Source organism: Pipra filicauda, unplaced genomic scaffold, assembly GCF_003945595.2.
Source record: "Pipra filicauda isolate LSUMZ 115617 unplaced genomic scaffold, ASM394559v2 scaffold228_size1260155_pilon, whole genome shotgun sequence".
Classification (NCBI taxonomy): Eukaryota; Metazoa; Chordata; class Aves; order Passeriformes; family Pipridae; genus Pipra; species Pipra filicauda.
Genome location: NW_024104341.1, coordinates 855,048 through 927,136, shown reverse-complemented (window position 1 = coordinate 927,136; position 72,089 = coordinate 855,048). Strand labels below are relative to the sequence as shown.

Genomic DNA, 72,089 nt, shown 5'->3' with positions numbered 1-72,089 from the left:
AGCAGGCCAAGTAAAGTAGTTACTGAAATTTTATAAGGAAAAAAAAAAGCCTGAGACAAGGGCAAAGGCCCAGTTCAGTGGTCAAATATACTAAAATATGCTTGTTCAGAGGAAATCAGGAGTGTCACCAGCTTACGGATTGTTTCTCAAGGAAATGTAAATAGAGTGGAATTTGAGAAGCCAAGTGGCATGTGAAGATGCTGTGTGTATTTTAAAGTGATACTACAGTTTTTAATTTGTCCACCACTACAGTATTAGTGCAGTGCTGATAAGGGGCTGCAATGCCAGCCTCATTTATTGCCAGGAGGGAGCAACTGTACGTGTATTTTTTGTGTAGTTCGTGGTGACAAAAACAGATTAGTACATTAACTCAAGGCAGTGCAAAGCCTCAGTGCTTGTCAACATGAATTTTATCTTGCATTGATGAGCAAGACCTCCAAGAACTTTTGCCCTATATGTCTTAACAGTGCTCTGCTACTCCAGCTGTCCCTGCTCACTTCTCCTGCAGTTTCAAGGTGTTTTTTCTACTATGTCACTGCACTCATGTGGTACTATTCACTAGAGTTCTCCATTCCAGTCCCATTTCCCCATCTGTTTTACCCATTTCTGCACTGCCAGCTCCGGGTCTGTAGCTGTTGATGTCAGTGTAGTCCTGCCTGCGCTCTAAACCTGGTATCTTTTCTTCGTACTGTGTTCTCGAGCTATATAAACCCTATGGAGGCTCCGTGCTGGTAACAAACCAGACAGGGCTTTACATATGCAAGGTTACCTACAGGGCTGGCAAGTCAACAGGGTTTTCTAGCAGACAATTAATTGGCTTTTAAAAATAGTCCAGCTTTTGGTTTTCAAAAGCAAGCAGGCTATCAAGAATAAACACGTAGCCAGTGAGTCAGAGAATGACACAGCACTGGCTGCTACTCGTTCAATGAACTAAGTGACTTCCCGGAATTCTTTTCTACTTTGTAATCTTTTTCACTGATTAGTGTGTAAAAGCCTGCCAAACTGAACATGAGGAAAGTAATCTTTGAAGCATGAAGCCATATTTAAAGAAGATAGAAAAAATACTCAGGCATTTTGGATAATTTAACCATGCAAGAAAAAAATGTGCACTCAACTGACTGACTACAACAAATACCGCATTTTGGTTTAAAAGGTTACTTTTTCTGTCTCTCATATCTGAAAGATGTGGTTTTTACTTGGACAAAAATCTGGAGAAAGGAAATCCTTGTGATTTTTTTTTTAATGGAAGCACAGTACATAACTGTGAGAAGATTCAGACAGCAGCTATTCCAGGTTGACTGCTAGGAGCATTGACTTGGGGACTGTAATTTGAGCTTGGATAACAAGACTACTTAAACTGTCTTAACCCTGTGTCTGCTGCTCCATGGGTTTTGTTCTTATCTCTTTTCTATCACCTGCTCATTAATGGAACTAATCTTTCCACAGTGATTCAATCTTCTCTTTGGGAAATAAATCCCACTCAAACGTTTTTTGGATTTTTTTTTCTTCTTTTCCATTCCAGTCAGTTCTCTAGTCCTTCTGTTTTAGAAACTGCCTTCAGAAATATTTCTGTCAGCAGAAAGGGTATCTAGAGGTAGAACTCCCCCTTTTTTTTGGCAATATGGTAGCTCAAATGCAAGTCAAGCATGTAGTGTGAATGACACAAGTTATTTCTTGGTTGGCAGTTACCCAGTTTTATTTCCCACCCTGTAACTACTATTGTTGTGTAAGAGAAAGGGCTTGTCCTCTTAAAAGTCATTTCTATTTCATCATCATCAGCATCTTTTGCTCCATGCTTCTTGGATGCAAATTATCTGGGATGTTACATCTTGCACACCTCATTGTTATGTCACTTCATAAACCAGGGTATAGTAGATGGTACAGAACAGATCAGATCCCTGATACAGAAGATGGTAACTAAGCAGGAGTAGTAAGGGAGTCAGCAGAATGTGGGTTCATACTTGAGGAGAATGGACTACAATAAAGTGGTGAGGTGGAAAAGAACTTTTTTTTTCTTGTAACTCTTCTCAGATGTTTTTTTCAGTAGCAAAATTACTTTCCACAGAAGTTTGTCAGGCACTTGCTTGGCAGTATTTGAATACTTTTAATTTGTTTGGAAAACATGTTATCTAGATATTCTAGAATACCTTACACTGCATGCTACTACTCGTTGGGATCACTTTTAATGAGCATACAAGAATATTCTGTGTCACGAGTCTGGAAATGGGAACCAGGAATCATTACTGTCCACTGTATAAAGATGTTGAAACTTGATTAAACTTTTTCCCTTCCTCACTTTATTGCAAGGGTTTCCTTACTTCGAATTCTGATACTGTCTCCAACGTTTATTTGTTTGATTTGATTTCTTCCAAATTTTTTTTATTTACTATTTATGCAAAGATTGGACCTCTTTCTACTTTCTCCTAAGTGGGGCAAGGTCATGTTATAACTTTTTCTTTTTTATCCTTGGAAATGAAATCCTGGCTTATATGTAATCCTGAATTCATATCAAGAAAATGCTGTTACTTACATTGTGTTTTGCAACAGAGAGGTTAAGCTTTCTATAACACTTTTGGAGGAGGAGGCTTCAAGGGCTTTATATGATTGTTGGTCACAAAGATTTGGTCAGCATCAGGTGGCCCCTGCTGCTTCCTACATAACCACTGGATCTGCTCCTGGTGACAACAGAAAATTGGATATGTCATTTATGGGCAGCCACAAAACCTTGCATGATTATATATTTCCTGGGCACCTGAAGAAGAAGCATTTGCTGAATGGTCATGCTTGTGATTGCTCTTAAACAGGAAACAAAGCAACCTTCAGCCCATTCAAAGCAGCTGAATTGATACTACCTTCTGAACTGTTAACTCCTGTACTATTAAGTTACCAGAAAGTCTAATACACTCTGCTGATTTGGACTGGGTAAAGTTAATTTTCTGCACTGTAACTGTTGATACACCGCAGAGTAATAAAACAGATTTCTCTGTTAATTTTTGTTCTAGAGATAAATCCATCACTCTCTGAAGCAGTGCAGAAAAGATAACTGAAGATATGTCAACAAAATGCAGTTCACTGCTTTGCAGAGATATGCTGATTTAGCTCTGAATGTGATATCTAGCTCCTGGCTGCATTAAATTTGAGTGTTTTTCTACTTATAGTCAAGTCCTTGCCCTGCAGTCAGGGTGGAATATCCCTCTGCAGTTATATCAACTAAGCAAAAAACCCAGTGTATTCAAACTGGTTTGGGAGTATTCACTTAGTCCTGCAGATTCTGCTTGAAGGAATTTGCAGAACTTTTGTTTGCAGAAAGCAAAAGAAAAGCAGGTGAGGTATGAAAGGAGCACAAATATATTTATTGAGTGTAAGCAAGGGATCACATATTTAAATGCCTGCCCTTTGTAGGCATTGTGACAGAGCAGAATTGAGAGATATTGAAAGAAGATATTAAGAATAGTTTGGAGCATTATATGTGCGTAAAGCATTGTGATGCATAAGGGAAATATGGAAGAAACCATAAGGTCCCTCTTGAACTGGAAAAAAGGAAAAGCATTTTCACAGCAAAGATGAGCTCTGATTTCATGGCCAGCTGCGACCAGGGCCGGGACTGGGCCCCTGGCCTAGACATGCAGAGGAGCTCAGAAGAAATTCCAGAGAGTGAGAGAAAAGCTGCCCAGAGCAGCAGCAAGCAGAGAGGCCCCTGCAAAGGAGCAGCAGCAGCCACGGAGCGAGCCCCGTGGAGCCCGGAGCAGGCCCAGAGAGGTGTAGTCTGTACTAGCGGCCAGCCGGAGCCGGACCGAGAAACGCAGGGGTGCCCTGTGAGCTGGGCCAGGGCAGCCAGACTGAGAAGCACAGCCAGCACAGCTACCACCGCTGCTCGAATTTGCAACAGAGAGAGAGAGAGAGAAGAGAAACCACACTGAACAGGTTTATACTGGGTGGGACTGGTAAAAACTATCAGGATAAGACAGACAACTGAGCTGAACCCCAGAACCTGCGACCCGGGGTGTAGGGGTGGACCCTACTTGGAGCTTATTCCCCTGGGAGGGACCCCACGGAGCAGAGAAAAGAAGCTCATGGTGTAGCGGGTTTGTTCCCCCCCAGCCCATGAAAGGACCTCGAGGGGTACAGAGACCCCCCACACCTGATGGAGAGAGACTTTAACTATCGCCCTGAGAGTTTCTCCTCCTGCATTGATGCAGGGGGCTGAGGGGTGATTGAAAGTGTGTTTAATACTGTGTATTTTATTACTTTTTAGTTTCTATTCTGTTAGCAATAAATTTTAATATTATTCCTCATGTTGAGTCTGTCTTGTCTGTTGTGAACCTCTCTCACCTTTTAGCAATTTTGTTGGAGGTTTGAATCCGGCCAGAGTAAACCCACGACAATAAGGAAAGCCTATGGAAGAGTAAATAGAGTCTTGTTAGCAACCTGTTCAGAAAAAAATAATGTTTTGAAAACTGGACTGCATATTCATCCAGGCAAGGAGAAGGTCGAAAACTCTTCATATGAATCTTCATAAAAATCTTCATAAAAATCTAATAAAACCAAAATCTTGTATAAACTACATTGAATTTGTTGCTATAGCTAGAAAGATTGTTAATTTCCCCACTTCCCCCCCATAACATTGAGACATGAATGGCTTTTTTTCCTTTTTGTTATAAACAATTAAATTTCTACGACAGAGAGGCAGACAGTTGATACAAGTAGAAAACATTGATGTCACATCAGGAATTAAAATTAAACCTAGAGATTTGTTAGAAACAGAATTAAATAATTGGTATAATAAATTTGCAAGACATTCTGACTTACGTTATTTTCCACAAAAGTTCTTATACATTTAAGGACAGCAGTGAGCTACATTTCCCCCCAAAGAATCTGTAAACCAACAGACTTCTTGATAACGAGACTTTGCACTGACAATGCTGCAAAACCTAATGCACCACAAACTGTGGGTGCTTAAGGATGAGGAGGGCATCTGTGCTTGGGTCACTGTCTTAGGAACACTGCTCTATGTTATTGCAATGTTTTTTGTCACCCATTCTTGTACATTTTTAGAGACTGCACTATGAGTAGTGCTCTCACAGAAGGTCATGCCCCAGAAGAACAGTGCATAGAATACTTCTTGCTCTGTTTTTCTTTTGCTTTCTTTTACTTGGTATAGACAAGCAGACATAAACACAGTAATTTACTGTTGGACAAAGAAACTAGAGAGAGTAAGGATCTTTACAAATATATGAGAAAAAAAGAGGAATTAAAAAACAAGAAGAAAACTAAAAGTTATTCATTAATGAGGAAAAAAATAATACATTCTTTAAAAACAGAATTTAATTTTTTAAGGAAGGGCTATTGTTGTAAACATCTGAAATGTCTGTATAAACATGAGGTGTAATAGAACAGACCAGTTAAAAAACCCAAGAAAGATCTATCCTTTCCTCGGAAGTGTTATGTGACAGAACAAATATGTAATTTCTGTAACAAATATTGTCTTTTCTTTTTCATTTCTTTTGATTCTAATTCTTTAAATGTTGGTATGAAAATATTGTAGAACGAGTTGTAAGAAATAACTTTTTTTTCTAGAAAAGCTATCAGATGGGAGATTTAGTGGCTCTGCAACTGAATCTTCATAATAATATTAACGCTGCATCTTTTTCTTCTTTTTGATATAGTGTATATGAAAAGTCCTTATTACCTTTTGATTTTTTTTTGGTAGCTTATACATAAAAAAGAAAAAAATAGTGAACTAATTCAACCAGGTTGGATAGAACTGAGTGTAAAAAGAGGTTATTAAGGTTTTATTTACTTTTTATGACTGTTTATTACCTGATTCAGACACATTTCTGTGGTAAAAAACCAACAGTGGTCATCTTTAACATATTGCAGATGAAACTAGAGTACTTGTTGTTCCTAGGGAGCCTGCCAATGCATTTTTTCCTGTTGAGTATTAATTTAGCAGGGGGACTGATGAGGAGCAGAGGGTAAACAAATTGCTGAGTGGTTTATGGCACTCCACCTACAAGCTTTGTGTTTCCCTTTGCTCTGTGAATCAGTGTTGTCGGATTTTTTTGGTCTTTCATCTTGCATGCTTAAACTTACAGGTGTCTGTGAAAATAATGTACACATGAGAAGAATTCTGAATGCTGATGTTCTCTCTACTGTTATTAGAAAGTACTTTACTTACTAAAACAAAACTTTTAACAAAACTGGGTACCACTGAAGTTTCTGGTTGAAGGCCTATACAACTTTGCATTTGCCTGAGGTGGATAATTTTGATTAAAGATTCAGTAAGTTGAACCAGTTCCTAAGGGGAAAGGGATCAACGTTTATAAATTATTCTTAACTTTTGTGCCCAATTTACCGAGGCTAAGAGATTTTGGTTGCAATGGGAAGAAGGATCATGATGCTCTGGTTAGGTATCCAGCTATTGGTTGTGTCTCAGAGCACGTAGCTACATGCTAAATAGCTACCCAGGCACATGCATTTAGCTAGTAGATGAGTTGAAGCTCTCTTAAAAACATGGAAAAGTCTAAGTTTCTGATTCCTCTGGGTTATTTTCTTCTTCTCTAAGCTGGTTTCTTGTTTGATGCTTATGTTTTTTCATGTTCTTTCAGTTGCATTGTAATTGTACGGTGTTCTGCTACGTAATCTCTGATGATGACTTCTTTGGCTTTTGATTAGTTGTGAAATGATGCCCTAGCCTAAATGGTGAACCACTAACGAGGGAATAGCTGAGGCTGGATATGTGCTTTCGCGGATGTTCATTAGAAAGAGGAGTATGTGCCAGACATGTAGGTGTCAACTAATAACTCTTGGTACACAAGGGAAGCGAGTGATTACTGTATTCCTTGTTCTTGTAATGATGGTGTGTGTGTGCATTTTGTAAGATACCGAGAATAATCTTCAGTGATACTTTTGTTAGCTTTTTTCCTTTGTGCCGGTGATTCACCCATTTGAGTTGAGTTGCTCAGAGAATGTGCATTACACTGTTCAGCTTATAACATTTACGTTAAGAGAGCTTTCTGCCTTGTCTTGTGTGATAATGCTTTCCATTACATGTACTTATACACTGGTAAGTTATCAACACCTTCCTAGCCACAAATTCAAAGCATAGAACTGTGAGGGCAGTATTCTGTACTGTTTGCATCATGTTTAAGTCCCACATAATTTAATACACATGTACACACACACATATATATGTATATTAGTTCGTAGCATTGATTAGTTGTTTCTTTTTGCTTCTTATTGTAGTCCTGTGGCTTTTATCACATATAGTGGGGTTTTTTTCTTCCCCTGGAACTGAATGTTCCAGTTATATGACAGTTATTCAGGCAAGCCATTTTGTAAACTTTAATACATATTTAAAGAACTCACTTAGCCCCGTTTCTATTTAGGTATTTTTGCAGAGGAACCATTGTGTGGATGAGAATAAAGAACAAGTCGTTCATTGAATGCATTTTCTGACACATGCATCTGAAACTTGTTTCACAGAGTTTAAAGCAACTGAGTTATGTTTTTCCAGGCTCTAGATAGGTTGTTGAGGTAACAGCTTGCTTTCTGTGCATTTGCCTCATATTTGCAAAAAGAGGTTGATCTGAAATGTGTTCTTTTTCATCTCTATTTCAGAGTGTCACAACTTATACCTCTTTAAGATCTAGGATGTGTGGTGTCAAGCATCTTTGGTAAGATGATGAACTACTGTAAAAGCATCTCCCTAGACTCTGTCAGGAATCAGAGCTTCTCAGTACTCCAGAGGAAAAGGCTCTTCTGTAGGGTGTGGAAAGACCTTCCTTGGTATGAACTAAATGACTCAAATGCAGAAGAGAAACAGTATATGATGGTTTAGACCCCTTATTTCAGCCCTTGGCTTCTCAATTGTGGAGGGGCTAGTGAGTTCCGACTGTAATAAAGGTGAGAAATTTTGTTTAAGTTCAGCTGTAGTAAGTCCACATCACTCAACTCACTTCCATAACCTGCCCTTCCATAACCTGCCACAACTATTGTACCACGAGTACTTTGAGAAACTCTGTATTTTCTTAATAGTATCAATGACTTTCTGAAGTCAAAATACTCTAGACCAGTTGCAGAATAATCCATATTAGTAGCTTTTACAGTATGTAGAAAAGCAACACTTGTTTGTTAATACATTCAACTTTTTGAATTATTTGTCTTTTTAACTGATTTTGCCTAATACAAGTTCTTGCTTTTATGCAGCTAGGAAGCGGGATTTGTGTTTTTGAAATACTAGGACTGTGGCTGTGTTGCCACACGATCAAGATTTGCGGGCATAATGCTAGCATTAGTTAAGGACTGAAAGAAAAAGATAGTTGTAGAGCAAAAATCACTTGAGAAAGCTCATAAACCCTCTGTCAATAAGGTGAACAAGTGCATTAAAAGCTAGTAGTTCCAAGGGACTTAGGATGAAAGGCAAAATTCTTCTAGCAGAAGCCAGACTGCTGTGCAACCTACTGCCTCTGTTGGGTCACAACAGAGCAACCTCTGCTCTGTGTCCACAGATAGGTATTTTATTCCACCCTTATGGTGCGTCTTGGTTTCAAAATGTCACAAGGTTCTGAGCACAGACTCTGGCTGTTAATGTTACTGATCATTCTAAGATTTCCCTACAAACACCCACTGTTGCACAGCAGGAAAAGCCTTTCCTCTTACATTTGGTAAATTAAATAATTTGAATAGCTTAGTGGAAATACCTAAACTCTCTTTCAGGTTTGGATGCTATAAGTGCTTTCTTTTTTCACTTCACCAAGGGTAAGTCCTACCTGACCAACTTACTGGCATTCTATGATGAAGTGATGTAGCACTGAATGGGCATGAACCCAGCTTGCACAGTTTGTGCGGTACTGAATTAAGTTTATTACAAAGAACACCAATTTAAATACAATGTTCAAACTGTAAAACGTGGCCTTTCAACCAATCACACCAAGGCACTCCACTGAATATGTGCGATAGAGTACTTGGGAGACCACAACTCCCAGAGTGCTATTTGACACCCTTAACATGAACCCCACAGAGTGACTCTATCAGTGATCGAGGGAAGGCCGCAGATGTCATTTATATGGACTTCTGTAAAAGCCTTTGACATGGTCTCCCATGAGGACTGTTAGATGGATAAGAAAGTGGTTGGACAGTCACACCCCTAAGATGGCTTAGGGGTGACCTAATTGTGGCCTTCCAGTACCTCAAGGGAGCCTACAAGAAAGATAGAGAGGGATTATTTACAAGAACACAAGAACAGGACAAGGAGAAATGGCTTCAAACTGAAAGAGGGTAGATTTAGATTAGACATTAGGAAGAAACTCTTTACTCTCAAGGTGGTGAGACACTGGAACAGATTGCCCAGAAAAGTTGTGGATGCCCCATCCCTGAAAGTGTTCAAGGCCAGGTTAGATGGAGCTCTGAACAGCCTGCTCTAGTGTAAGGTCTCCCTGAACTGAGCAAGGGGATTGGAACTAGATGATCTTTAAGGTCCCTTCCAACACACGCCATTCTGTGATTCTCTTCACCTTCCCTTCACTGATCTCTTCTTTCTGGTGACCAGTGACAAAACCCGAGGGAATGACCTGAAGTCATGCCAGGGGAGGTTTTGGTTGGATATCAGGAAAAGGTTTATCATCCAGAGTGGTTGAGCACTGGAACAGGGTCTCCAGGGAAGTGGTCACAGCACCAAGCCTGACAGAGTTCAAAAAATGTTTGGACAATGCTCTCAGGCACATGGTGTGATTCTTGGGGCTGTTCTGTACAGGGCTGGGAGCTGGATTTTTATGATTCTGATGGGTCCCTTCCAACTCAGGGTATTCTATGATTTCAAAAAATCTTGTATTTTTAGCTCTATATTTTTAACAAATTTAAGAAAAATAATGGTTTATGTTTTCTTCTTTCTACCTCAATGAATACAAATGAAACCTTAACATGAAAATATCTAAGTGGATTTTTTCAGTTATATTAGTGTGAACCCTGTGATTTAATTAACTTTGTTGCATACAATTGAATATGGTATTTGGTCCCAAATGCTCTCTCACAGATGATTTTGTGAACTCAATGTTAACCTTGCAAGGAAGAGAAGCATTGTACTTTTCTACTGGGAGAATCAGGAGACATTTTGAAAACCTTTTCTAATCAAGTTGACTAATATTATTAGAAAACCTATTTTCATCTGCCAGTCATTCCTTACATTTAAATTTTAAGCTCATTGAAGCATGTTTTGTTTTCTGTTGTGTGAGATACACAACACAGTGGGTCTTGCTCCATGGTGGGAACTTTTTCAGTATTATGTTACTAATGTAAGAGAAATAAGTACAGTGCTTATCTATTAGAATTATAAAATATTAATTATTTTATCATATTAATATATGTGAGATGAGGCATATCAATGCCCTATCACGGTTTTCAGTGCCATGTTTACCTACCTACTGCAGGTACACAGTTTGATATATAAAAAGAACTATTGTTTTTCATATTATAATGGTACAGACATCTTTGTACTTTGATAGTAAAAGGCCAAAAATTACTTGGCAGAGGGGGGAAAGCTTTCTTAACTTTTGTGGGAAAGCAAGTTGAAAGGAATTATCTTTAGTCCTGATATATGCCCATTTATCCCCCATGCCCATCTATTCCAGTAAAAGCTTTTCTGGTGTGTTTATTGAGGAAAATGCTGAGCTTTAAAAATGTACATTTAATGATTTCTGTAGCTTAGAGACTGACTTCTTTCTTCAGAGTAGACAAGATTAGATTAATGCAGAGGTTTTTTCTATTATTTTCTATCCATTTTCCCACTATTTCTTCCTTTTTTTTCCCCTAAGGTATTTGAAATAAAATGAATAATCAGCTGTTTGTGAGAGTGTTATTTAAAATCATTTATATTAATCACTGAGAGGCACAATGCACTTTGGGAGAAACATAATACAAACACATAACTATAATCATTAGCTACTGTTTGCTGCTTTTGAATGTTTTTTTTCTCGTCGAGTACCAAAGCATATTCTACAATTCTCATCCTTAAGATTATGAACAAATTGAATTATCCCCTTTTAATCTACAAAATTTGAGACAAGCCTTCTAACAAAAGAGAAGGAAGAGCTGGAGACTAATGTTTCTTAACTTTGATGGCCTAACTGTACCACACTCTTCTTATGGAGGTCAGAATAATTTGGTAGGACCATTTGTAGGCTTCCTTAAAAGTACAGTCTACATGTAATAGTCAACTAGAGGAGCAAGAGAAAAGAAGCAGAATTTACATATATGAGCAGAAGCTGATGATGAAACTGATGGTTCTAACATTATTTAATCTACTGAAGAAAGGCAGGAAACTCCAGATATTTCAAGAGACTGAATTTCTTATCCTGCATTAGTGTGATTTTCTGGAGCACGCAGCCAAGCTGTGAAAGAAGAGAGCAAAATACAGTTTTGATTAATCATCTCATGGTAAAGTCTGACCCTATGCATCAGTAACTTGTGATAACAAGTTAATTGCATATGCTAATCTAATTTGTGTTCACAGTCCTAGGATTTTAAAAGCATCCAGCTGATGTTCAGCTGTTACAAGTGTCAGCTGCTCTCAGGACAGTTATACTGCTTTTTTGGGGATTGGCTGGCGTATAAAAGCTGATCCCCGCATGGACAACAAAATTCTGTGCCTTTCTCTTCAGTCTAAATACCCCCCAGGAAGAGACAGCAGATGAAGTTTCTTCTTAGTTTGGGGAGAAACTCTGTAACATAAAAATAAATGAAAAAAAGGAAAGAGAGAGAGAGGAAAGGCATTGTACAAACTGGGAGAAGGGCTTGAGAACTGGTAGCACTACTGCATCTAGAGTAATGTGCTTGCTGCCTCTCTGCCAGGTAGACACAAGTAGCTCCAGGTGAGGTTTGTGGCTGCTTGCCTCATGATTTATTGCTCGCAGCACATCAGTGTGCAGGCTCCTTGTTCTGTCTCCTGAGCTATATGTTAGAATTAGTGCCTCTGGTGTTCCCCAACACCGGTGAACATCTGTAGAGAGGCAACGCTTTCCAAAATTTCAAATTCACATCTGGGATGCAAAAGACAGCTTCTTATTCCAATCTGTTTGTTTTTCTCTATCCTTAGCTTCAGGCAGAAGCTGTGGGTCTTGCAGAGTTAACAACCCTGATATGTACTCTACCTCCTTAGAAAAGTTAATTTGGTGTTTGACCCTGATTACTAATAGCTCTCGCAATGACTGGAAAGGTAGAATAATATTAACAGTGCTTTGTCAATTAAAACATGAAGACCTGTTCTAATACATCCAGAAACATTGTGGTGCCCTGTGTAAGAGGAATTTAATTTTTTTTCTATTTTCAATTACCCCTAAAGCCAAGGGCTCCTGAGTATTTTGGTACCTGAACTCCAAACTCTTGTATCACCTCCTCAGAGGCCTCAAAAAATTAAGGCCCTTCTGCAATTATTAGTCCCCAAGATAAATTTATTCAGTAGAATAGGAACATGCATTTTGGGTTGAAGATCATATTACATTGATTAGGCAAATACTGACTCAGACCCCTTCAAAGCTGTATATCAGAATTATATGATTAGCACACTTTCCTCTATCATGTCAACCTCTGACACATCCCCATGGGTTTCTGTGGAAATACTCAACTGCCAGTAGAAGAAGGTGAGGAGATTATTAGCATCCAACTATTTAGTTGTCCCAGTGTCTCATTTCTGGAACTTCTGTTGGCTGTTTGTTATATCACTTGAAAATTCTTGCAAGGACCTGAGCTCTCTGAATGGGCCCTGGACCCACTGCTGGGAGTCCAGGGAGCACTGGGAAATGGCATAGTTCTTTTCTGTGGATGAAACTCGTAGATTTTGTTCAGGGTCTTTTTCCTTCTCTGGAACTTGTGTAGCTATGCATTATTTGTTCTAGTTCAAAGAATTTCTGTGTAACACCCACCTTGGTATGTCGCTGTGGCAGGCACGGTGGAATTGCTTGGCAAAAACCAATTTGAATTAGGACATGTTGCTCCTGCCTTTTTCAGGTCTTTAGGTCTACATTGAGAAGAATTGTAGAACTCTGTGTCAGAGCTTGCAGAGGTGCAACCATGCTTGGAAACCTGTCAGATTGCATCACAGCTCCCTCATGGCCTCAGGGTCAGGCTTCTTTTGGGTTGAAACAAGGAGAGGTTGCTCAAAGATCTTGTTATGGCAGCAAGATAGGAGGTGGGTAGGGCGTGTGAAGATTTTTACCATTTCCTTTTTTGAGAGCTTGGCAAATGGTTAGAGTGTTTTTTTCTTCTGTATACACTAGGAGGATAATTGCTTTGTAATGTGGAAGTAAGTGTATGTGCTATGAGTGGGGTGTGTGTGATTAGGGATACTAGAAACAGTCCAGCCTTGGCAGCAAAGTAGTTTGGTAGTCTGGTAATTTCAAGGTAAATTTTAGCCTTCACAGAGCTCTGTGTTGACGTCTGTGCTATTTTTTTGCACCTAAGCTTATCTGCTGCTAGCTCTGAAGTGTCTATACATCCTATTAGTTTTAGGGTGATTACATGCCTATGTAATGCCAAGCTATGAAAAGTAGTTTTGGGCCTGGGGACAAGCTTCTTAGCTTGCCGTCTCTTTTCTTTGTTGGTACTGGTTCTGCTGCCTCCTACATATTGGCCTGGTTAGGTGGCAGGAAATGTACTTAGTAGCCTTGAGGGATTCAAGGCTTGGGATGAGAAGTGGAGACCTCAATGGTTCTGTGATTCTGTGATCACTTCCTTTGTGCGCTGTAGAAGTTGCCAATCTGCAGAAGAGCTATTCCAGGTGGGTCACCTCACCTGGCCTATCACGTCTTGGCAATACACTTGTCTAAGTGTTTCTAAGGTTGCAAACTCAAACAAAATGAATGAAGGCTGTGAATATACTAAAACATACTTCTGAATAAAAAGCTTCCTTTGTCTAGTGTAAGGCCCTACTGAGTGGAGCTTCAGGCCAAGATAAAGCTGTACCTTTGATCTTAGAGGTGTTGCTGGCTGCCTTAAGTTTTTCAGTTTGCATACAAGAGGTAGGTATCAGTATTGTAGACAGGAAAGAGCTGCTGGCTGGACTGCTCTATAAAGTCCTTTGATGCTGGAGGCTTTCCCTGTCCTTGGTCAGACTTCATCTGGCAAAACCTCTGGCAACTGGAGATGCTCTCCAGGAAGTTCTCCCTTGCATTCAGGAAGGAGCTTGCCTGAAGTCATGGTGTATAGTATAGTATAGTATCTACAGACTTGATTTATTGTTACTCTCATTTGCATATGAATTTGTGGACAATGTTGTAGAAAAGCTGATGAGTATTTCAAGTGTTAACAGATTTGTAGGATTTAATAGGTGAATGCCTACTGATCAAATGATTGGGGTTTTGTTGTTTGGGTTTTTTTTTAAATCTAAAGCAAGTGAATCCAAGCAAGCTGGGCAACAGCAATTTTCAAAGTAAGTGTGCTCCAGGAATACAATTTCTGGTGTCGCTTTTTCTGTTTGCATCACAAATATTGCAGTGAAAAATTCACTACTATGAAACTTGGGAATAGTGATTCCAGAGGCTATGTTACAGAGTATTCATAACAGGCAAAATTGATATTTGTAAGTGTAACCCTTTGTTTTGGGAAATCTGATTCCAGTTGTAATCCAATATTGCATGTTTCAGTTTTATAGATAGGAGAGAGGCAATTCAATTAGCCAGTAACAGTGTTCCATGTGATATGTGAACCCATCTAAACCAATTTGTATTTAAATACCCACAGCAACTGCTCATGGACTGATAAAGAATTATCTTTGACTGCTCTCAACAGATCATTTTGAATTATGAACATAGAACCACTCAAATTTTCTCATGAACAGCAAGACACAAATTGAACAAATTGAACATTATTGAATACAAAGAACTTACACAACATTTGTAAACAGTGGTGTATCCTAAGCAGTATCTCCTGCATCTGTTGTAGCAATATGTGGAGGTATTCATTAACAAACAGCCCATAGTAACTGGGACTCTAAATTTAAACTCTTCTTGAATTAGAGGAAGCAGTAAAGCAGATTTAGATTTCTTCCTGAAATGGGACACTTCAAAAACCTTGACATAAATGCAACAGGAACAAGTTTCTCCAAGCTCTGTAGTTCCTGGAGAGGACAGCCTGAAAGGTTTTGAAATTTGTATCAGTGAAATAGGTTCTTCTTCACTGATGCAAAAGAAATTCCACTGTATTAAAGGAGAAACACCCACATCCAAAACACCTGAATTTTTTTATTTAGATAATAAACCGCCACCTTCTACAAACCATTTTGCTCTCCTTTTCTATATTAGTTCCTTTAGTAAGTTATTTTTGAAAATATATATTAATATTGATCAGTTACCTTCCTCAATGAGCACATTTAGTTACCAGATGTAAACATGCAGCTAATAGCTCATGCTGTGCAGGTCTGCCAGTGCCTCCCAACCTTGACAATAAGCCTTAAGTGGACTGCAGGAAGGCTGTCAACGGTTTTCTGCTGAAGAGATACAGGCTGCAATCTACTGAATGCATCGTGTCTGAGTACCCTGAGCTTGCTCAGATTTATTTTTTCCTCTTAAGATCACGCTTTTATATAGACTGTTGAGAATCCTGATTTGGTATTCTGCTGACTACACCAATTTGTCATGAATGAGTGGTTTGGGCAGCTTAAAGAATCACTGTCAAAGATACTGACAAAAGCAAGTTTTAATATAAATTTGTGCAAGTGTGACAAAGTTCAATGACAAGGTTTGCTTTAATACTTACTATATAGATGAAACATAAAAAGGAAAATTGGCTTAAAATCACTTTAAAATGATTTGCATGGAGACAAAGGATGCAAGTGATAAGGGTGCAAAAGGGTAAGGAAGACTCTCCCGTGAGTCACAAGGCTCAGAAAGGACTCCCTTGCTAAACTTAGCCTCAGACCCCATCAACGTTTATATTTAAAGGGTTTAAGTAGCACTTCTTCAATTGACTAATTCAACATTTATAAAGTGATTCAATAGAATTGACTACAGCTGCAATAGTACCTTAATTATAGCTCCAAGACAACAGTACTTATACTATACTTGCTATAGAGTATTTAAATCAATTCACACACACACACACACAAAGAAGTATATACAAAGATATCTGTGAAATACCCATATTGAGTGCTTTGGCTTTTCTCAATGGATGAGGGTTGAGCCCTGAGGAGTGGGAGGACTTTATCAACCTAGCCTCTGTCATCAGCTTTGGGCAATTGTCCTCTAGCTGTCACAAATGTGAGAGTTTGCAAGCTCCAAGGGGTGTCCCACTCTGACAGAGATGCTGGCACATCCCACTGCAGTCCAGCTCAAAGGGCCTCACTTGGGTTGCCTATTTATAGGGTTGCAAGATGGTTTACTTTAGTCATCTGTAAAAGTTTTCATCCTCAGGTCAGTCATTACTCGAGTTTTCAAAACAATTACAATTTGTTTCCGATATAATTTCAAATTGTTTCCAAAACTCCAGCCACAAAGGCTGGGGACAGAGTGTCTGGAGAGCAGCCAGGCAGAAAAGGGTCTGGGAGTTTGGATTGACAGGAAGCTGAACATGAGCCAGCAGTGTGCACAGGTGACCAAGAAGGCCAATGGCATCCTGGCCTGGATCAGGAACAGTGTGGCCAACAGATCCAGGGAAGTGATTCTTCCTCTGTACTCAGCACTGGTGAGGCCACACCTGGAGTACTGTGTCCAATTCTGGGCCCCTCAGTTCAGGAAGGATATTGAGGGGCTGGAGCAGGTCCAGAGAAGAGCAACAAGGCTGGTGAAGGGACTCGAGGACAAGTCCTATGAGGAGAGGCTGAGGGAACTGGGGTTGTTCAGCCTGGAGAAGAGGAGGCTCAGGGGAGACCTCATCACTCTCTACAACTCCCTGACAGGAGGCTGTAGCCAGGTGGGGGTTGATCTCTTCTCCCAGGCAACCAGCAGTAGGACAAGAGGGCACAGACTTGAGCTGTGCTAGGGGACGTTTAGGTTGGATATTAGGAGGAAATTTTTTACAGAGAGAGTAATCAGACATTGGAATGGGCTGCCCAGGGAGGTGGTGGATTCACCATCTCTGGAGGTTTTTAAGATGAGACCAGATGTGGCACTTAGTGCCATGGTCTAGTAACCATGGCGGTGTTGGATCAAGGGTTGGACTTGATGATCTCAGAGGTCTTTTCCAACCTGGTTGATTCTAGGATTCTATGGTTCCCCTGGGGCTATAGTTCAGGGAGGAAAGTCCCAAGATTGTTACGGAATGACGGATTGTGCTCTTGTCTTTCACCTCAGTGATGTTCCCAGCTTAACCATGCAAATGTTCCTGGTGTGTCAAGGGATGCTTGGCCAGCCAACTTGTCACACAAAGGCCAATGCCCAGCAGGGATTCCTGAGGTTGTAGAGTATTCTGAGGAGGGGGTGGGGAGGAGAATGGACCACCACAAAGACTTGTCACAAGATATTGTAAAACTTCAAGAAATTAGTTTGAAGGTCTGTGTTTAAATATAGACATGTTTAACTCTTTTGGTTCTTTTGTTGTTTGGTGGGGGTTTTTTGTGTTTTGTTTTGATTTTGGTTTTTTTTAGATTTGGTTGTTGGTTTGTTTGTTTTTTTACTGCTTATTGTTGTTTTGTTTTGTTTTTTACAAGTTTAGCCAATGTCAAGAAAATGGCAGGGAAAACTGATGCTGAATATTCTGTCTCTGGCAATGTGAAAGTTAAACCTGTCCTCTACCGAGGGAACCTCCCTACAAAGTGGCAATTTAGGGAGCCATGAAATCTTTTCATCATATAAACATTTTAGAGACAGACGCCAACTGGAGCCTGGGCCAAAGTACTAGAAACTCTTATACCTGAGAAGGACTAATATTTCAGAAGATTTTCAAGATCAGAAGACCTTTCCTGATGATGTTGAATTGTAACTGTTTTGGAGTATTATTATGCCCCCTCAGTAGGAAGCTATCTCTGTATCTGTCTGTTCTCTTTAACTCACCTCTCAGCAAAAGTTAAGAATGTGAAATGAAAGTTGCAGTATAGACATGAGACTGCTACAGTGCTGCACAGCAATCCCCCAGAAGCATGTACTCTGTATGCAGGCTACTACTTTGAGCAGTCTTACTGGCACAAAATGAGGATGTCCTGATGTGCTCTATACTCAGTGAGGGGTGTCAGGAGGCCTATAAGGAATTTTATAGTGACCAGGACTCTTACTGAAAACATTTGTTCAGAAATAGTAATTCAAATGGAATTTACTGTCAGTCACAGCTTTTGCTGTGCTACTTGTTGAACTCTTGTGTAACCCTGCACATTTTTCTGGGCTGAGAAAGAGAGATGGATTTACACCATGTATCACTGTAATGTTCCGTTAAAGCAATGCTGTGATTGCAAGCATGGATTTCTTCATTTGTTGTACAGGAATATCCTATAACTTCAGAGTAGTATTACAGGAATGATGAGGGTGTTTTTGACACCCCTAACCCACCAAAATATAGTGAGATGATTATAAGTGGATTATTTGTCCAAGAGGCCATATCATAAAACACTTAGGAAAGTGAAATTGTGTCACTGAAGATACAAGTGTGAGGAAGTCACCATTGCTTTCTTGATATTTGTCAACCAGGGATCACAAAAGTTATATGAAGATGATTTATGATGCTGTAGTGTTATATACAGCTTTTTCAAACTTATACTCTACATTTAAAACCAATAAATTCATCTCACTACAAACTTATATTGTTCAAACTTGTATTGATGTTTGTCAACACTGAATTTGTAATAGCCATAGTTAGAAAAGACAGATTATTTAACAAGTATACATTTTCTCTATGTATGTTCCTCAAAAGTTGTGCATGAGCAGACAGAGGATTTCACAGCATGCATTTATAATACATCACCACCAGGTTAATATGCTTAGGGTCATTTTTTTCTGTGTGTGTGCCTATCCTGGATCTTCTCAACAGAGTTGTTAAACACCTTGTGAAGGTTTTTAAGTACTTAAAGCAGATTAATTAAGGGGAAAAAAAATTAAAAAATATTTTATAGGCATTGCATGACACTCGCTGGATTACTACACACTTAAAAAAAGAAGAAAGGAAAAGTGAAAGTACAACAATGGCATGATGAAAACCAGCTGTTTCTTTTGGGAACACAGACTGTTTAAAAGCATGGATGTACATTTAAAAGGAAAGTCATAAGTGAGCAAAGCTCTTTGCTTCAGTGGATTTAAGATCAGGCCTTGGATAGGAAAAGTGTGAGTCTGGAATTGTGATACATTTTTATCAGAGTACAATACTCTGTGACCAGGTTCTTCAGTTATTCCATGCAGGGAGGGTTTAATGTACCACGTTCACATATTTGAGGATATTTTACCTTTTGCAGGATTTTGATTTAGTAAGTGATACCACAGTGCACTGAAATCACAATACAAATACAAATTACACTTAGCAGAATATAGCAATTGACGATACAGATGAATCACAATACAAACATGATTCTTGTTACTGGTCTCTTATGATATGCTCACTGTCACAATGCTGATCATCCCCAGTCACTGAGAAGGAGTGTGAACTAAAGCCAGCTCCAGCCTTTCTCTCTTCAAACTTCTCTTTGTTAGTTGCTCAGCTTTGGTACTGTGTTGGGTTCAGCCAGATCTTACTGCCCTGTGCTGGTTTGGCTAATGCAGGAAGACATTCACACTCATCTGCTTATGTTTTGATTAACTGCTTGAGAACAAACAATCACACAACCAGCTTATCCAGGCAACTGACACAGTCATTTAACTAAAACAAAGTTTGCTCTCTGGTCCCTTTTTTATTACATTCAGCTTTCTTTGCACTTTGCAAAATCCACTGATGGTCAGTGGATTTTGGCTGAATTCGATGGGAAAGTGTCTAGGTAATAATGCCTAGCATGTTTTCAGATGCAGGCAGAGGAGTATTTTTACATACATCAACCTATGGAAAATTTGTGAAAATAGCCCAAATATTTTTTTTTCCTGGTGAAGGTTTCTCATACTGAAACATGTTACTTTATCTTCTGCAGAGAAGAGTCCATTGCCACAGTGGTATTTTTCTTATATATGAATCTCCAGTTTAAAACCTTTTGGCCTTTCTCAAGTCAATCAGGTAGGTTCTGTTAAGGTGGCTGGAGGCAGACCTTACACTTAACACTGAGATACAAAGCTAGAGGACATTTATCAAAGCAGTACATCCTACTGGAAGTACACATTCCATTGGAGTATAATGTTCAAAAATATGGAAACTTTGGTAGAATTTAACTTAGTCTTTTGGTCATGCTCTCATGTTTAATAAAAACATTTTTCTTATATATTTGAAAAATTGTACTGTTGCAGACAGAGCTGAACTTCATTTGCTTGCATTTTGTCTATTTGCCTGGGAATGGGGCTAAACTGTAAATTTAATAGACTTGGGGCTCATTAGACATTTTTTATCAAATCTCATGTAATTTTGTTACTGTAGAATTAATACACTCATAATAGAAAACATCGTACATTTCAGCTTCAATAAGTAAAGAGGCCAGTTACACTTCAGTAAGTGAGACATAAATGCCACAGGTCAGATGCAACTGAAACAATGTTTTTTATGCCGTTGGCTTATTTTGGATAAGCCCTACAGACATTGTTGTGTATAAGGTGCAATTGTGCTTTTGGACTGAGGCATATGCATGTCTTCGAATTCCTCTTTCTCTCCAAAGCAAAAAAGTAAGTGATACATAAAAGTGTCACAACATTTATAGCTGGGATTTGTCAGCGGAATCTGTTTTGCTTTCCCGTGGTATGAATATCTAGTCCCAAAGTAGGAGACGATTGTCCAGTGCTGTCCTTCTAGCAGCTGCCACCATGAAATGTTTAGGAATAAACATCTGCTGAAGTGTGCAGTGAACTGATGAGACTTGAGGCTGTGGAGACGGTCTTGGAATTCCTCTGTGAATAACCATTAAAATTCAAGTCCCTCGGAGGTGCTCTTTTCTTGTGGCTGGCATGCGTGCTGTCTCCATCGTTAGTGTCAAACACCACTGTCATGCTGGACTCCATTCTGGACACAGCATATAGGCTGCTTTGCCGGGTGGGGTGGAACCGGGCTGCCTTGAGCTCTAGCTCCTCATAGCTGGACAATTCAATGAAGGGGCACCAGCGGAAAGCTCGCTTGAAGCCAGCTCGGAACCTAGGAGGAAAGATGCTTGATGAAAGCCTGTGCTTATGAGACCCAGCCACATGCCTCCATCTGAAAACATAACTGTGCTGGCAGGACACTGATTCTGCTAGTTACCCTGTCCCTAGTCCTGGATGTGGTGAAGTCAGTGGGAGTTTCCTAGACTAAAGTCTGAGTAAGGTAAAAAAAGATACTGGTAACAGCTTTCAGTTTCTGATTTTCTATATGCTTTACCTGCATTTCAACATTGGTATTTCCTTGATAATGGATTTCCTGTCTTTTGCCCATGCCTAATTAAACAAACACCAACTTTCATAGAACTGTCTTCATAGAAATTGTTTTGGTTTGACCTCTGATGAAATCTGCACCTACATTTTCATCTTTTTTCATCGAGAAACTTCATAATATTCTTTTCTCTAAAATACCATCCCAGTTTCCAGATTCCAACATCCCTTCTCTGTTTCCCTCTTAGCAGAGATGCTTACACGGGAGTGATGTAATGACTAATAATTGTTCATTTAAAATATTTAGAACATAATTTTTAATAATTAAAGAGGATCCTAGAAAGTTGAAATTTGACTGTGAACAATGTACAAATGGGAATTTTGAGGCTTTAGTGCATTAGTGCTTGCAATATTCGTACAGTGTTATTTTCTTTCAATGCAGAGGCAGAGGTTTACTTAAAGACTATCATTACTTTTTGTGTGTAGAAGTTTAATATATTAGAAAACCAATTCCCTGCATATTTATGTGTAAGTGGAAAAAGAACACCTTTTCACCTAGACCTAAAGCTTATCAGACTTTCTCCCTTGTCTTGCTTTTCTTGTTTTGTTTCAGTAATCAGCTGTGTTGTTTATCCTGTCTGTAAGGTTTTTGGAGCAATGGTTCAAATACCGCAGTGATGACTGCAAATAAAAATTCAGATTAAATTTTCAGTGAAAATTGACTGATCTTACAGGAGTAACTTTCTTTCCTCCTTGATTTTTTTCAGTTTGCCATGGGGTTCTTGCATGATGACAGACAAGCATGTAGCTTGCTCTTCGGCATTGCTCTGTTTACATGCAGTTCACATTATGGAAAGATATTGAAAGAACCTCTGATGGCAATAGATTTAGTGAAGGGAATTGTAAAACCTAAACATGTTTAAACTGTATTACTTTTCTTGGCTACTTCCATCCTCTTTCTAATTCAGGGCATGTTTTTTCCTCATCTTGAAAAAATGTCTCTTTATCTAGATATGTAAGTAATATCCTAATTAGCCCCGAAGATGAGGCTGGTGATAGGTGTTATAACTCTGTCTGATACTAGATCCAGCAGAAGTAACAATACTGCATGAATTGATCTGACTCCCAGCAACAAGCTCTATTTTCCTACTAAATGAAAAGGAAGCAGATGTTCCGGCTTCTTGATTTCAATATGGAACTTAATTATAAGAAAACTGTCAACAGTATTTCATTCTTGCATTAAATTCTGAACAGGGCGACCTTTAGTGTTTCTCAAAATTATTAGTTTTTCTTTGGTTGTATTCTTTAATCCAGATATTTAATTTTGCAGTGTATGACTGTCAGTGTAAGCCACATCAGAGATACTAATTTTTTATTAATAGCTTATTTTGTAACAGTGTCATAAAAACTTTTTGAAGAAAATAGAATTGTTTTAGAAGTTTTATGGTAGTAATTGGGAAAATATGAGGTCTCATCCTGCTTTGCCTTTGATTTTGCACACGCTGGAGACTGAAATTTGCTTTCTGTTGAAATTACTGGGAAATATGCCATTTGAGTAAGGGTTTTTTCTGGCATGCTAAAACTTTACCTCTTCTTTAAACAGTTATAAATTATCAAAAGGGGCAGAAGGCTGTATGAAATCAGGCATTACCTTGCCTTTTTAAAAGATCATGACCGTTAATTATCATGGGTTATCTGGGAGGAAGACTGCAGTGTTTTTACACCAATAACATCTTGTCAGGATTTGTTCGCTTCATTTCAAATTACACTCCTTTTGTCAAGTATTGCATGATCCTAAGGGGTTTTTAGAAATAGTTTGCAAAACTGGTATGAAGCTTGTCAGTAATTAAACTTGACACTGGCTGCTAATTCAAAAGAGATTTAAAATAATATTTAAGATGACTTATTACTTATTAATGTGAATAATGATTCATATTAACTGAATTTGTGAAATGACTTGTTGTTCTTGGTGATGTTTGTCAAGTAATACTGGAAGAAATACTGAAGAACGGGACAGCCAGGATGATATTTGTTTAGATTCTGGTCCAACAAGCTGAAATGAAAAACATGAGTTCATTCTGCAATGCAGTAGTTTCATACTAGCAAATATCTGTGAAATCTCATCAAACTCAACAGGTGCAGTGCCTTTGAAATTCAGAGCATAATGCGTTGCTGTCAAACAGTACTGTAATTTAGGTGTTGAGTAATGAGAATGTAAATATTTGTTTTATTAGCCTGTTGCGCATCTCAGAGCATGGTCGAAATCTAATGGTGAGGTATACAAAACACAGTAAATCACATTCTATATTATATCCTTCCAGCATTGCAAAACAAAATTAGAGCTACAATTAGTTAGTGAACATACAGATTGCACTTTATATCACTACTGACTGTCTTTACCTTGTTATTTTAATGTTTTGCAAACCAAAATATATTAAAATGCTATAGATTTTTGAATTTTGCATATGGAAATAGGAAGGGGTGGGTTCAGAAAACTGAATTTTGCTCTGAAATTTAAATAGGCCAAAGTATTTACTGGAAGCACACCTTTGGGTTTTTTTGGTATTCATTTCAAGTAGAAACCTAAAGAAAGTTTTTTTGCATTTTGTTTTCTTTCCAACTAACTGAAAACTATTCAAGGGAATATTCTTCATCTTTTATCCCATTTAAACCATTTATATTCTCATTGAAGTTATGCACATCATTTCATAATTAGCTCTTACCTCTTATTAAGACAGCAGTAGATAATGGGATTGTACATTGTAGAGCTCATGGCAAGCCAAAAGCTGGCTAAATAGATTTGCTGAATGTATTTCCACCGGTTTAATTGTTGATAGATACCAGTGACTATGAAGTAAATGTGGTAGGGCAGCCAGCAGATGGCAAATGTCAGCACAACCACAATCATCATTTTTACCACCTGAAAGAAAGAAGTAATAATGATATTTAGCCTTTTTTATTTGGATTAGCATTTCAACATCCATTAAAAATGTTCTTGCAATTGATTATTAGAGTTAGTCAAAGAAAAGATGAATATGTTTTTATATGATTTCCCTTTTAATCTGACTCTCTTAATTATTTTTTTCTTGGCTGGAGATCCTCTTTTTCCTAAGAAAAATAACGTGAACATCTTCTCTAATTTTCTTTGTATTGATTCTTACAAGTAATATATTTGCTACCTATATTTGGCTATCTAAAATATCACTTTCTTTCTGTACATCTCATCACGGAATAAGTTTACAGGGTGTTTTATTTGGACACCTTGTTTTGGCCTTTATTGACCCTGATGTCTTTTGCTGCTGTGGTCAGCAAGTATATTTCTTGTCCCCAATTATTAGATATGATTTGAGTAACACTAGGTTGTAGGAAATGAGCAACTGCAGTATCCTGTCTAATTTCAGATGCTAACAATTCCCTTGGCTGGTGATCCTAATTTGTTGTTTTCTGCAGTCATCATAACATCTGTTAGCTACCATAGTTTCCATTAAGCACAAATGAAGACAAGCTCTGCTTTGTGCAGGAAACACATGAAGAAAACTTACAAGTCATGTAAAATTTTCACTCCTGTCTTTCCCTCTTCAGCTGTGTCAAGTACTAGCCCAGCTACCATTTTCAGCACAGTATGTCACACATTTACACCAGGGGTTTTCTTTTTGTGGCTAAAATGAAACCAGACATGCTGGATCTGTGCTGGGAGGTCTTTTGTTCATTTTTATTGTGAATACTGAGGAATAACAGGGATCTCTATGAACAGTTTCTTTATTTTCTCTGTAAAAAATGCCGTTTCCTACTGTTTCTAGTTTTACCAGAGGGAAAAAACCAAAGAGCTAAAATTTCCCATACTTACATATCTTTGGTTAATTTTTTTATAACATTTCAACTGACATAATTACATCATTTTACATATAAATGTTATGGTACCCTCCTTAACTCATATTACACCTTCCTATAAGAAAAATAAAGCAATTTTTCATTTAATATCTGGTCCCAGTTAACATCTTTCCTGTTGGCTGGGACTGTACTGTACAAGATTTTGCTTATGGGAATACTTATTATTGCTAATATATCTATTGATCGTTGCTACCATGTACAAAAGGGACATCTGACCCCACATACAACATTTTTAATATTCGGTTCTTCTAAAGCACTTTTCATCAGTTAACTGGAAATCATTGCAGAAGAAAGATTGGTATTATTATAAAAGAAGACAACACACTAAAACATAGTGTCACTTTCACCTTTGGTAAGTGTACATCTGTGTGTCTATATGTAGGCATAAATAGAAGTTTATGGGACTGTATAAGCAATTTTTTGTGGTCAGGGAAAAGGTTGTGACTGTATATGAACAGATATTTCTGGACTAAACCATGTATTAAAATGAAACCATAAAAATATGTTGTCAAATCACAGTCTATCATTAAACGACATCTCTTTTTCACTGGTTTGGACATAACTTCCACTATTCTTCTGCTGTGGATTTACACTTGTGCCTTGCACACATTTTACAGGTAGAAGACTTAACTCTATAGTTTTGCTACAATACTTAACTTCTGCATCCATCGATTTATAAGTGCACTTTGCTGGTTGCTGTTTTTACAGATATGCCAGGAATGATAAGTATTGCCTCAACATTGTCCAAGACTTCAATAATTCCAGAACACTTGAGAGCCTAATGACTTACCTTGTTATTTAATTAGCAAATCTAGCAGTACCAGCTGTCCATGTAAAATTATTCCTAGAATTATTCATAATTGGAATATCATAGGTACTAAATGAAAGGATTTTTGTCTCCAAATTTTCAAAGTATAGACAGGGGAATCTGTGTTTACACTGAACATTTCGTCTGTGCAGTGCTTGAGAACCAAAACAGTAGAGCTTCCCAGCAAATAATGTAGCTTAATCCTGTTGAACACTGTGTCACTCATGCCCCAGAGAGGTTAGAAATCACAGTAAGCGTGTAGGTTGCCAGTTTGGCATACTCAGTTGTGTTAACAACATTTTCCAAAAGAAGGTTGGTTGTCTTTTTTCTAACATCCAAATTCTTATTGGCTAGTTTTCCATGTTATATTGAAGGGCAAGGCAAGCAGTACTTCAAGAGTAACTTAAAGGTCTCCTAAAGCTAATAACCTTCACAACCTGCACAAAAAATTGCATTTTGATTTCAACTGCTGCAAAAATTAACCCCAAATGAATGAAGTTTTGTGTTAAATTACTACTAAATGTAGTATTTCAGGTTTTCTTCAAGGAACCAGAAATCCCAAAATAACTTTTTACGCTACAAGGAAAATCCATATTTTTTTGCTCACAATTTTAGGTAATTTGATTTTAGTTTTAAATATTTTAACTTTTTCTTAAGTTTTGAAATGCAAAATACCAAATCACCCACAGAAGATCACATCTTTTCCTGCAAGATTACAGTTTTGTTTAAAACAAAACACTCATCTTTAAAAACAGTGAGATTAGTGTAAGATTTTCGTGTTGCTATTTCTGTCTGGAAATCCATGATTAAATATTGTCATCATCATCCTGAAAGCAGAAATTTCTGAAGCAAATAGTTACACTAGATGTCAAGCAAAAGATGATTTTAGATGGCCATTAGTGTTTGATTTAATTTGTGAAATAACAAGTCACTTGAATGACAGATGGTGAAGCACATTATTTCTTAATCATTCAGATTTGCAGCTGTTTTTCATAAATATCGAAAAATATCTAAAATTTACTGTATCATTTTTCTCTCAGGTAAGGATGTATAAGTCTGCATTCCACTGTTGTGAATGGTAATGTACTGATAAATGTATGTTAAAGGGAAGACGTAAGATGGGGTTTAATGTGAAAAATGCTTTTTCCTGGAACAAAAAAGTGTGAATTTTTCCAGTAAAAGGGGACATTTAAAAAAAGTCAAAGTTAAGTTGTCATTCTTTTGAATATTCATGTAGTACAATGCACTCTGACGTATTTCCTTAGGAGAAGATAAGTGAGATGTTGCAAGTCTGTGTAGCTTAACATTGTTTGAAACACAGGGCAATTAGAGTTAAATTTGAAGTTAAATGCACAAGTTATGAGAGGAATCAAAAAACCCCAATCTGTTCTCATTTCATCGTCTAAGAATGACTATGTATTGGTGGAAATGAAAGAAAAAAATAATAAGAGAAAGCTGAAAAGGAGGGAGTTTATTCCCAATGTCCTTTTCTCTTTCAGAGACAGGCACACACAGTGTTCAAGGCCATACCTTGCAGTTTATGGCTGCAGTTCTTGTCCGTAACCTTGGTCTTTCTAGTATTGTTTCATTTCTTGATTATATCAATAACTATGAACAGAAAGTGATGTCAAGGTCTATAAACCCAGGGCACCTTGAATTTCTTTGGTATAAATCCTGAATAACAAGTGCCAGTAAACCATTAAACTCAGTTAGAACATAGGGAAAAGAAGTGAAACAGGCTAAGTATGAATTTGCCACAAAAACCTGCTTGTCTTTTCCCAGTACATTGTGATGTTTCACTAAAAAGCCTCCAGTGACACTTCTCAGGTTCGACTGCAGAGTATAAAAGACAGCTTCGATGTTGGGGTTGCTTTTTGACTATTTAAACCTGTGGCTCTGAAAAAAAAAAAAAAGTCCTTTTTAATAGGCCTGTTCTGCTTTACTTTTTTGAGATATTACTGTTTTTCAATTACTTTCCCTCTGTTCTGTGTCCCATAGAATTCGTTAATAAGGGTTTGCTTCTTGTGCATTAGGAAACATTTGTAAAGCAAGCAAAGAAGAAAACTACTGAATTCACTTGATTAGCTTCAAGTATAGCTGTTACTGCCACCATTTCACTATATAGCTTTCCAAAATGTGAATTGCAGTGAAAATCATCAACCTGTGTCCCAGTGGCACCATTTTCTCCTGGTGTTCTGTTCAATCTCCCTTTGTGGGCAGCATAGCTGGAGGAAAGAGGGTTTTTTTCTGTTCCAGGCAGTACTTCTGTTAAAATGAATTGTACTGAGTCTCTCAGTTGTGCAATCTTTATGCAAGTCTTGAGGCTAGATTTGTAATAAGATAGAAAATCAGATTATTTATTTTATATATTGTTTTTCATCAATGTGTTCTGCTGCCTATGTCTAAGAAAAACTATTTCTAGGAAAAAAGCGTTAATTTATGTGCTTTGTAGTCTTGTCCATTCCTTTAAATCTTTCCTGTCCAAGTAAAGAAGCATTCTGTCGTTAATGAATGGTATGTAATGAAAAAAAACATATTTAAAAGAGCAAAACAGATGTAAGTACATTGGAATTGGAGTTTAGAGGTTTGCCTTTGCTGTGAAACATTAGAAGCAGTAAAAGTGAAAAGGAACTAACAGATTCTGCTACACTCTAAAGAAGCAGAAAATACATTTTTTTTCCATCCTGTTTTTATTTTGAATGAAGAGTAGCTAGAAAAAGAGTCTGATTTAGATGTAGCATTGAGAGCAGCTCTTGAAAGATCAGGAATAAAATATATTTTTCTGAGAGACTCAGTTGCTTCTTGAGGAACATAGCAATTCACATTCCACGGCACTGATTTATCATCAATAGCTAAGACTTGGGCTACACAATCGTTTCCTTTTCAGTCTTCTCTGCAGCTCCTTATTGCCTTTCTGAGTCATCTTTGGTAGTGCTGCTTCTACAAGGTCAGTAATTTATCTTCTGATTTCACTTGCACCGATATCACACAGTACAACTTCATTAGTTTCAGAACTTTTACTCCTAGGTGTTATGCATATGTAAATGAGAACTAAATCGTTTAAGAACTCACGCAGTGTAATAATGTCTTCGTTGACCCACTCATGGATATTATTTGTTCATGAATACGACTTAAACACAGTTCACAGATAACCTCTGGGACTCATAACATGTTCCTCTTTCTGCTCTGTGCTCTTTTGGGAGAAGTAAAATACCAAACTAAAATTACAAAAGGTGTTTCTCCTGACATGTAAATTCACTTCCCAGTCCTGGGCACATACATGCCACTTGTGCACTGAGCACCAGAGAGAAGGGAACAGCAATATGTCTTTGCTTCTCCACAGTGCTTATTTGGAGTAAATTGTCTATCTTTTGCAAGCAGATTGGGATGCAAATATGACTCTACTGGCATTTTTACAGAGATAGGACTGATTTCTGAGATACTTTGACAAGCTCAGGGATTTTCTGTTCTCTTTTAGCCTATAGAAAGGACATATTCTTAATAGCTGAAGGAGATGCACATTAGGGAGGAGAAAGAATGGGAGAACTTGAAAGTCTTTCAGTCAGGTAAGTTCTTTGTCAATTCCAATTCTCAAAATAGTTTTATTCTTCTGACTCATGTTTTCCATCTGTTTTTCTCAGTTGTTGAAATAAAGAAACTGCTTTTCATTTCAGTTTGCATAATCCCTTGTTGCAGGCAGAATTCACAATCACTTGTTATTTAAGCTGTAAAGTTCAAAAAAGATACTACGTTCTAGTATGAAGTAGCTTTGAATCAGATTGCTGTCTTACAAATGCTAAAATGTGGGGTCCCCCCCAAATCAAAGCAATTCTGACATTTTTTATGAATAGCCTTAGCCACTACAGTTTTTAAATTATGTTTTCCCAAAGTTGCATAGAACACAGGTTTGGCAGTGACTTTGAGATTCTCTTAACATGTCAAGAAATATCTGTCCCATTGCAGAAAATGGGTAATTTTTTTTCTCAGAGTTTTATTTTTGTTGAGAATACATGATTTTTACAAGCATCTGATAGGGGGTGAGGAGGAAAACTTTCCACAAGTCTTATGTTACCTTTTCTGAAAAGAGATGTCTCAGTTCCTCACAAGAGATTGTTGGATATTAGGCAATATGTTGATGTCTGCTGCTCAGACTAAGAGCTTTTTTCTCTAAGTCAGAGAACAAGTAAAGGTAGATGGCCTTGTATCATTGGTCTTCAGAATTAAGTAGCATAAACTTCTAATGTTCTTTAGAAAGCAACTCTGAGTGGCTGTTGTGGGATTGGCATCACTGGACATGGTTTTCCACCTGAGATCTAGTTCTGAAAAAAAAATGAAAAAGCTGATCTAGTGCTTTTATATTTAAAATCCACACCATCACTTATTTTACAGTACTTTCCTTCCTGACCTAGAAAGAGTGATGGAGCACACTTCACTTCCATGCTCCAACCAAATATGAGACTTGGCGTGTAGGAAACAAACCAATCATATCTTCTTTTTTTTACCAATAGGGATAGTTGATTCTGAAGTCCACTTTCTGACACAGTTCTGAAAATGCTGTGGGACCTTTAATCCTCATTGAAGGCTCTCCCAGAATCTGGCCAATGTTTTAAGACTCCATCTGAGGGAATGGCTCTAGTGAATGCTTTCTTTCAGAAACTAGATCTTATGTATTTGACAGTGCAATAAACAATTAAGGCTATGATGAATTATGCCAGTGAATTATGCAAAAGTTCCATACCATCCTACACGTGGTTTACTTTATATGGGCTCCTAATAATGGGAACTGTCCTCCTGAACCTAAAATAAGTACCTTTGGTTATCTTCCAAATAGATCACAGGCTCTTATTTCTATATAGTCTATATGGAAAGACTACAGTATTTTTGGATTGTTTTATTTTCAATTTATTCACCTAGGGGAATTAAATCAAGGATTTATATAATTAGAAATCATTTGAATGTTTACTATATCTCTCTATAATTTTGGCACAAGGACATCATGGGAAGGAATGAAGATTATTTAATACAATGATTGAAAAACCTCTTTTTTCTCTTTTCTGTTGATAGGAATAAAACTATGAATTATTCCTAGAATGTACTTGTTTAAAATGCATGGCAAAATTCTGTTGAAAAAAGCACAGTTAAGCTATTTTTTATTGCCTTTGTAATTATGCATTTGCAATGGTAGTAGCTTGTTCCTTTTCAAAGGTTGAAGAAAAAGTATTTTTTACCACCTAAAAAAAGCAAAAAAAAATTAATATTGTCGCTCAGTCTATTTTCATTTTAATTGAGTTCAAAGAAAACTGTTGACGTCAGTGATGTTGAGGTTTATATTTTGCATTTGATATGCCTAGTTTATTTTTGTTATTCCACAACTGACTGTAAAAGGTTATGAATTTATTAGGAGAAGTAGACTTGTAACTCACAGAACATATTGGAAATATTTAGTCAATAAAAGGTATATGCGCTGGTCAATTTTAGCTAAAAAGTATCAGGAATGTTATTATCCTGGCAGCATCTGCTGTTTCTGCTTTTGTGCAGACACTTTAGCATTGGTTCAAGTCTTAAAGTATCCACATGACTTGGGCATAATGGTCAACACACTGGTTGTCACTGCAGTGGTTTGATACTCCTGTGGAATAAGACAGAAGCTGCCCCATGCCAGAGCGGCTGAAACTGTTTCCTGGCAAACCCGCTCTAAAACCTGGAGAAATCGGGAACTATTTCTATTCAACCCAGAAAATGAGTAATGAAATAAAGGTGCTTTGAATAGGTTATTTACAGTGTTGCAGTACAGAAACTTCTAAAGTATTAAGCACTTGAGTTAAAGGAATGAATTTGTTAGGTGAGGGTATTAATAGACATAATACAGACAATCCTCTGTGTGTTGGTGGTAATTTTCATCTGCTTCTAAGAAAAGCACATTTGGAATATTGCAGGTTCTCTGTGGTTCAGCTCCTGTCACCATTCGTGGTGTCTCTAGGTTGTTTTCCCTGGTTTCTTCTTTGTAAGTTTATGTAGAAGGAGGAGGTAAATGAGATCTCTCACACTAAATCTTAAGGCAGTAGTCACATGGACTTCTACTTTAACTCAAAAAAAAGAACTACGCTGAAGTTATGTTTTGTTTTTACCTGTAATGAATGTAAAAATCTGTAAGTGCAATACTGGAACTGCAGTTCTGTTCTGCTGAATATACAGGTCTTGGCTCTGCAGTCCTCCAAAATGACAGATCTGCATCAGCTTTCCTGGGGTTTTCACCACACAGATGCTGGGCACTATTCCAGAAAGCTCAACAGACTCAAAATGCATGCTGAAATTAATTTTTTCTTGACTTCCCTACAGGGAGTCAATGAGGAAGGGGCTTCTTATGTGCTCTCTCTTATCTGTGTATGTGAGTATATTTATTTATTTATTTATTTATTTATGCACCCATACACATGCAAGACTATAAATTTGGTCCTAATTTAGGATAGGTAATGGGATAACTTTGCCAACAGATGGATGAGACAACAGAAGACCTTTTGAAGTTTCCAAAGTTTATTTGTATGCTGGTGAAAAAATTTGCATACAACTTAAAGAACACACTTTGTCCTGAATGTGGGATTTTAAGGTTATCTGTATGGAGGATCAGGTCCCAAACTTGTTCTACACAGAGAAAGTGAAGTCTGTCTTAAAAAAACCCAACTCCATAGTTTTAAACATGGAGATCATAATCTCCATGCTGAATGTGCAAATTTTGAAAAAGAAACGTTTGGTTTCATTTGTCTTTCTGGTAGGTATCTTGGTTTTATTATTTTAACATTTATAGTTCAATTCAGCAATGCATTTGAAAACACACTGAGTTCACTAATATTGGAGTGAAACATTGTTACTTCCATTCTTAAAAATATGAGGCATTACTAAGCAGAAATTTTTGCCCTATGACTGTGCCTAGACTTAATATTTCACATCAATTTTCTGCCGCAAGTGGTCAGAAATATAGAATTACCAAGGGGAAACATCACAGAAATTCTAAGTGCACAATTCTGAGCCTAATCACTGACCATGCAGAACCAATTTCTTAAATCTGCCCCTGACCTGGAGTTGCTGCCAGCTGTTCAATAAAAAAAATTTGACCAGAAAACTTGCATCAGTCTGTCAGTAAATACTTAAACTGCCAAGTTTTATGCACAGTATAAAGCCATGTTTAGAATTTACTGTGTTTTACTCCCCTGTGGTTGCTGCTTGAAGCACGGACGATAAATGTGGAGTGATGTGTTCACAGTTCATAGCGGAGTTTTAGGAAAACTTGGGACAGTGAATGGAAGACGCCACTGTTGCTGAGTATGCTGTAGCTATTTGGTAGATAGAGACAGAGCAGGGCAGCTTCCAGTAATTTTGTTAGATTTCACTGAGTTAATCCTGTTCAAAAATGATCAGGAGGTCTGACTTTATTTTTACTTAAATAGGACAACTTGTTCAAAATGTGGGAAATTATTATAAAGAGAACAAATTCATGGGGGAAGAAATCCTAAAGAGGAGAACAGATGAACCCCCGGTTTTGTGAGTTTTTTCCCCTGAAATTCCAAGCTGACAAAATAGATCTTTAAAAAATATTTTGGATTTAACATGCAATGATAATAATCCCCAGTATCTCATGTCCCAGACTTCTGAGGCAACTTCTATGCATGGGAAAAGTAAGACTACGAAATGAAAATTATGATACACCACATTAAAAATTACTTTGATTATTCTCTACCTTGTCAGTAGGTTTTTGATCCATGTACTCAGTAATGGAAAGGGTTTAACAGAACTTTTTAAAACTTAAAACAAACTTTTCTTGTTTTTTTTCTTATGCTTTCTTGTCCATCTGGAAAAAAAGCCTCTGTGTGTGTATGTATTTAGGAAGGGGGTCATACATTGTAATTAATGTGTTATTTGTGCAAGAATTTAATTATTGGTAAATAAAAATGTCCAAATCAGACTTTCCAGTCAATACTTTATATTCTTCCTGAGATTTTTAATAATCGTGGGAATGTATTACTGATCAAAAGGGAAAAGATCTCTTCTTCTGCTAGTATTTTCAGCAGACAGATATTCATATGATATTCTGACCCTCATTACCCTTTTGAAGCTTTAGTTAAGCTTATGAGAAAATAAGGTAAAAAACCCCCAACCTATTCTGCAAACTTTTAGCTGTAATAGCAATTACTTGGAAGTAGTGACTTTGACTGTTGTGTTAATACCGATCTGGTGAGTCTGGCAGGGTATGGGACAAATGCTCAAAATGTTAGTGGAACACTAACATTTGTAGTCTGGTCCAATAACCTATTTCATGACCAGTGCTCACGCACGCAGAGCCATAGAGAAGAACAGCAGACAGGATAACCATCAGTGCCTCATAGAAAGCATGCTAAAAAGTATGCCACGTCCCCTTGTGTAACTGCATCTACAGTGTTACAAAACCAGCTTTAGGCTTGTGTAACAGTTTGTGAAGTCAGGCTCTAGCTTTACTAGGGTTGGTTTGCATTTGCCATATTAGCAAAGCTATTTCATACTTCCCATAAATTGTCAGAGTTAAGGCTATCATAGTGAAATGTGCCCTGAAGCAGAATCAGAGGAAACCTATCTTTAGTTATTTATGTTTGTAAGTAATTTTACCTGTGGCATTTCACTGCTGAGCATGATTTGGGAACCACTTTACACTGGAAAGGTAGTGGAGAGAAAAATTTTTTTTGTTAGAAAGTATTAAATACTAATAATATTAATATTAAGATTTAATTAGTATATTATTAGTATACTAATAATATAAATATTAAATCCCTCCAAACCAGGATATATTCTCTAAATGTCAGCCTTGAGATCAGCCTCAATTAATGTGTTTACTGAGGAGTTTAGTACAGCAAAAGGCAGAAGAAGAACTTGGATGTTGACGAACTGCAGAAGCAGATATGTCACTTCACAGTGCTGGTCATATACTTCATATGGTACCAGTAGTGATTGTGTCTCTAAGGGGTTCGTGGCACTGACAGATATCACAGAGCAGATAGAAACTGCTGGATTGGTACTGTGCTAGTTTTAAGGATCATTTTACACTGTTCTTCCATAGGTAGGATTGTATTTGGAAAATTTCTGAGATTTGCTGAATTAAGGACTAATAAAATTTTCTGCTGTGAGTAGTGGAATCAAGTGTTATAAACAAATGAGGGGGAGATGTATGTTTTTGATTCATTATAGCACAACCATGTCATCAGTTTAATGAAGCGAAAAATGAGATTTTAGGATATTCCAGATGAGGCATTCTCTGGAGAACAGGGAAGTGTTATTACCCCTGTCCAGGACAATAGTGACAGTACATTGCTGGCATTCCTTGTCTGGTTTTGGTCACTTGTTGAATACAGATGTTGGTATATAAAAGAAGACCACAGACACTTGTTTCATTTATATAACGAATGTAAATAAAGGCTGAAAGAGGAAATAGATATAATAACATCTGTAGAGGTGGCACCATTGAGGGATACTAAGTAATTAATTAGGCTGACTGAAAATAATGGCATAAATAGAGCTATCTGTAAAGAAATTTAGCCTGGAAACTGGAACTCTAGAATTGGTGAGATTTTTTAGAACACTTCCCATTAAATATAGCAATCCAGAAGGCAAAATGGTTTAAATACAGAGGTTTAAGAGGATATCAGAGGAATTCTGCTAGGGCTGCCTGTAGTGACAGAACCCGAGGCTGGTTCCTGTCCTGTTTTCATTTAACATTTTAATATTGAAAGAGATAAAATGACACTCGAGGACTAAGCAGAGAAAGTACTGGACACAGTTCAACATCTTACAGTGTCTGGCAAACAAGGGATGAGTTTGCTTTCAGAAGAGCCTTTAAAAGTGTCTGAGAATTCCTTCTCCTGGGTTGTTTTTAATTTACTTTAAGCAAGATATGTGACAAATGTCAAATGCAACCACAGATAAATCTGATATTTAAAACTTGCCATGTTTCATTGCTTTGAAAATCTTCAAAAGGATTCAATTTCTGGAATAGTTTCCTGAAGTCTAAGATACTATGCAAGTATAACCTCTGAGGAGACTGACTAATAAGTATAAAATCAGAAAGTCAGACTAATCACTTCAGAAACGTTTAGTTCAAGTCTTTGTACTTCATGTAGAGGAAAGGCATTGTATGAGCATAAAAAGCTGCCACTTTGCAGGCATTTTTGTCACACCTTCAGCTGCCTGAGGAATTATCAATGGACATTTCCATGTAAAGACTGGAATCATTAAAAAGTGTCTTATTTCTTTTGGTTGTTGATTTACAACAAAGCAGTGTAGTGTTCAGAAACTGGTGCTAGCTGATATTGCTTAGACTTTTCACTTTTTGAATGTACTGGACAATGCTTGCTACATTTATGAGTGGCTGCACTGAAGTACGCCTGTGGTTTTCAATCCAAATAAAGCTTTGGCCTACAAGGTGTTCACAATGCATCATCGTTTTGGATAAATGATAATTAAACTGTATCTGTGTGAAATTTCAGATAGTCGAGAGATACAGCCACCCACACAATATAATATAAGCAATAGGGCTATGTCGGTTAGGACACCACCTGTTCTTAACAGAATGTTTAATTCTGTAGCCTAATCTTCTCTGTTGTTTCTCTTCTAGTATTTATTTATTCTATTCTGCATGTTATTTTCATTGTCAATCGCTGCAAAGTCAAAGAGTAGACCCATTTACAGATGATGATTACTGATGGACCAAAAAATTATCCGGGCATCTATTTTTGGCAGGAGTTTATAATATTCATAGCAAATTGAGTTTCTTCCCCTCATTGCCCCATGATAGAATGAGTAGGTTGTTTCACTTATCAGTCCCAGAAATGTAAAATCAGCCAAAGGGAAGAGGTACCTTCCCTGGGGAAATGCTGGTGCCTCTTTGTGTATGTTTGCACTGCTCTGGAGTGGGAACCTTCTCAGTAAGTAAGCAAAGTCCTCCTACACCACCATGGCAGTCATTTCTGTCCATGATGCATGAGCACAAATGAATCTACAGGGTGGAAACGCTCATGGCCTGTGAGTAAATAAATGGTGGGAAAGGCACAATGGCAATATAATTCTCTTCCACAGTCTGCTGTTGCGTGGTCAGTTTGGATGAGATGTAACCAGATGCCTTCCCCCTGCATATTTTGTGTTCTAGGATTTGGTTCTCTTTGCATACCTAACATGGAGAAGTGAATTTTTTGACATATGGGCAGACTTGGTAGATCATTACCTGAATAAAGGCAAAAAATTTGTATGTTTGTTACTGTCAGACTTTTAAAACCCATTGACAGGTGATGATAGACGAGGGCATGAGCTCTGAAGATTTGGCTATCCCTTGAAGTCTGTAGCAGAAATCTGTGTAGAGTAGTTGATTGCAGCTGGTGTTTTTAATGGAATTGAGGATAATCAAGTTCTATTGACTTTCTGCTATACTAAACTTTGACTCCCTTATGCCATTTTGAAAATGGAATATAACATATCAGTTATGGGAGATTGGAATGCTGGTCCTCATGCTGGGAAAAACTAGGATAAGATGGATTGCTTAAATAACCAGAAGGATATTAAACTTTCCATGTCTTTATGCAGTCCCCTCAGGTAGCAATTATTTTCCAACCTTGAAGAAGTCTAAACAAATGTCTAGGATAAAATTGCAGTTTCAAGAGGTGTGGGAAGTCACGTGCAAAACAAACACTTGGACTCAGAGTATCAAAACATTTTGTTTCATAAGGCTGGATGCAAACTTTTACATAAGGTTTTATGAATGGGGCAATATCAAAGTAGCCTGTTTGTCTAGACTTAGTGGTTCCTTGTTAACAATAAGGATCTTTGATTTCAGAAGTACTTATTGCTTATCGTGTGATGTAAGTTCATAGTGTAATATTCTCACCACCTACTTATGATGAGTAAGCTTTATAATTTGAGTATGGTCTCGTTTTTCCAAATCTGCGTCAGTCCATAATTCAGTATTCCAAGAGTTTTGATGCTGCACTGTAATGTTTTGGGCTTTGTCTCTCTTCATTTTTTTCTTTTCCCTTTTTTAATTTTTTTCTTTTTTTTCTTTATCATTTTCTTTTTTTCATCCTGACCTTGTCAACTAACTTTTAGTGCCAGCAAAAGCATCATTATTTCTAACAAGTGCTTTTCTTAGTTGGTACAATGTAGTACTAAAATACATATTAATATATTTTCATGTCATTTATTCATATGTGGTAAAAAAATAAAAAAGGAAACAGCAGGAAAAACAGATGATTTCTGAAAAAGGCAAAGCACTAGTTCTGTTATTGGAGAAGAATAAGTTATGTCTTTATTTGGATTCCAGTCTGTTAGTTCCTCTCCATGAATGACCAATTATGATTCATCTTTCCAAATACCAGTTACTTCATAAATCCTGCTGGAGAGCACAGCAGTGTAGCTAAAGTGCCATCATGGAGCTCTACCAATAAAGTCACTGATGCAGTAATTATATACCTGCACATATTTTAAATCCCTTGTTGCATGTGTTGAAGGTATGCATTCCCGTACTCTCACATTTAAAATCCTTTAATTAAGGATGCTACACCTTGTCTCTTGCATATATTTAGAATTCTAAAGAGATGCTGTTTTTAAAGTATTCCAGGGATTTAATTGGACCCTTTATATCATATATTAATCACTAGATTTCCCTTCAGAGACCTCTAGTTTTTATGTCATGATTATTTTACTTTGTCATTATGATAACAGGTGCTGAATTCTGGGATGTCCTGTTTCTCCAAGCTAGTTTTTAATAATTTTCTTTTCACACTTGCTTTTGCAAATTGTGTCTTATTACAGAAAGTGATTCCTTGGTTTGTCTTTACAATTAGAACCTGGTCACCACCCACTGAGTATTTGCTTCCTTTTTTTTTCAATGTCTGAAAGGGCAACACTGGTGATAGCACGGTTAATTGACCAGTGAAATTTTTTTCTGCTTATGTTCTGTTGTGAAGGTAACTTCATAACTTTGAAAATACATTTTTGGGTAAGTGACAACATGCATGGCAAAGATTGTAATGATAGTATTGAACTTCTTGGGTAATGTCAAAGAGTGAAATGCTGATATTTTGATATTCTTTCAGCATTTGTGGAAATTAGTCCAATAATTTTGCCTTGGGCCAAATATGCAAAGCCTACTTCTTAGTTTTTCATGATTATTTTTCATGATTTTCTCTCTGTTGGCATTCCAGTAATCTTTGAGCTGTTACAAGTCAACAGTAGTGATAACACTGGTCAAATTACATTCTGGTTTCTCAAGAGAGGTTAGCATTTTTCCCTCTTAAAAAAAGCTATGTTAAAACAAAAATAAATAACACTTTTGGTTCCACGGGAGGCATTGTACATCATGCCATAAGGCTGTTAGGCATGTCTACTATTCTGACAACTGAAACTTCTGACAACTTTACACTTTCATGAGTCTGAAGATGCATGATGGAGAAAATTATCCTAACGTTTCTTTTCATGTATTGTCTGCCATAACAACTTTTACTGTGTTGTATGTTGGGGGAAAAAACCACTTTCATATTCCTGGCAGTGTCCTAAAAGAAATGGAAACATCAGTGTTCTCCACAATTTGCAGAAGATCTCCTGCTGTCTCAGGACTCAGTATGCCCCACTCTGCTATTGCTACAGCACAGGAGCGTATACCACAGTTCAGACATACTCGCAGCATCAGGAAGCAAACTGAAACAACTGAGCAACCGAAAATGTGCTCATCATTGTGAGTTAGAAGCCCATGTTTGGGTATCCTTTTTTCAAATTCGAAAGGTTAAATACACTTTAGTATAAAAAAAAGAGGTCAGAAATAAAAAGCAGAAGGCTGCCTTATTAAATAAGAAAAGTTAGGTTGAGAAAAAGAATATTATAAGAAAGAAACCTTAATGGCACTGCAACATGATGAAAACTGGAGATAGTCAAATACTCAGTTCATAAGCAATCCACAGTCTAGTTAGATTAGATAATACTTACAGTGAAAGGGGTTAAAGAAAATAACTGGGAAAATTAGCTTGTATTTCCCACAAAAAGTTACTGATTAAAAATTTAATTTATTCGTTATAAACAGGCTGATCAGTGCTTGTCTCAAATACGTATGGGCCTTAATCTATTGATTAACATCAAGATTCACTTTTGTTTCAGCAGGATAAGAATCTGACCTAAGAGGACCTAATGGTTTGCTAGCCCATTGTTCAAAACTCAGTATTTTAACTGTGAAAGGCTAAGCATTTTGTCCTAGTTTCCACATAGCAGAGACAGCATATGCTGCTACATGGAGATTAAGAAGTTAAAACCCAAATGCTACCTTTATTTAGTGACAAACAGCAAAGTTACAAAAAGAACAGCTAGTGAAGATAGAAGACAACTTGTCAAATTTAGTCAGATTTTGTATTGAAGCAGATCCCTCATACTGCTGTTTCAAGTATTTGGTATTTCTGAAAGAATATACTGTGATTCTCAGCAACACAATTGCAGATGATTTTATCAGGATTCACTTAGTGGGATTTATCAGAACAGTACCTTTCTTTTAGCTTTGAGCTGCTCGTGATATTTGTTGGATGTGTCACCTGGTATTTCTCCTCCCCAGAGGGTAATTCCCACCATGGAATAAGTGACGCCCATGACAAGCAGTGGAAAGCAGTAGACCAGCACAATCACAATGATATGATACCTGCAATGAAAAAGTATTAAGGTGATAAGTGCTTTCGAAGGAGCTATACCAATGGAATGGGCTGCTAGAAGTCAAGAGTGCTACTTTTAGCACAAAGCATCTTTTATATTGACTGGCTAGTCTTTGGTGTTTTGGCTGTCATTTTGGAAGACTTGAACTGCACTGCAAATTTATTTACATTTAATGCAAGTGCTTTATGGGGTGTCTAATGCTGAACCTGCACTAGCATACATTAAGAATGACTAACAGGACTAGTGACTGCTGAGTAAGGTATAGTTGTCCATGACTTGCTGAGTTGATTTAATTGCTGCACAGCCAAGCATCATGAGGGCAAGGTAGGCATTTGGAGCTCTAATCTGGACCATAAATGAAAGAGGAAAATAAGGATTTTAATGGTATATTGATACAAAGGCCCTGATATGTGTCCTGTTACCTGCCATTCTTCATATGGCACGTCTATTGCACATCGGCAGCGCAGGTCTGTAGCCTACGTGCAATATAGTCATCACTGCTGATGTAAGCACTGGGAAAACAAACATAATTTCTTTTGCCTCCTGTTAGTTCCTGGTTAAATGCCAACTTCAGATAAAGTCCCTGTGAATGATCAGTGAAGAATCCCCAGCTGTCACTGAGAGTGACCTTACTGCCCTAAAGAGAAATGTCTGTGTATGGCTCCTAAAGTGATGAAAATTACATATGACTGGGGCCTCTTTCACCTGCCTCAAAGAGAGCAAAAGGTCAAATTTGATTCTAGATAGTTACACAGGCTTTCAGCCTTGAACACAATGTTCATTTTAAATGTCAATGAAAACATTAAAGGAGAGATGGCTAGGTAGCCACTTATTCCTAATTCTGCCAGAGGGACAAGCAGGATATTTTGAATTTAATTGACTGGTATTCTCACTTTCAGAAGCTGGAACCAATTATAAGTTATCCAGTTTTCTCTTTTGGACTGATATCTGACATAAGTAATAATGTGGAAGGAAGTGGGAAAATCCAGCCCTCTCATGGAGAGATCTAGAAAAAAAACTGACTGGGGACCTCTCATTCTTTACTATCACCTGAAAGGAAATTGTAGTGAGATGGGTGTTGGTCTCTTTTCCCTAGTAACAAAAGAGGAAATGGCCTCAAGTTGTGCCAGGGGAGGTTTAGATTGGATATTAGGAAAAATTTCTTCATGAAAAGGGTTATCAAGCATTGGAATGGGCTGCCCAGAGAAGCGATTGATTCACTATCCTTAGATGTATTTAAAAAATATGTAGATGTGGCACTTAGGGACGTGGTCTAGTGGTAGACTTGGTAGTCTAAGGTTAATGGTTGGACTTGATGGTCTTAGAGGTTTTTTCCAACCTAAATGATTCTAAGGAGATAATAGAAATATTTTTTTTCCGGTTAGGATAAAAAGGAAGCTTGCTTGGAATTATGTTCCCATCTCTGACCATCTCTATCTGTATAGAAGTAGACATCTTAAGTGGAACAATGATGCTAAATATGCAGCATGAGGTGGAGCGCACTCATAAAAGTGGGTGAGAAAAAATGTGTTCCATTATCACTCATAATGCTCTATTTTCCTTGCTTAGAAAACTGGCTTTACACTTCTTAGTGACCAACACTTAGTTATTCTGCATGTAGAGTGTCTGAATGATACTATACAGATTATGCCAAGCCAATTGCAAGTCTAGACACCACCATGCACAAGTTTAAAAGAACAAAAGCTTACGTAAAATGCTGTTTTGGACCACCTGGCCATGCTACATAGCAAAGAGTTCTCCCAGGCATCACCTTGGTTATGGAGTATAGGCACTGGGGAAAGGCCAACAGGAAAGCCAAAATCCATATGCTCCCAATGACCACCTTGGTAGCAGTTGCAGAGAGCCTAGGTTTCAAGGGATCAATAATGGCCATGTATCTGTAAAAAAAGCAAAAACCTCTGTGTAAGAAATCTTCAGAGATTCATATATATCTAGAATGAGCCAAAGCTTAGGATTAAAGTGAAGGATAAAAGCAGAGATATTTGTCTTCCTGGAGTTCTGATTGCACTGTGATCTTTGCGTGGTTCGGCTCCAATGAAGGCAGTGCTGGAAGGAGAAGGTGGTTCATTGAATATTATTTTGTAGCCATGGGACACCCTTTTAATCATATGTATATCAGTAGAGCAACTATTTTGCAAAGACGCATATCCTAATTGTTACAGTACACATGTAGGTTCTTGGCACACTTGCCCAAGATTTTTAGGTACAGACATTAGCCACAAGACAATAACGATAATATTCGTAGGATAATGATCCTGATAAGAATTGGTGCAAGAATCTTCTGCATCCATGTTTACCTGCTATGGCACACAGATTTCATTCAAGATATTTCTACTTTTTGGAATTTTATACTTGAGAGATGGGTAATTATGGAACAGATGTTTGTTTTCGTGAAGGTAACTGTTTATAGTTAACTATAAAATATGTGATAAATCCAGCATCCATACCTAGAATTTCAAGCTTATATATTTCTTATGTTTTTTACTGCACTTAGATATTTTTTCCCCACAGGGTAATTAGTTACCCTCTCCTTTACATGCCTTCTTTTTTTTTTCCATCTAAACTGGTGCTTTTGGTATTACATACTAGTTATTAAATAGTTTTATTTGAGTGCTGGGTGTCTTGTCCTGAGAGACCAGAAGTTCTCATGAAAATATACATCAATTGGATTGTAGCCCTCTGCCACCTAGCTCCCTTCCCCTCCAAAGAGTAAGTACAATGTGGTAATGAACTGAAGTTTGTAGTCATGAGCCCTGTCTTTGAAATTGAGCTGGCTTTTGTGTGGACTACCAGGTACATCCAAATGCTTGATGATCTTTACCTGTAGTAGTGATAAACATAAACAAATCATCATTTTCACATGCTTGTGGGACTCTTGAGGCATCTCCTTCTAGCCTGGAATTATTCCTTCAGTTACTAGTTTTCTTCAGATTGTATATTGCCATTATTTCATGCACTATTGTCAGATTTCTATTACATTCACATTATTCTTATTCCCAGTTATATTATTCTTAATCCCAATAGATACCAGCAGTAATTTGTGCTGCCTAAGATAAAATTCAGGGAGATAAAATGTTTTATCTCCCTGTCTGCTGTCTGCCCTTTAAAGACATGGATTGTTTGTGTGAAATGACTCATATCTCTGTAGTGATGGAAATTTTAACAATTGGCTGAGTACCGTAAGTCAGAGGACAAGGATCAGATGAAAAGCAGGCTATTTATCTTTCTAGTTCGAATTTGAGTGATAAGCGAACAACCCGGCTTTTGCACAAGATTGATTACAAAAATGTAGCAGATAGTCATTCTAACAAACCAGATGGGAAGGAAGTGGAGGAACCTTGACCATTCCCTCGATAATACCTTTGTGCAGGCTAGGTTTAGCTGAACAGAATATTGACAGCCCTCTATTACAGAGCCTTTGATAACAAATCTAAGTTATTCTACCTTGCCAGTACACTAGCAATTACAATGAAGTATCTAACTTGTTCTCTAAGTGGCTTTTCTTAGAAGCAAAATTGCTTAATTAACATAGTGAGATATTGCTTTGTAGCTGCAATTGTTACACTCACTCAGATTTGTCATATCAATTTGGTAGCATTTTCTTAGAGAAGCCATCATTGCCACAACTAAGGGTAGTAGAAAACGTGCAATGACTCTGAGATGCAGGTTAAAAACCACCTCTGTACTTGAACTGTCTCTGGATGTAGATTTCTGTAGCCAGGAGAAGCCCCAAAAAGAACTAAGTCCTTTCTGCGCTGTTAGCTGTCATTTGAAAGGAGACACAGCTACTTCTACCTATAATTTGGTTTGCTGGAATGCCATTACAGGTACCTAAGAGTGGTAAGTTGTCTATCTCTTTAGCCTCAACCTGAAGTAGCAGTAGCTAATTTTTCAGTTCACCCTTGCCTTTGATCTCTGTCCATTCAGCTAGAGTGTTTCTGTCAGCAATGAGAATTTCTGCTAACACAGGCTAGAGGTTCCATTCTTAGGTGTTGCTCAAAAAATCAATAAGGTGAGGAGTCTAGATATGGGATAATGTATATGTATGATGCAGAATATTGCCCTTATGTATTACAATTACGCATGGTGTAGCTCTGTCATTAGGGCTCACTTTTTTACTCTTTGGTATCCTTACATGTGTTATGGATGGCAAAGTGACAGTTACAAGGAGTAGATATGCTGTCTGCATTGTGCACTGAATGGTGCTGAACATGGTGTAGAAAAAAGATGAGAGTCTGAGGAGGCCAGGACTGAAAGGGAGAACAATGAGGTATGGGATCTAGAGCAAAAGCAAAAGAACTGAGACTGGGGAACAGTTTGCTGAATGCAAAAATAGAAGTGAAATGAGAAAAATGAGAAAAGACAATTGTAGAATAACAGCATATAGAAATTATGTTGAGAGAGGAGAGAATAAGAAAGGGAACTGGGGTGATGAAATGGCAAAAGACCTATGACAAAAATCAACCCTAGTGTACCAGAGATTCCAAGGTAGGTAGAACTGGTATAAAACCAAAACGGTATGACAGTGGAGCTCTGTGGTGGCGAGCCCTTCTGCCTCTGCAGCTTTATGGGAGAGAACTCCCAAAGAGTTATTCTCTCTGTGATCAGCCAACCATAAACTGTATGTAGGGGGAACAGCAGGACTTCTCTATGCTCCGATGTCATCTGTCTTAATGACTGTTCTGCTTCTCCGCTGTTCTTTGAAATGGTCTGAACTTCATCATAGAGTCATAGAATATCCCAAGCTGGAAGGGGCCAATCAGGATCATCGAGTACAACTTTTAGCCCTGTCCAGGACATCCCCAAGAGTTGCACCATGTACCTGAGAGCATCCTCCAAATAATTCTTGAACTCAGACAGCCTTGGTGCTGTGACCACTTCCCTGGGGAGCCTGTTCCAGTGCCCAGCTGCCCTCTGGGGGAAAAATCTTTCCCTGGTATCCAAACTAAACCTCCCCTGACTCCACTTCGTGCCATTTCCTTGAGTCCTGCCACTGATCATGAGAGAGAAAAGCGCCTGCCCCTCTGCTTCCCCTTGTGAGGATGTGGAAGACGGTGATGAGGTCTCCCCTCGGTCTCCTCTTGTCCAGGCTGAACAGACCAAGTGACTACAGCTGCCCCTCATAAGGCTTCCCCTCCAGACCTTTAATCATCCTTGTGGCCATCCTATGAATGCTCTCTAATAGCTTGATGTCTTTTTTATATTGTGGTGCCCAAAATTAGGCAGTCCTTCTGAAGACAGTGACAAGTGCAGAGACCCACCGAGGTCTGCCGTGTTCTGTGATATTTATACACATACCTTGGACCTCTCCACACCTCATCTCTAAAGACAGCAAAAGATGGTAGGCATTTGAGCTGAAGAAGGATTTCTAGTGGCTAAAAGCAACTGAAGGGTTGAAATACCACTGAAAAATGATTGTAGCCGCACAAACATTTCTTCAGTGGGGTGCTGTGCCAATTTGCTTTGCAGCCTTTGGACATCTACTGTTCAGCCCTTCCACCAGGCTGGAGCAGTGGGACACCCTGCTGAATAAAGGGCTCTGAACTTGCACTTGATTTAAAGATCAGACTTCTAATGCTTTCTCACTCCGATGGGAGCTGCTGGTAATGACATAGATGGCTTGTTCCACTCCATAAAGCAGCGATACTGAATGTAAAATACACATTGCTGAAAGGAATTAACTCATTACGCTAATTTATCACAAGCAGAAATCATTATTACCCTACCCAACATAAACATTCATACTTGGAAGATAATTATAAGATGCAATATGCACCATTTAGAGATGCAGGGATGGGAATATGTGCAGGTAGAGACAAGCCAACACTTTGAAGAATGTGGATTGTTCAATACCATATTCTTCTTTGTATGACTCTAAAACGTTTTTAGGTAGCACTTTAGTTTCATCATTAGAATTTTTAGCATGTGATTTTGTTTGTTGTGACCATGAAATATCCCACTGTCATTACTTTTCTTCCAGCTTTGGCTTGTGTTAGTCTTTGTCCCTAACAAATTACTATTGAAGTCAGCAGGAGTCTTTCCACTGAACTTAATGAGAAATCAGTCAGGCTGCATGATATAATGACCAGTGCATCATGGTGTGCTTGCTGCACCGCTCTTCTTGTCTGCTGGAGTGAGAACTAGTTCCCCTCTGTTTCTTTAGAGTCTACAACTTACTGTTTGGTACTTGTTTCTTGGGTTCATCAAATCAAGAAAATCTGTTTTCTCTAAAATGATAAAAGAGACTTTGGAATAACATTGATAAAGTCTTTAAGCCAGTGGTTATAATGACAGCATAATCATGTAGCTCTGTTACAGTTTGCAAGTAACAAGAGACAAATAGCTGGTACATACTATAAAAGTTTCTGAAGTTTGTGAATGATGGTCCTAACAGTAGAAAAGATAACCCCCCCCAATTTATCTTTTTTGTAGAACAACAGATACTGACTAATACAGTTAGAAAAATCTTTCTTCTTTAACACATAATTTAGAAAACTGTGGCAAAAATACACAAGATGTTATTAGAACAAAATGATGTTCAAAATTGGATCCTACAAATGCCCCTTTGGAGATAGAGTTGGAAGCCTTTAATCATCCTAAGTGATTTGTTTCACCTGTTTACAGCATGTTTATAAACTCAAATGGGGGAAAATGTAATCAATTCAGTCCCAGATTGTAACAGGAAATTGGGACCTGATGAAGGAAGAGACTGAGAGAAAAATCACAATGCTTGCGTGTAAGTGGCTTGTCAACAGCAGACATCAGAGTACGCTTCCTTTGTGAATGCACAGATGCTGTTATTTCCTCCAGACAGAAGCTGATTTTGAGACTTTATATTTAGAATCAACTGGTAATTAAGAAACTTAGGGAAATTGCTATGATTCCCTGCCCTTATTTAAAACACTGCTGTGGAAAATCCTAGGGAAGATCTTGGAAAGGTAGACATAGTAGTCAAAAAAGGATGGAATGAACTGTGAGATTTTAGTGGCATTTTTTTGTATAATGTAAACCAAATCTTGAACTTTTGTACTCTTTCATCTCTATCTGGTATCTTCTAGTGCAAGACTCCTTTTCTTGTGTGAGTGGTTTGTATTCATTCACTTAGGTTGACTTTCTCTGCAGGACGAGTAGCTACTTTACATAGTACACCACAGATACATATTTTAATAGTTTTCATTAAATGATAAATAAGAGCACTAAGAAAATATATTTAAGGCTAAGATTCTGTCTAAAATGAACCTCTCATTTGAACATAGGATCAGATGTTTCCTGCTTGGAACAACAAGACTGAGGGCTAAGCAGTATTGTAAATGTTGATTATACTTCTCAAGATGTTGGTGTATCAACCTCATTTTTTCACAGCACCATTTGAAAGCAGCTTTTTCCCAGACTATCTCAGTATGTTATCAATAATGTAACTGTGACATGAATTTGGACGAAAACCCCCAAAAAGATCCTGTATTTTTTCCTGATAATTATGAACAGAATGAAAAGGATTATTTTTCCTAGGTCTCTGACAGGCTGAATCCTGTAGCCATTGCATCAGAATGTTCTGCAGAAACTATTTCACCTTTTCTAAGAAAGAAAGAAAGAAAGAGATTTGTCAATTTCAAAAAATAGTTTTAGGCCTCCAAATTTGTATTTCAGCTCTCCTTTGTATTTCAGCTCTTGATATTTGAACACTTAATGCCCTCCTATTCAACTTTTTCTTTCCAGTTTTGAAGACTAGTATTTTTCAGAGGGCAGCCCAGATACTGGAATCTAGAAATAAGATCATCTTTAAATACTATTTGGGAAAGACAGAGAAATGGGGAAGGGATTTACTCTTTGAATTGTGTAGTTTGACTAGCAAAGTAAGAATAGAAATAATAGTGATAATTTCTAAAGCATATCTTACAGTTTTCCCTTTGTGATATGCAGTAAAACAGGATAATTCCTGAAGTCATGATTACGAAGTCATCCATTACTTTGAAAAAGAAGTCGAATTGAACTTTAGTTTGGTAGTAGGGGTAGGGCAGGTAGTGTTTTCTGTAGTTACATGGCACCATAGGCAGGAACAATAGCTAACAATAAAATGCCATCTTATGGAAAACTAGACCAGTGAGTTTACAGAAACTTCATCTATTTCTTCTTACAAAAATGTTCTCAGATATGAGGGGAAGATCTCTATGGGGAAAACAGCCTGTGAAGCATGAGAAATCCGAAAAGAACTCCGTCTGCCTTTTTTGTCTTGTTCTGATGCTCATCTCTCTCTCCCCAGTCCTCAGTGCAAATTCTCACTTCTTTTACATGGAAACCATTTACTTTGAGACATCCAAATCTGAGGGAAAGGGAATGAGAGAGGGGCCAAAGGCTGCAGTTTTGTTTGGGCTGAGCTCTGTGCTCAGGTTTCCTGCCTTCCATTGCTTCAACTTCCTCTATTCATTGGTGAGCCAAACACAAACAACTTGATGCCAGGCATGTGTACACCTTCTTGGTTTGCATCTTCTGCTCATACCACTACCATATGACCTCAATACAGGGTTATGCCCTGTGCTTTCCATATCCTAACCTGTTAGAAATATTTGAGATCTTTTTACATATAAACTTCACCCTATACTTAAGTGTTTCTGAGCACATAGGGCAGGTAACAGATACTTAACATTCAGATACTAGATAGTTTGGCAGGAATATCTGTTTGATGCATGAAGGCCTTGGGTAGAGAATGATATCAAAGTGTATTCTACTGGAAAGATAAGACATTTTTCAATGTGCCAACTGCCTACTTAGAATTTCAGTAACATTAATTTGTAGGGCTTGTGATACTACTTTGTGACAATAATAACTGCTCTTACAGAATACCCTTGAAGAGATTGAAGAGCCTAAATGATATTTTGAGGATCTGAGTGTGTACATATTATGAATTTAGGTTTTATATGATAAGTTGAATCAAGTGTTTATGCCTTGTATCTGTCTTCTGCTACAAGCTCGTATCATATTACTTACTCTGGAGTCTAATGAGTGTATAGAGAGGTTATGAACAGCCAGCAGTAACTGAACAATGTCACAGAAAAAAAGAAAACTGACCCAGTATACGTGTGCTTCTGCAGACATACTAGAAGTCTAGAAAATAAGGTGGGAAACTAGAATGACAAGTGTTGAATAAGAGAGAAGATTGTGCAAGAGAAATAAAACTGAATATTAAATATAATTTAAAGTAATGTAAAGTAGAATAAATGTTTTTTGGCTTCAAATGCCAAAAGCTTGCTTCCCTACTAGGAAGAAAAGGAATGGTAGGATATGAATAGGATCAGCAACTACTCACCATCATTATTAGAGTACTTTCTTTAATTCCAGAGAGGTTGCTTTTATAAAGAGTTAAACTCATTTAAATGAGAATAGCATTATGGAATTGCTGAGAGAACAGTAACTGAGAAAGTAATACTGTAGATGTGCTAAAGCCGGGAAAAAATTCATGATACTAAGAGATCTACTGAAGGCATGTTATTTTGTGCTATATTGCTATATCCCCAAACTTCCACTTTAACCATCTGCAGAGAATTTTTAGGCCTACGCACAGTATAATGAGGCAATCTTGGGATTCAAAATTAATTGCTGGCGTACCTGAACCACCTCCTTTGCATGCTAAGAACTCATAGAAAGGGACAGTGGGTCTTCAATGGCCAGTCAGAAGGCTTACATTCTGCCTAAGTTACTGTCTTTAATATGTCCAAGAACTGTACAGCAGTCAGTGATCACAGGTGGAGTTTAGGATGATGGATGGACCCTTCAGGATCATGCACTGGTCAGTGGCAGGGGCGTATTGGCTCCAGAACTATCCCCTATTCATTTACCTGTAACTGTGGAACTATGCAGCACGATCTAAAGAAAAATGAAAGAATGACTGCCTATGAAGGAGTCCAGTGTAAAATCTGTGCTGCTTCTGATGCCTAAGCTGACTCTGTTAAAGCTACCTGTGGCATCTCTCCAGTAGACTGCAAACAGCCTGTTGGAAAAGAAGCAGTGGGGGAAATACTGGGAAGGAGTGGTCAGAAGTGTGAATAAACTCACATAAATTTGAGACTGTATTCAGACAGGGTGGTCATACAGCAGTCTTGCATACTTGCTGTAAGTCTTGCATACTTTCATCCTCAGCTCCAGATGCAGCACACCCCACTGCAGGAACTGCCTGCTCCACAGAACTCCCTGTCAGTCCAGTAATCTCACAGTGCACACAATTTAGAATGGCCTACAGAATCAGACGTGAAAGGAAACACATACTACCTGTGACCTCTGCTCAGTGGTGTCTAGATTCACAGCAACTCATTCATACTCTGTGAACATTTAGATGTTTGAAAATGATCAGTGGAGCATACCACAACATACTTTTTAGTGAGCTGCAACCCATGACCTTTCAGTGTTTTGGGATGGTTACAATTTCTAATGAAAAATCATCTGATATGATCCCATCAATTCAGTTCCCTTGGTAGCTTTATCCTACTTTGTAGCTTTGTTGTTTTTTTTTTAAATTTTTGAATTAAAAGAACGTGTAAGGATGAGTTTACTGGGTTAAAACTAATGAAGAGTGTCCAGTGAAGCACTGGCCGAACTTTTACAGAATGCAAGTGGGAACCAAAGTTTTCAAAAATATCCATCCAGCATATCTGTGTCCTGGGATACGACAGTCTGTACATCCAAGGACATTCCTTGGGATTCTCTTTGACCCTTAGTTTTCCTCTTGACTCTGCAGAATTGTTCTGCAGAGGTAGCCAGGAAATTATTAAAGGTACTGAATGCATCAGGTGTTATTTGGTATAAAAGGAAAAGGAATCACAGTGTGAACAGGGAAGGAAGGATAAACTGCTCTTGTGTTTGTTTTACATGACACACTTCTGAGTATCAGCATCTCCCATTGCTAAACCAAGGAAAACATTTTCTAATATCTTTGTATATGACCATTGCATTTCAGTCAGTGTGCAGCAGAGCTAATTTCACTCACTCTGGAAATGCGCTATTTGGATTCCTGAGGAACTATATTCACCTTCTTTTCCGGGATCTTATCATAAATTTAGAAACTTTCAGAGTAGTAAGTACTATATATCTGTGGATAATTTTGTCAGAAAATATGAAAAAAGCATTACTCAGAGCATCTGAGTAACTGCTCAACTAATGACTTGATCAGCTACAACAATAGCTGCTAAATACCCAACACCAACTAAAGCCCTTTTATCTTTCTGAAAACCACAAGCTAGATGAGAATCTTAGGCTAAACCCAAACAGAAAATGAAAGAAATCTTTGCCTGGTCGAAGATAGTATCACTGGCATTACACTACCTGCTCCATTATTAATGAGAATTAACATGGGAAGAAGATACACCACTGTCGGGAGGAAAGTGTACTGATTTCCATGTGTCTTCACCCATCCTCAGAGCAAAGAGGTAGAAGAGTTGCCAAGAATCTCATTTTCTCTTTCATTTCTAGCTTTATGGAACAGTAACGCATCTGGCTGAGAATGCCACCAAAAATTTGCAGTTACTAGGGCAAATGAAAAAGCCCTATTAATTTATAAACTCGTTCACAAACACAGACAAAAGATACAACAACATTTCCCAATCTTTGCACCTGGAAATGAGAAATAATATTTCAGAAGGTGGATTGAACCTTATGAAATCTTAACTACCATCACTTGGACGTGCTGCAGTTGTGCCAAGTCAATTCAGAAAAGATGTATAATGGGATTTGAATATGTAGAAATGAGTTTTATAAGTAAATTCAGTGCATTGCTAAAAGGAATAAGAGATGTGAAGTACAAATTGATCTGTTTTTCTAAAGGAAAATTCAGTAAGTTACCTCTCCAGTGCAGCAAATGTGAAAACAATAATAAAGAAGGAAACATTTCCCAGGGGAGACTCACAGCACCTTTTGTGAAAGACAGTCCATCAATGCATCTGTGTTGAAAATCAGGCAACTACATTTCCCCTTTACTCTGTGGACACTACAGTTGTCTTACTCCATTATTGTCAAGAGTATAAAGGTAAAGTTTTTCCCTGTCCTGTTTTCTTTGACAGTCACAAAGCCTTGTTTATCAGGAAAAAATTGAGCACTTTGAAATCATGTTCTTATCAGTCCTCTGCATATGCACAGATGGCAATGTAAATAGTCTCATTAATTAAAACTGGGAGAAACGAAGCAGCTCAGAGCTGTCTGTGAGAAAAGCTATTAAAAACAGTCTGAAGTGATTTTTGAAGAGGAGGCAAATGCCTCTGCCAGCTGTAGAAATAGAGAGGAGGGAAATTTGAAATCCTCTCCCTTAACACACAATCTCTACAACTCCTAATCAGTATGAGTTAGATGACATTGACTGAGGGACAGATACTGTTTTCACAGCTGGAGAAGCAAAACCCCAAGCAATGAGTGCTGTTACAGAATTAGTATTGAAAGACAGAGCACAGAGAGCAGCTGAAGTCAAACAGAGAGCTGAAATGTTTGTTATAAAAGACAGCAGGAAAGTAAAAACAATAAAAGGCTGAAGGACAGAGACCAAAGACAGGAATTAAAACAGTGAGGGAGAGATCTTAAAGAACTACAGAGAAGCACAATAGATGACCTATTCAGGTCTCTGCCTCTCATCATAATGATTGTTATCTCCGTATTTTTATTTTGGCAGATAACCTGATCTTAATCCCTCACCCCTAAACTTTTCTTCTCTTTTCTCACCTGTCCACAGCTATTGCTGTCATGGAGTAGATGCTGGCGAAGACAGCTGTGATTGGGAAGAAGTTGTGGAAGCGGCAGTAAGCCTCTCCGAAGTACCACTCACTGTGCAGCGCATAGATGAAGTTGATGAGGGTATTGAAAGCAGCCATGGAGGCATCAGAGAAGGCCAGATTCACCAGGAAGTAGTTTGTCACTGTCCTCATGCGCTTGTGAGCCAGGATAATCCAGATGACAATGAGATTTCCGAAAACAGCCACTGCCACCACACCACCATAAGCCAGAGACCACAGGGCAATGCGCCAAGAGGGTTGTACAAACTGATTGGAGAAGTTGCTTGGTGAGGATGCTATGGGGGGAGAAGCATTTCCAGCTGGTGCTCCCAGTGCCTGTCCCCAGGCATCACTTGCTGCAGCAAGGCTCACGTTCCCCCTGCTGCTCATGCTCATGTTCCAGTTGGCTGTGGGGACAGAAGTCATCTTGGATGTTCCTCTCCTCTCTTCCAGGAATGATGTGACTCTCCTACCTCCCTTTCCCAACCCTCCAAAATCCCCGCCAACAGATAAGAAGAGGGAAGGAAGAAAAGGGGAAGGAAGGCAGCACAGCAGGTACAGGGCAGATCTGTCAGAAAAAAGCTTTGACTATGCTGCTCAAACTGTTACAAGTGCTGTACCAGCCAAGTCAGGAGAGCTACCTCAGGGCAGAACAGCATCCTACTTCTCCTGTGTACAGCCACCTCTTGCTTTTGATTTTGCCGAAGGAGCCAAGGCACATTTTATAGGCTTGTGAGTTTCCAGCGTCACGAAGGGAGTGGAGTGATAAGCTCCACTGGCTGGTAAGCTAACACCTCTTTCCCTCTGCTCTCCCTCCTCCTTTTATTTCATTCATTGCCAGCAGCAGGCACTTTCAGGAGCTGTGGAGAGCATCACAGGGAAAATGAATTCTCATCTCATTTATGTTGAGAGATTTATTTTATATTGCCTTTCTTTAGGTTTCATTATTGTGCTTCCTTTTTTAAATAGTTTTTTTTGCCCTGTCTTTGCAGAGCTAATCAGCTGGCTTAGTTAAAAAATCCCAGGACTGAAACTGCTTTTTTATTACAGCTCTTTCCAGATGATTTTATTCCAGATGAATTCAGACCTGCCTTTTTTCTGCTGTCTTTTCATTTAGTACAGGCTTTCCTTTAAAGTATTCTGGTACCCGCAGATTTGGAGTAGTGACCTCTTTTAGATAAATAAATACATCCTGCTGCTCTCTAATTTCACTTTTCAGTTTGTAATATGTAATTGATATCAAGAAACATTTATAAAGCCATTTGTATGTTCAGCAGACACTGATTTTTACTGAAAAACTATGTAGCCCTAAACATAATGTCCTTAATTGTGCACAAAATATTAGGGGTTTGTTTTCTTTGTGTCTTTAAAAAAAAGAATTTAGTTCTTTTTACTGATTTGCATTTATTCCACACTTAGTACTGTAGTTATTTTGAGTAAACAGTATTTTTACATGCAGTTATTTCTATACTGGTAGAAAAGGGTAAATGAGGAAATTTAGCACTTGATGTTTTCACATCCAAAATCAGTTTCTTGTTAATATGTTAACAACAGCTGGCATTGGGAATGCATGCTTTGTGCAAGGGTTGATTGCAAGGGACTTCAGCTAACAAACCTTTGTTATTCAATAGGGAGAAAATGTGGTTTAGTGCCGATCTGTTCCAGGTTTCAACAATTTAGAGCTACTACTTGTCATCAGCAGAGATTTCAATTGTATCACAGCAGTGGGAACTATTCAATACCCCTGTCATCAGTGACACATTCAACATTTTTTTTAAACAAAAGCTTCAAACAAAAATCAAATACTCCTGTGTACCATTTCCTCCCTGCTGTATTTACCCAGTGGAAGTAATGTCTGCACTTTAATAGTCAGGTCTTCACTGCAGTTTTAATTTGAATGAGTGTAACTCTGGCTGTTCCTATGTGCTTCTCAGCTCTTACCAGCTGACCTGATCCCAAGCAGTAGCCAACCTCAGGCTTAGAAGCTCTGCTGTAAACCACTCATTGCTACAGCATGTCTAGAACCCACCATGCACTGCAGGTCCTTGTCACAGAAAAGCCACTGGAGTTTATCCCACAGTTCCGTTTTGAGTCCCAAATCTTCTGCCTGCCTCATCTTTCTTCTGCTCCCTGGAGGTGAGCCTGAAGAAGGGAACAGCAGAAAATCTCTGTGAGTTTGAGTGTTGAAAAAATTCTAATGGTGGTTCCAATGAGTGAGGAACACCGGACGGACTAGTTATAGCAGAGGCTTGAACATTCTAGTAGCTTCACTCTCAACTCCAGCAGTTTCACTCAAGATTTTCATATAGCTATAAGCCAGAAAGTACAAACCCAGCCCTGTGCCCTATACCTTTCCACCTTTATGCTCAAACTAGGAATTCCAGACTGTATCCTTTTACTAAGCTGATGTGTTTTTCACATTACCACACCAGCTACCCAAGTCCTTGCGTCCCACATACTTCTGTTGCTTCCATCCAGCTCTCCTATCCTCAGCTCTATTACTTCTTTTCCTCAATTTCAGCAGACACAGGGACCCTGTTTCTTGAATGCGGTACTGCCAAGCGTGCAGCAGACTGCAAACTTATAGGAGCAGTGTACTGTACAGCACTGCAGTAACTTTCTCTGTATAGGAATATAAATATCTATGTTTGAACTACTTGCTCTGTATAGTTCATGGAGTCCTTGTTCTGCTTTCCTCACAGGACCAAATCTTCTTCTAGCTCTGTCTTGGAAAGTTGCTTGCCATTGCCTACCAGATGTTCTGGAGAGACCATTACCATATATCTTTCCCTAATTCTTTACAGTGCCCCCAAGGGAATTTGTTCTCAATGCATTCCTAGTGAGAGAAATCAGTACAAGGCAACATCTCCTTATACCAGCAGATCTATCGGTAAACTGAGTCCTTGAGACTTACTTGAAACAAAAATCAAGAAGCTTTTTGTAGTGTGTGTTTGTAAAATGTGAGCCAGACCACCAACACAGTATGCTAAAGTGTCAGCTTTGCAGTGTAGAAATCAAAGTATCATTGATTCTGTCTTCTTCTTCAGGAGGACCCTGAGGAAATATTCCACCCCTCTAGGGACATTTTATATGCTGTGCTCTTCCCCATCCCCTTTCCCCCACACATGAGAAAGAAACTGTGGGGTACCATCAGCATAAAGGAAAACCTAGGTTTTTCATTAGTCTCTTGCTCAGTAAGCTGGATGTTATCAGCTGTGTTGCAGAAGAAGTGGTTGAGTGTCTGGAGTTGTTTTATTTTGAGAAGTGGAACACTGAACAGCACAGGACAAATGTTTGGTGGCTGGATCAGCCTCCCATGAATAACATTTATTACTCCTTTTGGAAATGCCTGTAAAAATTTGCTAGAATAAATTCTCTGTACTCTGGCTTTCATTCTAACTGAAACCATAGAGAAGTTGTCTGGTATGATCAATTAGAGCCAAACCAGATCTTCCTACATCCAAAATGCTACAGCAACGTTGACCTGCCCTTTAGCACCTTGCTCGCATTTTATTTCAGGAAAGAGGTTAGGCAGCCAGTAGTTGGCTCATGTCTATAGAGGGAACTCACACGGACAGTGAAGTCAGCTGTGCTTCTCCATTAAAATTTGTAATGATTACACATGTGCTGATTGAAGTGTGGTCAGCTGGTGGCCATCAGCATTTGGTTTCTCAAGTAAGTTCCACAGCAACTTTGATGAAAGCATTTGTATTAATAACTTCTGAGTAGCGAAATCTGCCTAACTGGGGTGATACTTCTGCAAAGAGCAGTACAAAGGACAAGGATATGTATTTTTTCTCAGTCTGTCTTGGAAAAAAAGATAGTTGTAGAGGATATCCATGCTGACATTATTTTTAGAACTGTTACAGGTACGTGATTTCCTATCTTAACTTTTGGCCGTTCCAGCTTATGCATATTTGCAGTGGAAATACTTAGTTTTCCTCTCTGTAAGACTACTCAGTTTTAGAGGGACTTCTTTCTGGCCATCTGCTATTTGCTGTTCTCTTTTGCTTTTCCACTGGTCACTACTTTATGCTTGTAGTCAACTGTGGTTAAACTTGCCATTATTACCAGCTCCCCATTCCCAGCTTCACAGAAACACTTAGAAATGTGAAAGAAATAATCTGAAGTGTTATCAGAAAAGTAGCTGTGATTGTCTGTACTTCTTCCTTTGTGTTATATAGTTTGAAGCTATTTTTTCACAGTTCCAGCAAAACTTCTCCTACTGAGCCCAAAGTGAAAGCTAAGCTCTTGACTTAGCATCTTGTCCAGAAGGTAGATTTAGAAATTATTCTGTTCTTTGCTCTTTATGAGATTCTAGAGGTCTTCTGGTGTACTTGAAGTTTTTGTCTGAAATCACTCTACTAAATTTTTCTGTGTGCTATGGGAGAGACAGAGAATATCAGCAGAATTACACAAGTAGGGATTTGAAGTAAAATAGCAGCCTGCATAGCATATCTATTTAGCATAAGCGCTAACTGCATCATTAAGGTGTTTCACAAGACCTGTCCTCTTTCTTTTATATATAGCAGTGAGGGCATTGCGAAGTTTACTTTTTGGTTTTGGGTTTGCTTGCTTGATTAGGCTTAGCCTAATAACCTCATTCCCTGCCTCCTTCCTCCAGTGCCCAGCGGGATGAAATGATCCTTCAGCAGCAGCTTTTTTTATTCTTCAGCTTTGATAGCTCCCTTTCATCAGTCAGTCATGAAAAGGTTTAGCTGTGGCAGGAGAATTTTTGCAATTTAAGAATGCTAAACGCTGTCCTATTTATCATGGCTCTGTGTTCACATTGCGCTGCTGTCATGACCATGTCAGCCTACCTGGATTTGGAACAGTTTGCTTTAATTGATGTAGTTTAAAACACACCTGGAAAACTCAGTTTGAACTTGGTTTCTGATTATTTTTTATAAATGCAAAAGTCTTCTTTCTGGCACCAATTGAAAATGACTCAGTAGGATATTTAGCAACTTCACAAGCGTGCGAGTAGGGATGTTGCAGCAAAGGGCTAGACCAAAACTGGAAGTATTGTATGTTGCTCTTCATCATGGCTAGAGGGGGGCCAGAAATGTGGGGGCAATAGAGCCAAAGAACTGAGTAGACACAAGTTTTTTCTGGATTGTGATGCTGAGGTGCAAATTCACTGAAACCGTTTTTAGAATAAAGTAAAACTCAACACGTCTAGAGATGAGTGATGAGAAATTAATTCTAAATAAAAATGAAGACTATTCTGAATTATAGATAATATTCACAAGTTACTTTGTATGAGAAAACATTTATTCTTCTTTGGTGAAGAAAGAACCCGCAAGATTTCTTCAGCCATTGTGAGTTTGATCTTCTGATACTCCTAAAAGGCTAAATATATGTGTTTGCCTTTGTCATCAGCATAGCTTAGCCCTCTGTTTTTTAGCTGTTGCTCACAGGACTTGACTGAAGCTGCTGAATAGCAGTAACAGTGAGGTGCCTGTGCCAAAATATAATTTGCAGGGCACAGTTGTTCTGTGAAAAGTAATTCTTATTAATTTATTTTCCTGATCAGATAGGGCTTTGAGAGGAAAAGATATTATACCGAATGACATACTAGCAATTTTTTGGAAAAAATTAAGTGGATTGATTCAAGTGGTTCTTCTACCCGCCAGCAGTGTATCTGGAGAGAAGGTAAAGGCAGAGTGAAATGGGCCATGATATAACAAACATTCTCTTGGGCTATCGTGATTAGTCTTCTTTCTTGCTATTGTTGTTTACCTTTTTACATTCTTTGTGGCAGTCCTTGACACAAATTAGTGTGAAACCTTCATTGATTTTTTTTTTCCTAACTGCTGCACATTATTTATTTTCTCCAGTGGGAGACAATTTATTTGCAACTGTAAATCCAGGCACCTCTGCCTTTTCATCTTTCTGCAACTGCTCAAATCCCTGTCTAATGTCATAGGTGAGATGAGCTAGCAACTGACTTCTATGTGTACATTCATACATATTTCCCCATATTCTTCTGTTCTTTTAAATTGCTTTAGAATCTTTTTTAGGAGTTACATTTAAAAACAGAATTATAAGGTTGCATAAGTCAGAGATGAAAAGAATGTGTTCTATTGGATCTTACAGGTTCTGCTAAGAATGTGTTCTGTTGGATCTTGCAGGTTCTGAACCTACAGTTTTGAAACTAATAGGTAGCTGCTGTTGCCACCTGAAATTCCTGTGAGCCTGTTTGCAAGACCACTAAAGTCAATCGAAAAGACACCTATTGGCAAAACAATTTCCTCTGTCTCCTACAGCTGCTCCTGCTGCTCCTTCCAGCAATTTGTTTCCTTACAAGGATCCAAATTAAGGGGCATTTTATCAGTGACTTCTCTGACTCTTGGAGCTACTTATTCAGTTATATACATATATTACTTATAATAAAATGTACATACGTATTCATACATAATAAAATGCATATTTTAAGGTACTGAGCAAGTTGAAGAGGCATGAATGGATTCACAGTAACCCAGTGATGAATAAAATCAGGAAATAAAATTTTCTGGTAGCTTTACCTGTGTTATTTATAGAGCACCAGTGACACATCTGTGTTTCACCATTACCTGAAAAGTAAAACAAGTAGGTTTCTTGACTTGTTTTTTTAACAGGAGATATTATCTTACTATCACTGTGGTACAAGAGAATATTCTATATTATTTGCTTCCTTAACTAAAAAGAAATGTTATGATTTTTTTTCATGTAAAGCATTACAGGCAATTCACAGATTTAGAATACTATCTACAGAGTAGTTCTGAAAAAAGAATATAATCTCATCCATTTTAGAAGACTAATTGGAATGATTATATGAGACTGTATTCTGTCAGCATAGAAATAGTTTGTTGCTCTTGTCTTTGTTGTACAAAAAAAAAGTAAAAAGCAAAAAAAAGGTAAAAACCAGAAAAACAGTTAAAAATTTACACATGATATTGCTATGTACTTATAACATTTGACCAAAAATTATTTTAAATTCTAAGTGCGAGAGCAGGATCAGAGTCAAGTGAATTTTGTAATTGCTTATGTGGAAGGCATATGATAATTTAAAAAGCTATATCTGCAAATGTAAATATAGGAAGGAACATTTTGGCAACATAGCAAATTTTGTGTCTTGTAATATACCTCTTTTACATGGGAAATACAGGATAAAATGAAAATCTTCTCAGCTACTCTCTCAAATTTGCAAAAACATTTGTGTTCTGTTCTGCATTTTGGAATCCAAGATTTGTATCCTGCATTCTTCAGAATCCAGTTTTTTATCCAAGATGTAGGTGGAGAGGGGATCTGAACTTGGCTTTTTCACATCCTAATGCACTGTTGTGGCCAACATGCTGACAACATCTCCTCATGTGTTGTGCATGTGTGTGTGCATTTGCTTGTGTGACTAGCAGTGGAAAAGAAACAGCTGTCAGAACTGATGCATAAAGATTATGGCTTTCTTATGACATTTTATCAAAACATTCTATTTCTGCACTATAGAGGTTCTTAAGCCAGAAAGTCTGCTAGTTAGTTGGTTTTCAGCAGAAATAATTATTTTCTTTGTCCAAAATACCATATGATTCACCTATGTAGACTTTTATGGAGCCTATTATTCAAATGACCGTGCCTTAAGAACTATTATTTTTCACTGAAAATTAATCACTGTTGCCAGTTTTTTTTTTTTTTCTTTTCCTGTCTCTTTTCCCTAATCTTCAGGTTCTGTTTCTCTGTTGTGTGATCTTTCTTCTTTCTTTGGAATTGGAATGAAAGCAAAAGCGACTATTGCCACATCAATGAAATTCAATCTGTGGCTTCAAGAAGTCAGTCAATCTCTTGCACCTTTTCTGCAAACCACTGGACTACTTTATTTCTGCTATGACAAAAATTTACAATTAATTTGATTTTCTATATTCATGCTGAAAGAGATTATTTATGTAAGAACAAGAGTTCAAATGAACTGACCTTTCTCTATTATTCAGCAAGTTCCAGAGGTATTGTAAAGACAACAGAAAGGAAGGCAATTAATTTTCTGAGGTGTAATGATTTAGACTAGTTTATTTTTTTTGTGGATACGACATATATCACCAGATGAGTTTTGAACAATCAGTAGCAAAGAGAGTGGAAGGACCATGAAAGCCAATTGTAGTAACTAAATATAATTTGTAAAGAATGCATCTTGCATCTTATTAATTTGGCTCCAAGCATTAGCATTCACATTTGATGACTAATAATTTTTGAATGTTGTAGAAGGTACTTAGGTCATCATGTTCTTTTTTAATTATTTTTATTAATTCTGAAGTAACAAGCCACTTCTTATTCTTGTTGCTGGATTTGGAACAAGAAAACAACTTTTTGTAGAAATGATAAAAAGGTTAGTAGATAGACTTACTACTGCTTTCTTGATCACAAAGTCACGGTAGGTGGATGGACACTGTGTCTACACCTGTAACGTGTTATTGTGTCAACAATGATGGTGGTAAATCCTCTCTCAATTTTTCTAACCATATTATTCTGCCAACAACATCATTCTCTTTAAAGGATACCATTCATTTAGGGTTGGTACCAGGCAGCAATATCTTCCTAAAAATGCCTTCTAGCTTTACAGGACATTTTTTAAAATAAAGCTGAAAAGCCTTTCCTGTCTGTGTAAACAACAAAGAAAGTGGCTCACAGCTTGATTCTTTTCACATGCAGGTGCACACCCCTATTCAAAGACACAAACAAGTACAGAAGTGGATGTTCTAATGTCAATAGTTGTGTCTCAGAGTTGATTTATTACTCCAAAAAGTGGCAAATGAAAGTGAGTTCTATGGAATTATGAACTTACAAACTAAGCCTTACTATAGAAAACCAGATGCAACTACTTTTGCCCAATACGATGACTCTTGTAAGAGAGTATGTGCTAAAAAGACTATAAAGGGAGCTCAGAGATCTGGGATTGTAAAAATTAAAAGGTGAGTTTTCCTTACCTTACCTGAGGCAGGCAAAATCAATCTCTCACATTCCCTTCAGGCTATTGTCTGAAAATAATTTGTTCTCATGTAGCAAGCACTGGGGATTGAAGCTGTTTATAAATCTTTTGCTCTTCTAAAACCAATACAGATGGTGGGTGTTGATAAAATATTTGTTGTCTCACTAAATTGTTCAGATAACTTAATTTTATTGAGTAGAATTTGTAGTGGTAGGAATTATGTGTAGATGTAGCAGTTGCAGGCTGAAGAAACTAATTTCTTGTGTCTGACTTCATGTGTTCAGTGTTATCTAATGGATTTATTTCCAGATTTATCTGTTGGAAAAAGGGCCCTCCATCCCTCTTGCTGTGGAACACACATTTTCTTTTATGGATGATAAAGATAGGGAAATCCTGGGCTGGTGTACAAATTCCAGCATTGCCCTAATGAAGCACTGTTATCTTACAAAGATAAACTAGTGTTCCCTGCTGCTAAGCAGTGCTTTTTCTTCATGTTCCTGTTCCTTACCGAGGTAGTGTGTGGGATGCCCAAGAAGGCAAAGCAAGGGGTAATTGGTGTCTGGAGCTGGGGCAGTAGACAATGACAGCTATTAAAACCTGTTTACATCCCGTACAAAAAGAGAAAAAACTGGAGGAAAGGAATCCAAAGAAAGGACAGGGTAAAAGACAAATCACTAAATAGAAGGGAAACGGGTGATTGGAAAGAGAGCACTGAAGATAACTGGAAGCTGAACAGAATTGTTTGGGGGGATGGTGTGGGAGAAGGAGGAAGGACAGAAAAACACACTGGTTTTGTCTGTGGTTATATTAATGTTTGTATAATGATACATTTTGACAGGAATTCCTAGTGATGGATGCAGTTTTATCTGTCAACACAGAGAAGCTTTCTTTAGACCCCTGTCTTTCAGCAGCAGGATTTTATTCAACCTCTATTACCACACGGTCCAGATGCTTCTTATGTCTTCAGACCTCAAATGAAAGCATTTGACTTACCGACTGCGGAAATTATTTCTTTTGTGAAATAAAGCAAAGTGTTTTGTGTGGGGACGTGTTTTTATGTTTTGTGTTGTTTTGGGTTTTTTTTTATCTAACCTTTTAAGAATTTTCAGTTGGGAAAAAAAAGTTAATCCCAAGCTTTTTGTTAATTTTGTGTTGATTTAGGACCAAAGTATATATTGAAATTTCTTGTGGCTGTACACTACAGGCTGGATTTTTTTGTATACTATCCAGCTCCTGCCATCTCTTAACAGACAGCCTAAAGCCTTTATGTCAGGAAATTGCGTTTTGCAATGGACAGAAAATAGTATGTTTCACTTAAGGGTTTTCTTTATCCAGTTGCAACTCCCTTACCACAACTGCTATCAATCTGCAGCAATCATCTGGGTTTTTCACTACTGTCACTTCTTATTTGAGAAGAGCAAACTGTTCTTTTTGTAAAGCAGAGTGTAACCTGGCATTCCAGGTTTATATGACTGACAAATTCATATTGATATGCTAACCAATGTATGTTGTCGCCTTCGTGCTGAGCTCTTTCCTGGCAGAACGTTTTGCATCCCACAGACTTTGTTTTTTCACAAGATGCTTTGCTAATGCAATTAATCATCTAATCCAGGAATCTTCTCCCAGCATATAAAAACTGACATCATCTTTTCTGCTGTATATACTCTGCATTTTTTGTCTACGGTGGAACTATAGACTCTTAGATCTAGAATGTATTTTATCATTATAAATGGTTACCAGCACTAGCTCCAAATCCATTGGAAAGGTGCCACTAAATACATATGTATATGTACACCTTAAAGCTTTTCAGCTTTTCTGTCTTTCACCATTGACTTCACTGAGCAGTTGGTCTAGTGGAAATCTCTTCTTCAGTCCTATGATGTTAAGCCTTGAAAAGCACATGTATCCAAAAGCTAATTCTAAGGTCTATATACAGTATTTCTTGGTTAGCACAGAATCTGTGAAACTAGATTTAGAGATAAAAGCCTTCAATTATTAAAATAGAGGAATGTCAGTAAACTGAATTACTCTCCTGAATTCCTGCTGCAATGAAAATGTTATTCAACAATCACTGAAAGTTTCGAATAGAGTGATGCTGCTGCTATTTTTTTCATGCAATAAAAGAGTCCCCAGTAGTTCCAGGTAAGTACGGGATGACTCTGTAAAGATGGGCTTCTAAGTGAAGACCTGGACACCAGGTCTTTTCCAGTACAGAGATGGATAAAGCTGAACCCCCTAAGTGACTATGGTCAGCTGCAGCTTTCTATGTCAGAGACAGAGAGAACTGGAGGAGTGTAATACAGTCTTTCCTCCAGTGAGCCATTCAACTTCTTGTTCTTTGGTGTCCTGGGAACTTCCTGAGGAGATCAGATTTACAGAACCATGTTTAATAGTCATGGTGAGACCTAGCAAAAATGGTTTTATTTATATTTTTGATATGTACATCATATGACTGCAAGATCCTAGAGCAAATAATATCCTGTCCCAAAAAAGTATTTCCTGTTGTCTCCTAAATTTGTGACCTGATAATTTCTTTGGACTCTCTCGAATATTTTTATTTGTAAAGTTCAAGAAATAGCCATTCTTTATTTTCTCCAGATCCACTAAGATGTATTAGATGTGTTTGTCTTGCAAGCAGAGGATTTTTAAACCCTCCCAAGTGTAAACTACACCATAGCTCTCATTTCTGTTAAATATTGTCACCCTTCTCTGCAGATCTTCTAGTTACCTGTATCTTTTTTTTCTGAATGGTTATAGTTGCATTACATATTAATACTGTGATATGATTGTGTTTTGTTCTTTATACCCTTTCTAGTAGTTAATAACATTCTATGTGATTTTTTGCTGCCATGAGCCAATGCTTTCTAAGAGTCAAACAGCCAGTTACAGCCTAACATGGAGGACCCATAGTCACAGGGGTATGTAGGAAAATTTCTTTATTCCATGGAAGTTGTTACTGACTCTTTTGGCAGTAAAGGATCTTTCTATGCATGTTGTCTTGTTATTACAGGATTTTAAATTTCTTTCATTTAAAAAAATATATATAAAAAAATCTTGCAGAAGGCAATTTGAAAAATTGCAAACATACCCTAAGAACCAGAAGGCAAATGAGAAGGCTCTGCAATTTTTAGCATTCTTCCCTCCAGCTGAAGTTTTTCAGTGGACCACTTTTGCCTTCCAAGCTCAGAATTATAACTTCTGGATCCTTGATATGATTGTTCTTGTGTTAGGGAATTGGAAAGGATGGGTGGCCAGAGAGAGAGAGGACAGAAGTCTGGCTGTAGAAATCTCTGAAGCAGCCACCCCCTGGGAGAAGGCATAGATTAGGATAAATGAGACACAAGAATTGCTCTGGTGGAAGAAATCTGGGGCTTCTGTCAATTAATTTCTTTTAGAATTATCTTTGTCTCATATAATGTCATATGAAGGGGCAGGTTTTTGTTGTACGATGAGTTGGTCATTTGTATCTGACGCAGTAACATGATTTTACCTGTTTGTATTTTCCTGGATTATTAAGAGAAAATATAGGCAATTCTGTAGGAGTTTTTGTAAAAAAAATTGAAACACCAATAGAATGTAAAAACCTGAAGAAAAATACCATTCCCTATTACATGTTACCTGTTTTTTATAGCATATAAAAATGACTTGATTTTTTTCTAAATCCTGTAAGATTTTTCTGGTTGGGATGGTATTCTGAATTTATAAATTCAATCCTCAATAGGTTTTAGCTAGATTTTTTAGCAATGCCTTTCAGAATTATAGAAAGCAAAAAAAAAAATAAAAAATAGAAGAAAACTGTTAAATAATGGGTTGGGTTGGAAGGCACCTTGAAGACCATCAAACTCCAATCCCCCACCATGGGCAGGGACACCTTCCACTAGACAAGGTCATTCAAAGTCCCATCCAACCTGGCCTTGAACACTTCCAGGGATGGGGCATCTGCAGCTTCTCTGGACAACTTGCTCCAGTGCCTTATACCCTCACAGTAAAGAATTTCTTCCTAATACCCAATCTAAATCTACCCTCTGCCAGTTTGAAGCCATTTCCCCTTCTTTCATCACTGCATACCCTTGTTAAAATTCACTCTCCAACTTTCTTGTAGGCCCCTTTAGGTACTGTAGATGTGGCACTTGGGGACATGGTTTTGTGGTGGACTTTGTGGTGCTGGGTTAATGGTAGGACTTGATGATATTAGAAGTATTTTCCAACCTAAATGATTCTATGATTCTGCGATAATCAGGCCTGTTGATTAACTTGATCTTCAAATCTGCCTTGCATCTGAAAATGAAGTCTGTGCCAGAAGCACCTTGACTACATCCCTGAGTGTTATTCTTTTGGGATAAATCATCTAAGAATTACACTGAATAAGAGAAAACTGAAGACAGCCTAAATGACAAGGGGGAAAACTAGGATTTGCTTCAGAAAAGCAGGAGGCTGTTTACAATTTATGTCTGTCATACCTAATTCTTAAAGGTCAATACAGTTTCTCTTTTAGAAAACAATAAATTAAGTAGTATAACAATAAGACACCAAACACTGAAAAAAAAATACACTGTCATTGAAGAAGAATACTGACATTTTGCAAGAGATGTTGTGGGAGTCAATGGAAAACATTGAAGAGTGGAAATTATGTGTTTGCAAACATTAATAAGAGTTAGTGATATGTTCAGGAGAATGATAATATTTGCAGCTCAATAATGGCATTCATTTCAGGCATTTGGGTCAGAATTTTGATTTAGAGCAGCTGATGTGGAACTATGAGCACTTTATCAGCCCAGCTACTCCAGTGGAATCTAACAAAACTGTGAAAGGAACTGCTCAGGAGCTGTTATTTTTATATGAGCCTGGAGTTAGAAAAATCATTAGCAGTTACTTGATGACAGTTATTCAGATAATCTCAAAAACATCTAAATTGAGGTACAGAACTGTACTGCTTGGAAGACAGTGCTGTATTTTCAGTGATTAAACGTTTTGGTTTTGTTGGTCTGTTTTTACGTCTTGGGGAAAATTGACCAATCTGAAAGGGTTCACCATTACTTCTACGCTGACTTGTGTTTGGTGCTTCTTTGCTGAAGGTGGCCCTTCCAGCTCCTTCCAGAAACCTGGAAGATTGGTGCTAATTAGAAAGATGAAGGAGAGCTGAGAAAATGTAAAGGAACTTGGTTTGAGGAAGAAGCAGCTGGTGGGTATGTAGAAGCACAAAGGACAGAGCTCACTGTGTAGCTACTGTGCACTAAAGCAAGCCTCTGTAAAAGAAGCAGAATTAATTTCAAAGAAAGACCCCCCCACCAAATTCTTATTAATAACAGCCAATTTAAACTTTTATTAAATGTTAGTCAAGCTACTTATTTCCTTTTGTAAAAGCTGGCAATTTTTTTTTCTCTAAATATAAATATTTTGAAAATAATTAGCTGGCTGAGAGCAGTGAGAAACATAGAGCAGAAACATTTTGCTTGCTTTGTTAATATAGTCTAGCATGGTGTCTAATTGGCTGTGCTTGGAGATGTCCAGGCTACCTAGGACAGCAAGAGCATTCGGAATGAAGAATAGCCATCTTTCACTAATGCTTGTCCTTTGATGCTGTTTGAATGCGAAAACCCTAGTTTACAGGGAGATTTTTTTAAAAAAGGATAAGACAGACTGTCTTTTAAATAGTTCACTTCTGCAGCTGCAGTGGAAAAATAAACTTGCAAACAGAATTCACAGTAATTACCTGAATGATTTTCCAGCAAAGACTTATACTAGAAGTATGTGAAAGTCAAAGCATGAGAAAAGGTTAAAGAAAATACCTCTGGGTTGTGTTCTTCAGGCATTTTTCTAATAGTCACTTCCTTTGAATGGTTGTTTTGTAAATTAAATAACTAATGTTTATAAAACTTTTTGGAAAATGTAAGTATAAACACTCTTACACATGAATCATTGTATTAACAACAGCAATCCAGGTATGGACCCAATCCATCTCCCACTGGTTTTGATAGGATACATTTCCTCTAGGCTAATGAGGATGCTCAAGAAGTTGACTTTTTCATGTCATTTAGGGAGGAGAAAAAATTTTTTTCCCAACATTTTCATTATATACAAAGACTGTAATAGAAGTCCCATGACTTTTTCCTTTGTATGTAGTAGGTGTTCCTGTCAGTATTACTTGTTCGAATGTTACAACATCTCCTCCCTGAACTCAAAGGTAAATTCTTCAGCTAGTTCACATTGTTGTTTCAGAGTATTGCAATAGTATCTTTGACTGCCATCACTTCTTGGCAGAAACTGTGAATAGAAATCCCTGCAATTTTGGAATTCTGGTTACAATTTCTTACCTTTCTATATTTTCAGTTCTGCTTCAAGGGTAGCATGTGAGGCTGTATTACTCACTTTTCTCAGCTCTTCCTATTGTGAGAAATACTCACTACTATGGAAACTTACTGTAACAGAGCTTTGTTTCTTGTTTCTTCTGCCAGTTGTACAGAACAGACCATAACACAGAACATCTCAAGCATCATGGCTTAAGAAACTTTCAATACATGCTGGATTACATGCACTCCAAAATTTTTCTTAGTGTGGGAAGTGAGTCTCTGAAAATGGACCATTGGAGAATTATTTGAGGAAACAGACATTAACAAAGAGGAAAATACCAAGTTCTTACATCATCCATTTTATTCGCATGGCCTTGAGCAGCTATCGAAGTGTAAGCATGACTGGACATTACTTGTGTATTTTTCTGAATCCACAGTGTTTGATAACAGAAGTCTGTTTCAAATAAGACTTTTTAAGGTGTTGTTTTCTGGTGGATATCACCAGCAAGAGCAAAACCCGTGTTCTACTTGTTCTACTAAACCTAGTTAGCAGAGTGCTTCTGTAATTTTACCCGTCTGCTATGTACAGGAATTTTGTATCAAAGTTTGCTATTTATCACTGTGCTGCTTTCTCTTTTCTTAGCAGATTTTCCTTTACACACATGCCAGCCATGAGATACCTTAGTTCCAGCATTTTTAACATTCATAAACAGGAAAGTTTAGTAGCATTAATTAAGCCCTGTGTCAAAACCATGAAAAATGGTTATGATTTAGAGTTGTGTTTCAAGAGCACTATCTGTCTTTTCCGTTGATGGTGTTACCATACAAGAATATTGCTCTCAAGTACAGCAACATCATCGAGCACCCAGAGCCTTTCTGCGAAGTTTGCAAGACTGAACAGGAGATACAGGTGTGTGGTACAGGGAGCTGTAGGCAGAGGGAAGTCTTTGTGTGCATGTGCAAACATCTGCCTTGCTTGTCTGAAGTTACTCATCTGACATGTTTTGTCACGTAGAGAGTTGAAATCTGTGAGTCAGAGGTTGATTTCATACTTGACTTTCTGTGGTAAGTCCAAGCCTGAGCCTAAATATCATTGTCGCTCCATTTTCTAAATATGTCTTGACAGCACTTTTGAAGCCATTTTCTGTCTTATTTGTTCTCAGCTCAACCAGCAGCACAGACTTTTTTTTTTAACAGTTTGAAAGAGCTCGCTCACCTTTCCTGTGCCATTGTTGCCTAGAACAGCCTCATGTTAGAGTAAAACTGGACAGAAAGATCTGTGTTTTCCAGCTTGATATAAGCTGGTGGCAATGCAAGAATTCTTACAATTTTTTAGAACACAGAATCTTTCAATATTTCTGAAAAAAAGTGTCTTTTCTGGTTTAGCACCTACCCATATATATACCCAGTCAAGATAGTAGGGGTTTAGACTTTTAGCAGTCCTGGGTTACTTGGGCAGTGAGTTTGCTCCATTTCATGTTTAAGATACAAAATTACAGAAGATATGTTCGTATTTAAAGAAAAGGTTTTGTGTCTTGCATTTGAGGCCACACATTACAGACTAAATACAGAATAACACCAGGTCCAGTGGGAGCTGCCTTTCTGGTATCTGTTGCCACAGATACATAATTAGGGAGGAATAGAGGGCAGTGAAAAAGAGCAATGAGTCAAACTACTGAACAGGAAAAATAATATTTGGTAACCAATGCAAATGAAGTCATACTGAACTGCTGACTGTGGCAACCGTACGCAGTTGTATAAATTAATAATGAAATTTCCTGATTTGAAGATACAAGATAGAAGAATGCTTTTAAAAAGCTCTTTCCCTTCAAGGTCATGATAACTGTTCATCCTGGCTTTGCCATGTTATTATTATATTTGGTTACAAGTTATCAAATTCGTTGTTAGAATTGGCCCTTATTTCAGCAGCAAAGATGATCATTTGTGTTTAGTTTGTGGCTAGGGAGCTGTGCAAACACAACTACTTGCAGAAATTTGTTGTGTAAGGCTTGTTTAGAGAAACACAACTAAAAAATGCTGAAGTAGGATGTGGAAACTTCAAATGAAAGTGAAAGCAACAATAAAATGCCTTTTTATAGTTTAAGAAATAAACCAAATTTAAATTAATTTCCATCCCTGTCATTTTTGGCCAATGGAAACAAATAACACAGCATGTTGCATGTTTCTCACAGCTTTCATTCCTGATTGACTGAAAAGGTCTCTGTAAATAAGGACTTGAAAACGAAAGAGGAGAACTTGAAGCAGAGCACAAAGACAGCTATCAGTGCTGCTAAGGAGTTAAAGAATCACAGCCTGGAGAGGATTCAGAGGTGCTCCCTTATGTGTCCTGCTTAACCCTAGGCACCAATCTGCACTCAACACCACAGGCTTGTGAACAGATATAAGGAGAGATAGAAGATCATTGTCAGGGAAAAGTGAAAAGAAAAATATCTGCAATCAGTTGTCTTCTGATTCCCGAGTGCCTTACTATGCTCTTGAGAGTACAGTGTCATTGTAAGACCTAGTTTCTTTTCTATTCAGTACCATTTTTCAAGTAGTTCCTTTGGGATGAACTACAGCAGAATAACTGTCCGCTAATTTGCATCCAGCTCTTATTTTGGCAAAGATTAGCATGGGTTTTGCTGTTTTTTTCAGCTGAAGCTGTGTTAGGCCCTTAGCTCTGCTCTGGAGGCAGGGAGTGATGAATGACTTCAATGGAAAAGTGTGAGCAACATAGGAGCTGCCTGGAAAGTAAATGGGCATCTGCTAAGCAGCTTGGTGTTCAGGAAGAGGGACAAGAGGATGATCAATGCACATGAAGCAAGCATGTAAGAAGAGTAGGGGGACCCCACTACTAGGTGGAGCCCAATGTTGTGCTGGAAACTTGATTGCCCACTGACCTTGGGCAGTTACTTTGACACTTTTCTTTGTCTATGCTCAGTATCAAAGCTGGACTACCAAAAAAAAACCCCAAATATTAGCACTATTCCTGGTGTATTCTGTTAAGCGTTACATGGGCACCATCTCTTTATGTGCCACTTTCTTTTCAAAGGAGATCATGGAGGCTATATTGTAATAGTTCCTAGAACAGGAGTGTGAGGTGCACTCTACCACCATACCTGCTCCAAACCAAAGTCTCATTCTCTACATGAACTAGATGCTCATGTGCACTAGCTGTTTTTTGTCCTATGGCTACACAGTGCTTGCATTTTTGTCTCTTCCTGAAGGGAAAAACTAAACAAAATATAAACATAATTTATTAACTGAATCCATTCCTACACTAGGGATTTTTCTGTA

At 37.9% G+C, this 72,089-nt stretch overlaps 1 protein-coding gene across 1 annotated transcript; it reads right to left on the bottom strand.

Moving 5' to 3' along the window:
- Positions 1-18,608: 18,608 nt before the first annotated feature.
- TACR3 (tachykinin receptor 3) lies at positions 18,609-54,301 on the bottom strand. The gene is made up of 5 exons (XM_027717906.2): positions 53,497-54,301; positions 42,489-42,677; positions 40,618-40,768; positions 24,104-24,300; positions 18,609-21,168 (listed from the first exon to the last, which is right to left on the bottom strand). Exons 1-5 carry the CDS (start codon positions 53,970-53,972, stop codon positions 20,853-20,855), a joined length of 1,329 nt encoding a protein of 442 aa, XP_027573707.2. The 5' UTR covers positions 53,973-54,301; the 3' UTR covers positions 18,609-20,852.
- Positions 54,302-72,089: the final 17,788 nt, after the last annotated feature.

Excerpts from the sequence above, each read along its gene's own strand:
- TACR3 (XM_027717906.2), bottom strand. The coding sequence starts at position 53,972 with ATGACTTCTGTCCCCACAGCCAACTGGAACATGAGCATGAGCAGCAGG. Across the intron at positions 40,769-42,488 it reads GGTCCAAAACAGCATTTTAC|GTATCATATCATTGTGATTG; the intron begins GTAAGCTTTTGT and ends TTTTCATTGCAG. Across the intron at positions 21,169-24,103 it reads TACTGCTGTCTTAATAAGAG|GTTCCGAGCTGGCTTCAAGC; the intron begins GTAAGAGCTAAT and ends CTTTCCTCCTAG.